This window comes from Symphodus melops (genome assembly GCF_947650265.1).
Source record: "Symphodus melops genome assembly, chromosome: 6".
NCBI lineage: Eukaryota > Metazoa > Chordata > Actinopteri > Labriformes > Labridae > Symphodus > Symphodus melops.
In genome coordinates, this window is record NC_136696.1 from 9,315,826 (window position 1) to 9,387,914 (window position 72,089).

The 72,089-nt window shown below is 39.9% G+C and overlaps 1 protein-coding gene across 1 annotated transcript; it reads left to right on the forward strand.

Moving 5' to 3' along the window:
• The first annotated feature begins 18,861 nt into the window (after nucleotides 1–18,861).
• Nucleotides 18,862–44,495, forward strand: dnajc24 (DnaJ (Hsp40) homolog, subfamily C, member 24). Its single transcript, XM_079345300.1, has 6 exons — nucleotides 18,862–18,939; nucleotides 36,489–36,694; nucleotides 39,174–39,280; nucleotides 39,471–39,606; nucleotides 43,246–43,314; nucleotides 43,490–44,495. The coding sequence occupies exons 3-6, from the start codon at nucleotides 39,179–39,181 to the stop codon at nucleotides 43,681–43,683; spliced, it is 501 nt and encodes a 166-aa protein (XP_079201426.1). The 5' UTR covers nucleotides 18,862–18,939; nucleotides 36,489–36,694; nucleotides 39,174–39,178; the 3' UTR covers nucleotides 43,684–44,495.
• The last annotated feature ends 27,594 nt before the right edge of the window (nucleotides 44,496–72,089 follow it).

Sequence of the window (72,089 nt, forward strand, 5' to 3'; positions counted from 1 at the left end):
CAAGGTTAGTCTCAGCAGTTGTTTGATTAAAATAATTGGATGTCCACGTGTAGTCATGTCTCAAATACATCTAACAAATTCCTAGCAGGACATTTACTTATAGTTTAAGTCATTATTATATATTTTTTTTTTTTACCATCACGTCTAGAAGTTGTGAAGGCCCCTGCTTAGAGAGAGAGTGTGTGTGTGTGTGTGTGTGTGTGTGTGTGTGTGTGTGTGTGTGTGTGTGTGTGTGTGTGTGTGTGTGTGTGTGTGTGTGTGTGTGTGTGTGTGTGTTTATGTATATAATGTACACGTCTCAGAAACTAACATCACATCCTGCTAGATCTGGAGCACCTGGAGCCTGTACTACCAAGCAGGAATTTGGGTTAGTGAGGTAACTTAAGGCTTTATCCTTGGTTTTCAGTACTATGATGGTGGCTCACTTCTTATCCTGGTATATCCACATGGTGACCTATACATGTTCAAAATAAGAGATCAATGCATCATAAGCCCCTTCAACCTACCAAATACATCTCTTGTAAAAAACCCCATCTTTCTTAGATGATTCCTTGAAATTTGGTACTCTTTGGCTTTCCTGAGCTATATGTTGTGAATGGGACATGCAGATTGGTGCTCTAAGCCAGAACTTCATTGCATTGTAAATTGCGAGCATGCTCCGGACTGAGGGGGTAGTGGCATGCTACGTTAGTCATAAAAAACACAACTCGCAATCATATTTTTCATCACTTAATCACCATTATGAACAACAAATCATCCTCAGATAGACAAAGCAACATGTTATTGGCACGTCTATATCTATCTGATCTCGAGTTTTTATTTTGAAATCCATTTTTGGTTTCCTTTAACCCAAAAGAAAAATTCAAAACGGCACCGTTCTCCTGTTTTTCGTTTTAAAAACCAATAACGTGTCGTTTGTCCATTTTTTTTTAAGCAGTTAAATCCTATCTAACATTGTTTTATATCGTTATACCCTGACCCTTCGCTCCGCTGGCTCATGTTCCAGAAACAGATCCAGTGGGGCAGGGCAAGAACTGTCAGACATAGATCCTAAAGATGCTGTGAAAGACAAAAAAAAAGAAGAAGAAAGATCGACCTCACTGATGTCTTAGCTGCGAAGCTGGCAACAAGGTTCAGCAAGGAACAGGTTGCTGGAGTAAAACTTTGACAAGGACGTAACACCTTGCTGTTAAAACTCCTTGACTCCTGAATTTATTTCCAAGTATTGAACTTTTTTTACACATGTTTTTGTTTTCAAATAGATTCTAAATTAAGTTGAGAAAGCTTATTTGACCATAGCACATAAAATAGATTTTCTGGTAAACCAAAAAAAAAAAATAATAAAAAAGAACATGTTCCCATCTTTGGTATGAAGATTCTTTTATTGATACAACAAGGTTATTTTCAGTATTTTCAACTGTAATGACTCCTAAACTATCATAAACCAATGTCAATGTCAACTTAATTGATATAGCACACTTAAAACAGCGAGTAGCCAACCAAAGTGCTTTACAGTGAAAGACAGTAATCCCCCCACCACGAACAGCAGAAACAATAAGCACAACAATAAAACCCAATAAAAGTGACTTATACACTGTTAAAAGCTAAAGAAAACAGATGTGTTTTAAAAGTTGAGAGGCAGTTCGCAGTGCGCACAGCCAAAGGTAAGGAGTTCCACAGAGTGGGGGCTGCAACTGTGAACGTTCTATCGCCTCTAGATTTTAAAAAGGACAGGTAACAGTTCAGTTTAACCAGTTTCTTCTATGACAGTAAAATGTAAAGGACAGGATTCAAATGTCACAATTCAAAGTCAGTATTTAACTTTTCTTCTGAGGTAAGTTCTAATTATGAACACTATCTGTTTTACTCTAGCAACCTGTCCAGCAGGTAGTGTCGCTGCAGACCCCTCACACCCGGACACAAACTGTTCAAGCTCCTCCCCCCTGGTAGGCGTTACAGATCACTGTTCACCAGTAATCTGTGAGAAAAGTTTCTTGCCCCACTGTTACTCTGATAAACGCTGAACAGTCACAAATTGTCAAACCTGTCGCATTAAAATACAGATAACTCTGTAATCAATCACACCACCTATTGTAGGTCTATTTATGACCAGTTATAACTATTTTTTTTTTGTTCAACAATCATGTAATTGCTGTAATGTTGTCTTCCTCATCAATCTATGCACACTGCTTATGTAAATACTATAAGAACTCTACCTCGTATTAACTATCTGTTACATAACTACATATTTATTATATTCATCCCAGCAGTAAAATAAAAAGTAACTCATGAGGACTGGAGCAGTCTTGCTTGGCTCAGAGATTAAGCCAAAAGGTTGAGATTCCACACTGAATTCTTCACCAATGGCAAGTAATACCTCACTACATACAGTATATTTGTTTTCACCATTTTTTTAATTTGCTCATAGTCTCTCTGTTTAACCAAGATTAGGATGCACTGAGCTGGGACTGGTGTTGGTTAAACACAGTGTCTGTGTTTTGGTACTTACTACTGCAAGGATAAGCACCTTCATCACAGTGGGCCTACCTGCTGAAGGTGGGTTTAAACTGATGTCTCATTGTCCAAGATGACTAAAGCAAATTAGCTGTGGCTCTTAATTGAATTTCCCTGGAGCTCAATAAAGTGTCTGTCTGACAGTGTTATCGGCCTCCGTGAAAGCTTATAACGATACAACCAATTAATTTTGGAAATGTTTTCTCAATGAAAACTGCCACCTTTTTGATGTGCAGACGTATCAGAAAGTTGCAGAAACTTCATCTCAGATGTGTGAAAATAGAAACTTCAAACCAAAAATGTTCAGTTAGAAGCTTCAGTGTAGCCTGCAAAAAAGTGAACAGGCATCTCCTTTTTAAAACATCTAATAAAACCCAAAATCGGCTCATTATAAAACAATAAAGGGATGATCTTTCTCTTTTTCCTTTTTAGTTTCAGCGAAATCTGTGAGGACACAACTGCATTTGAGACTAAGCAGCCTCAGAATAATAAAACACTAATACTCTATACACTGTTAATGAGTGAGACAAAGACCCTTTCGTTATCCTCTTTAATAGTTGAAACATTTCCCTTGATTATTAAGTATCTTTAAACATCATGTGAACATCATGCATAATTACACCAACAAAAAAGTAGTAGTATTTGGTACATCACTCGAGTGTTTCTTTGAAGAGGGAGTCTCTGAGAACACAAAGGTACAGGGCTTGCTGCACAAGCAATGGAGAAAGTACACAAATACACAAATAAATACACCACAAATAAATTAATGGTGTTTGGCTTGGCTCTCAAGATTATAGTAAATTCATTATTAAAATAGCTTTTCAAATATACTTTGTAAGCCAAATATGAGTTTGGCTTACATACTCAGTCTAATATAAATACTACGTGTGGTACACACCCAGTCATAAACGTTAACTGTTAGTCTGTGACTGCATGCAACAAGAAGTATCATTCTTTATTAGTTTAACATTAACATAAAAATGTATAACATATCAAGAGGTTTTCCAATGACAATAGACTTCAATGCAAGCAAGTGAGCCAGACATATGATCACAGCGTCCTCTTGTTACTGCCAAGATACAAATCACAACCGAAAACAGGAAAAACCATCACAAAAACATCAAAATCTGGAATAAAGAACTGAATCACTAAAAGGTTGTTTTGAATCTATCTTTATTTATTTATTTGTATAGCGTCAATTCATAACAGGTGTTATCTCGAGACACTTTACAAAAAGCAGGTAAAGGAGGCGAGGCGTGGCAGGTTTTAAACTCCATGATGGGAAGAGACCCAAACCCTGTGTTGGTTAACTGCCCAGACTCTAGCTCCTTTGCAAAAGTAGTTCCACCCTCACTATTCATGAAAAATTGCTGATCTCCATCCTGCACAGAGTCAACCTGCACAAGGCCTCTGGCCCTGACAGGCTTACAAATAGGGTGTTCAAGGAATGCTCCATCTAGCTCGGTGGGGTTCTCACCACACAGTTTCAGCACCTTTTGGATTCTGGGTGTGTCCTTAACCAGTGGAAGGAATCCACCATAATCCCAATCCCCAAAAAGACCAAGCTAAGGACTTTAAGGACCACAGGACTCGAGTCGAAAGGATCTTGTTGCTGACTGGTCAGAAATCAAAGTCAAGCCAAGAAGAAGATCTCAAGGCTGCAGAGGAGATGTCTGGGTCAGAAATACTTGGCAGGGATTTAAACCTGTAATACCCTACATTATCATGGGAAAAGTCCGCTCCTTGGTTAATAAAACCAATGAGTTGACAGCTTGTTTACTGCACAACCTACTATACAGACAGAGCCGTCTGGAATGTTTTATTGAGATGTGGCTGACTGACAGGTAGGGCAGAGGTGTTTGCCTCAACGTGTATCATTGGTTGGTGCCATCCTAGTCATGTTATGAGGAAGGAGAAAGTTTGTGTTTGAGGGATCACTCTTAACATCTACCATCTTGTGGTGAGTTGCCAACCTTACTATTTGCCCAGGGAGGTCTCTCAAGTGGTGTACATTTCCTTACCCGGTAATGTGAAACTGTAAACAGAGTCAATATTGAGAGTCACACATGATTCACTTGAGGTTATCTTTGTCAAAAGGATGAGGACCAAATAAAACAGTTTTGATCTTTCAAGGCAATCCTTTACATGGTGTTTTAATGGACTCTGAAGTTCCTTCAGTGAGCAACTAGAGACGCCACAATGTTCCACTGAATGTCTCAGGTCTGCAGCAGTCTAGTATTTTAATGAACATTTTCAGTTGTGTTTTTGACTCGTGCAAATGGTTTCAATAGTGTTTGCAGATGATTTGTGATCACACACTGAGGTCCTCAAACCCTTATCATATGGCAGTATGACATCTCTTACATGAACACAGTAACTGTTATTATGCTGTGCAGTGTGAGTGTGTCATTGGTTTGATAGTAGTTGTTAAAAATACATTTTAAATAATTTTTTGTGTGATTCATTATTATTTTCTATCACTATTACAACATAAATATTTTTTAACTCCTTTTAATATTTTACAATTACACTTTTTTGTTGATAAATGATTATCACTTATTATTATTTATTATGATTATTATTATTTTATGTCCATAAGTTCATGATAAACATCTAAACAAACTTCTGCAAATGTGAGTATGATACTCTCATCAGTTCAATCAATCAATCTGTATTTCTATAGCACATTTAAAACAATCTTGGTTGACCAATTGATGTACAAGCGGGAAAAAAACGTGTAAAAACAATAAAATACTTAAAAAAAATAAAGATTGAAAATAGAAACACAAGAAATAGGAGCATGAATACAATTTTCAAAATGTCAAGCTCAACCTGTATTAAAAGCCAAAGCAAAGAGGTGAGTTTTAGGCAGAGATTTGAAGTTTTCAATGGTCTTAGCATTTCTTATATTAGCAGATAGACTGTTCCACAGATTGGTAGCAGCTACAGTAAAGCTTTGTCACCTCTAGTTTTCTGTCTGAACTTTGGAACATCCCAGAGCATCTGATCTGATGACCGTATCGCTCTGACCGGAGCTACAGGTCCAACAACAAGGACACATATTCTGGCACGAGTGCATTTAGGGATTTAAAAACAAATAACATTTGAAACTGGATCCTAAAACCAACAGACAAGCCAGAACAGGTGTGATATGATCATAACGTCTCTTCCCTGTCAGAAGACGAGCAGCCGCATTTTGAATGAGCTGCAGGTGGCAAAGCAAACACTGGTCAACCCCAAAATACAATGAATTACAGTAGTCCAAACAAGAGGTTATGAACATTTCAAATTCATGTGGGGGGAGATAGGCCTTTACATTTGCCAAGTGATGCAAGTGAAAAAAAGCTTGTCACACAAACTTTAAATATGCAAGTTAAGAGCAGGCAGTGGATTGTGGTCTTTATGTAGAAGTGCCAGAAGAGGGCAGCAGAGCGCCAGAATGATCAGATTTTCTTAATGAAGTAAAGAGCTCAGTCTATAACAAGCGTATAGATGGAATATTTCAAACGATGAGGGGTAAAAGCTTTATTTACCTTCATTTTATTTCGGTTACAAAACCCCTTGGATAGTGAGGTTGATTATTTACCTCCTCACATGGCAAGATAACTTTAAATCTTTGTCAACCTTTCAATGTGTGCTCCAAACAAACCAAATTAAGACAACATTTTGGAACATATAAGGACCTCTTCCCATAGACCCGTTTACAGGGTTTATGTAATGCTTTATATTTTGTCACAGTTTTTTGCTGGGTTACTTTGAACATAATTGGCCTCTTCTTTTATTTTACTGAGACAAATAAGCAATCCATACAATAGGGCAGTGGTTCCCAAAGTGGGAAAACGGTCTCACAAGAGAGTGGTGTTGAGACATCAGCTTGACCCGTTTCTCTGTTAACTGTATGTAATTAATGTATGTGTGGACAAGGTCAGTATGTAATTAATGCTCTGTTATAGATTGGCCCATAATTACTAGGCATCCTGTGTGGACATATTATCATAGGCTATACGTGGAGCTGTGTAAAATAAAATGATTTGTTCTCAATGGTTAAAAGAAGTGGAAAGGGGATGGAATGAGCCAAAAAAGGAAATTAAATGGAATAAATGTCAAAGAAAGGAGAGGATGGAAGTTATAGGGGAATAGGAAAGGATAGAAGGAGACAAGGGAGGAAAGAGATGATAAGAGGACATAACAGGATGACAAGAATCCCCCACTCTCCAGGTTGTCTATAATTACTGTTCAGATGTAAGTAGACATGGTATAATCACTGTACGCCAATATCTGTGTGAGTGTGCGTGCGTGTGTAAAGGAGCCAAAGAATTGTAATACAAAAAATCAGCACATGGCCATCTTGAAAATGAATCAAGGTTTAAAGGATTTCTGTCAAAAACATGTTTTCATTTTAAGCAGGCTAGATAACTGTCATTGTGTCTAAATAATCACATCTACAACAGAGGTGCTTATCATCGGTCCAGAACACCTCAGAAATCAAGTCCAGACGCTGCTTGGCCCCATTATCTCAAATATTAAACTGCTAAGAACCTGGGTGTGATCTTTGACAGTGAACTCAGTTTTTTTCCAAAACACTAAAACATTAGTGCAATCGTGTAACTTTCAACTCAGGAATATTTTCTAAAATCTGACCTATTTTAAACAACACAGAAAAAATTACCTATGCCTTAATTTCATTTAATCTCACCTTGACAACTACAACGCCCCGTTCACCTGGCTCAGTGCCCAAGATGCCCAACTCCTTAAAAACCAAAATGGCTTCTGAGATCTGCAGGGCTAGGGCCCCCTGATTGTTGCACAGTCCAGACTCAGGTCAAAGGGTCATCGAGCTGTACTGGCTCCTCAGCTTTGGAACAGTCTTCCTGTAGATGTTAGAGCGGCTGACACTGTTTCAGTTTTCAAATCTAGACTTATGACACATTTTTACACACTCACAGTCTTATCTGAAAACTACATGCCCTCCATGGGTATCTTCATATGTCCATGACAAGCTTTGCCCAGCTCCTTCATAAATAACCGTCATACTCAATTTACCCACTGACTCGGATCAACTTAATCTGGGGAACAGTGTTTTTTAAGGCCCTATTTTCATGGTTCTTTATCATAATTACATTTTATTTGCAATTTTCTATTGATAAACACCATCCCAAATTAAAATGAGATGTTTTATTAAACTAATGTCTTAATTCACTTTGCCTGGAGAACCACATAAGTAAAAACTGTCTCAATTTACCCTACTCTGCTTTTAGTGTCATAAAATTGACTTGGTCCCTTGTCCTCTAATGTCATATCTTACCTCAGGAGACACCGTCCCCACCTCCCCCTGTCTCCTGCTGTGAGGAAAATACTGTATGTGAACAGGTAAGTCAGGAGAATATCCATTTTTTTGAACTCCTACTAATGTGCTTGGCTCTGTGAAAACTTGTTTTATTGCATTTAGCTCCATTAGTTGATCTGAAAAGCATGTTTCTACCCTAATGTCAGGACAAGCTCACTTTTCTGTGGGGGTCATGGAGGTTCGATCCCCATTTCCTGCAGCAACAAGTCTGGTGTGCCCTTGGGCAAGAGACTTAACCCTGAATTGCTCCCACTGCTTCATCGCTGGGATATAAATTGGGTTAGTTAGTCTGATGGACACTTAACATAACAACCTAGTCAGAAGACTAGAAAAGCATGATACAAGCTCAGGTCTAGTTACTTATTATGCATACCTTTTTCAATACTTTCAGGACATGTATGCAATAACATAATTGAATCCAGCTTAGGCGATTTAGATGTTAATATACTGTATATAAATGTAATAATTATTAATTGGTCAAGGCATATCAAATGATAGAAACCCTAGGAACTTTTAGAGGAAATCATATCTAAACCCACTTTCATCTAAAGCCTAAAAAGTAAAGAAAGACAGATTTGGGTTGATTAAGCTATCCAACATTTGAGCCTCGTTACATCAGAGTGGCTGTCGAGGCCTGAGTGTCCCCTGATTGAGTGACTGAAGGGTCCAATCCCTTTGTCTCTCTCCTCGTCTCTGCTGTCTGTGCTATTGACTCCTTGTTGAGGGTCTTTACCCTGTGATTTCTGCTCATTATTTTGACCACACATTGTTCTCCAGACAGCGATCTGATTACAGTGTTTGTCTGTGCCGCTCCTCACAACAAAGTGCTTCAAAACACCTTTTCATCTCAGAGAAACGCTCCACTCTGCCCCCAGCAAATAAACACATTTATTGACAAGGTAATCACTCAGGGCCCTCACTGCAGTCTTACACACACACACACACACACACGCACACACACACACACATGCACACACACACACGCACACACACACACACAAACACATAGAAGACATTCCCCCTGAACAAAAAAAGAGGTTAGAGGTCAGCCGAGAGTCTTGAGGTCTATGATTGGATGTTTATACAGAAGTAGGCGTCACAAGTTGTCATCCCGTTAAACATCGACCCAAAGAGACACCTTCACTAATAGAGAGAGAGACAGACAGACAGACAGACAGACAGACAGACAGACAGACAGACAGACAGACAGACAGACAGACAGACAGACAGACAGACAGACAGCAAAAGATAGAAACAGACACAGAAATACAATTTAGAATGAATTTCACTTTAAATCCCCATCAATTTTGTCCATACAATTTGGTCAGCCACATTGTTGGCACACTTCTTAAAGCAGCAGAGAGCTGCACAACCAACAGATAACCATGTCTGACACTTAGAGTGGTATTATTTCTCGGAATGGAAAAACCCAAGTTTTTATCGAGGTTTTCATGATTTGGTTTGTTTAAGTTTATATTTCATAGTTTTGAGTTCTGTTGTTTCAGTTCTTATCATTCCCTATGGTCTTGCTTGTTTCCCCTGTGTGTAATTGTTTATAGTTTGTTCCTTAGTGTTTTACTTTGTGAATTCTTCTTTTTTGTGAATTCTTCTTTTTTCTCAGTGTTCTCGTGGGTATTGTCTTGTAAATTCTGTGTTAGTGCGTTCAGCTTGTCCCTCCTATCTCCTTTCCAGAAGTATTACAGTGTCAGCCATGATAAGAGTGGTTCATATTTTCTGAAAGCTGTCAATGCTTCCTTTATAAACTCCTTAAGCATAGGAAACACTGGACCATCCTTTACCAAAGGAGATGAGATAATGCCACCCCACAACCTATGCTCAATTTGCATTCGTTATTGATTCACTCTGAATATTGTGACAGCCACTGTGACAACACTTTTTCTTAACACTTTATTTCAGTCGCAGATGCTGAAACCCTTGATACTCTTCAGTGGGAAGAGAAATGCTGCAAAGCTAGTTTGGGAGTAAGAATACAGGTATTTGTTGTGAAAAACATATGTACTATAAATGAGTATGGTAGTATAAATTAAGCTAATTCTAACCTACAGGCAGGTGGTGAAGGAGACAGGGCTTGAGGGGCAGGTGACTGCTACACAGGCCGGAAAAAAATGAGACGATTTAAAATCAAAATACAAGGCAGGGCAAAGCAAATAAGCTGGCTGGGCACTGTGGTGGGCTTGTGTTTGTGGATATTTCCTTTCACATTTAAAACAGTGTCACGTTGGCTTCCCCAGTCTTTTTGAAATTGTATGTGCCTTTTACGTATCTAACATAACACATTTGATTCATTTTCAACATTTCACCGAAAAGCATTTATGAAAAGACACCATTTTTATTATACATTTATGTACAATGTGCTTTCAATCAAAGTGCTGTACAAAGCTCAGAGAAAATGCAATGGCTTGTAACTATTCCATCAGGCCTCCTGGTCACTGTGCATTCTGTCCCAACTGTCCTTTCATTCTTTTATTCGTGGTCCAACGAGAGTTTGAAGAATGTTGGATGTGTTCATGCTTCCCTGAGCCTGGTGTTTCCCCTTGCCTCTGTGTTTTTACTTTTTTGGACTTTCTGGATTTATTATTTTAGTAACTTTTAGTTTGCCGTTTTGTTTTATTAAATCAATCCTTTTTTTAGTTCTGCATTTGGGTGCCCTGCTGTCCCTCAGCAGGACAGGGGAGAGGGGATGATGGGTTCCTATTCTCAATTGCATAGTTACAAAAATAATAAAGAATACAAATTGAGCCATATACATACTGATGTAAGAACACATTTGCATGCAAAGTCATAAATAAACAAATTCATTTACCACTTGGCTTGTAAGGGAAATAATAGGTATTAATCAGGGTTAATTAGGAGACTTAGTAAGAGCTCTTTCTTTATATTGTAAAGTTCTTTAGACAAAAAAATTGTTGCTTATTGGAAAAAAGGTGGGAAAACTGCATTGATAATGTAATTTTTTAAAATGTAATTTTGGTTTAGTTTCAATTTACTATTACTTTTAATAAATGAGAAAAAGCAACATTTTTATTATGCAATATTTATTACCACAACAATTTAGACAATAGCAAAGACAGTAGCATAACAGTGTCTGAGTGCATAGGTCCTTAGGTACGGGTCATCATTGCGGTCCATCACTCGTGGGGCTCGTCACCAACACTGCCAGTAGGTCTGTGTCTTGCTGCAAGTCTGCTGATGACACTTTGAGAGACACATGCTATGGCCAGGTGGCACTGCTTGTCTGTTAAGTGACTTTGTGTTCATGGCTGCTTGAATGATGAACTGGGAATGACTTACTGACAATACCAGCTTTTTATACTACCAGAATGTTGACATTGATGCCACATTAAAAAGGGTTGTCTTTTTGTCTTTTTTGGTATTGGCCCCACTATGTAAGGCGCACTGTGCACAGTGAGACCATTACATGGAAAACACAAAATGAGGATGAGGATGAGGATGAAAATGAGGATTTTGCATACTTTTTGGGGGATTGTTGCGCCTGATTTCATGGCAGCTTTGAAACACTTGTTTTGCATATTTTTTTTTTCGTTTTTGCAATTGAATTGCAGCAGGAAGCAAAAAATGCAAAACTAGTGTTACGACCCTGCTCGTGGAGGGAAAGGGAAGCAACATAAAACCAGATGTTTTTGGTAAATAAAATTATTTATTTCAACAGAAGCAAATTATGAAACATAACAAAAGGTGAGGCAAACTGAACAACCTGAAGGCCAACGAGTGCTGTTCAAATCAAAAACATAATAAAACAGAAGTATTCTAAATAAATGTTTTACATACTAAATCTAAATAGTGAAATAAATGAAAATAAAACCTAACTACACTAACTAGCCAAAATCGAACAACAAACAAACAGCACCCCTAATCATAGTGTTACTAAACAAATACAAAAACTAATGTGTGTGTCAACAAAAATACTTATACCTGACCCAGCCGACCACCAAAACTAAAGCCTCAAAAAAACAAAAGACAATAAATTACTTAAAGAAACATTAACACACAAAAACAAACAAGAGACACAGTGGCGAGCTTAAAACAAACAGAGCTGCGCCCCGACAACTGGCTGACCAGGTTCTTTTAAAGTGTGTGGCTGCAGGACTGGCCTCTGATTGGAGGATTGCCTCCTGCTGTTCCTGCAGGCAGCACCAGGTGATCAAAATTAGTCCTAATTAGACAGTCACACACGAACACTCGAAAACAAAAGTGAGTCACAAACTATGGACAAGGAGTGTGGCTGGGGCCATAACACTAGTTGCTATTTTTTTTTCATGTAAAATATTTTCTTGCACACACATTCTAACCTGATCAGAGCGTTTTACTTTGTGAAGCATATTCCTCTATCTCGCTCAGTGACATCTCTCTCTCTCACATATGCACGCACACAGGCACACACTCTGTCACTGTTGTGTGGCCACTCCGAGCTCTTTCAGAAAGGCGTTGTTGACTTCACGGGTTGCTGATGTATGATATTCCCTGTATTTTATAGCTGTCGTGTCTGCTGGGTTAAAAAACGATCTCAAATATTAAATGTGCAGTCAAAAGTTATTGAGAAGTGTCAGCGACACTTTGTCAACAAACTGTTGTCATGGAGACAGAACGGACCTGCGGCACTTTTCTTTCCAGCACACAAATGCTTTATGCACACACTCTCAAGTGCATTTAAACAAGGAAGTGAGTTTGGTCAGTGGTAACCAAAGCCCCGTTTCCACCAAGCAGTCCGGTTCAGTTCGTCTCGGTACAGCATGCTTTTTGCGGTGTTTCCAAAGACTAATCCCGGGAAAGATTACCAGTTAACCAACCCGTACGTCCTACTTTTTTGGACTCTTCCTTTGGGGTGCCAAGAATATCGAGCTGACCCTAAAAGGTGGAGCTAAACCCTGCAGTCCGTTGATTGGTCAAAAGAATCGTAGCTTGCTGTATTCGTGGGGAACTGCTCTGATTGGTGAAACTCGTGGGGCAAACTTTTTGATTTTGATTGTTCAAATTTGCAGAAATGTTGCGGTGATTGGACAAAATTGCAAAGTTGTCTAAAATTCCAGGGGGATTAGTTGAACTTGCGTGAATTGTTCATCCTGGAGTGACTGGCGTGTTAAAAATCAATATCTGTAAATACACACCTGAATCTTTCAACTCACCTGGTCACATTTAATCTCCTTTTTCTGTATGGGAGCCTTTAGATATTTTTTGTGATTATAAGTGGCCTAGTTTTAACATTTTGAATGATGTTTGTCATGGGTCATGCACACAAGACATGTGTCTGCAACTTTCGGGGATTCATATTGAGAACAGCAACAAAGTATCTACACAATGTCTTTCCAGTCTTAAACACCTCTGTATGTCAAGTGTTTTCTTTTTTACCACACTCGATGATTTTCTAAGTTTACAAAGATTTGTAATACAAAAAGTTGGTCCTGACAGTAAAGTTTTTACATTTCAGATACTTCTGGATTATATGAGGTGTAATTACAGCAAATATAATAGCTGCAAGATGATGGCTGATCACAGCTGTGTGTGTGTGTGTGTGTGTGTGTGTGTGCGTGATGTCGATGATGATGATGATGATGATGATGATGATGGAGAAAGGGAATTAGTTTTCGATTAGCCGCAGTGTCAGGTCATAGTGTCACGTCCCACCTTTCAGGCTGTGGGACTGATCAATACCAACATCACACACACTATTAGCAACCTTAGCTCTTCTTTCTTTCTCCTCTGTCTCCGTCTGACACACAATTATCAAGTCCACCTCTTTACCCACCCCCATCACTCCATCCACCACTTTCTCATGTCTCTTCATTTTATACTTTTCTATCACTATTTACTTATGTTTTATACACCATGACTTGTCCATAACTTTTCTACCTCTTGTTGACTGATTGAGATTAAATGGAACAGACTGAGTGCTCTGTAAGTACACGCAGTGTGTTTTCCTTCAGTCAACAACTGAACCAGGAAACTCAGTCAAGGACTAGAAGTACTGGATGCATCTTTCAGTGATACAGTTCTGATGACTGCACAATTTAGTGTTAATAGTGGAAGTCTTATCACAGTGTATATAATAAGCAAGTTAATTCATATTAGGGGGCTACAATGTCACTGGGCAGGTAACAGTAGGTAGTTGAGGTGTAAAAAAATCGATACAGCACAGTATCACAGTATTTTGTGTACTGATATTGTATCGCAATATCAGCATCATTTGACTAGACTGAAAAATAAACAGTTCAGATTGTAAAGTCCATGAAGCCTTTTACAGGGTTTTATTTTTATCACTGTTGCCCCTGACTCCATAAAAACACTAAAATGAGATGAATAGACTGAGAAAGCTTTCTTGTTTGGCAAAATAGTTCTGATTTGAGTTTAATTTTGTGAATTATATGCAATTAAAAAAGTTAACTAACTTAATGTTTATCGTGATTCTCAGCATATTAAATGTTTAAACTCACAATGATATTGAATCATATAACCTCGTATAACCTTATGATCCACTAAATCATGAAATTTCAGAATGTTTAATTTTAGGAACAAATCGTTTGTGTGATCCCTATATTGTGATCTTGTGATAATTCGTATTGCTCTCTTTTGTAAAATAAAAAGTGGTTGGGTGTATGTCTTGTACGCACTACCCCAAATATGCAGACAATAGGTTAAATATGGAACAACTAATGATGAATATAACATAAATAATGCCTGCTTATTTAACAAATTCCCAATCCTATAGAATAATGCGACTGACTTTGAGATTTTAGATTTCACATAATCAATGTGCTTTTTCCACCCCAATTTGGAATCTAATACAACACCCAAAAATTTGATGTCATTTACTCTATTTCCCCCTCCCCTATTTTTACTTTCACGTCTTTGTCACTATTTTTACCCCAAATCATGAACTTTGTTTTACTCATATTCAGTGACAACTTATTGATATCAAACCATTTTTTAACCAATTTCATTTCCCTTTCTACATGTCACACAATATCCTTTAAATCTTTTCCAGAGTAAAACAAATCTGCAAAAAGAATAGTCTTTAGAACACTTGAGACTTTGCAGAGAAATTGATTGATATTGATCCCGAGGGAAATTCAAGGCATCCAGTAGCAGTATACAGACAGGCAGGACACAAGACATTAGTTATAATACACAATCACTACCCCCCCCTCCTACAATAATCCCCCAAACAAGATTTAGGAGCCCATATGTGACTAAGAGTAAACATAATTACAGGTTAAACCTGTGCAGTTAGCATTAGCATTAGACTTAAACTTATATAGTATAATGTACGTACATAACCTGTGAAGGAGAGAAAAACATGTGCTGATTAAAAGAGACCTGTAAACAGTTAAAGAGCCTTAGAAACAAAGTGCTGACCTTCTAGAAACTAGCTACATGTGCATGTACAATGGTGTTTGAGGTAGTGCCCGAGGTGTGAGTACAGTCATTAAACAGTCAAAGCAGGGATGCAAATTGGGCCATTGGCATGCTCAGCAACATAAATGAGCAGTGATTAGCATTAAGTGTCCAAAACAATAGAGTGAAACTTGACCTAATTAGGGTGATCATGTCAACCCTTACAGATGTAGCATAGCACAACAGTAGGATGAAACCAGACATGATTAGGGTGATTATCATTAAAGTGACCAGTGCTCAGTAAGGTGACTATCAATATGCATTAAAGTGTCAAACTGGAGACTGACTCTGAAGTCAGCAGTGCAGATGAGGAGTGAGAAAAAAAGTGAAAAATGAGTCCAGGGTTCACCGTGTGCTTCTTCCCTGTCGTGACAGTGAAGTGTTGTACAGTCTTATGGCCAGGGGGACAAAAGAGTTCTTGAGTCTGTCCGTGGAGCACGACTGTGACAGCAGTCTGTCACTGAACATGCTCCTCTGAAGGTGCTGTGCAGAGGGTGGTGTGTGTTGTCCATGATGGAGAGTATTTTGTCCAGAGTCCTCCTCTCTACCACTGTCACCAGTGAGTCCAGCTCTGTACCCACCACAGAGCCGGCCCTCCTCACCAGTCTCTCCAGGCATGCTGCGTCCCTCTTCTTGCAGCTTCCTCCCCAGCACACCACAGCGTAGAAGAGGACACTGGACACCACAGACTGGTAGAACATCTGCAGCAGCTTTTTGCAGATGTTGAAGGAAACCAGCCTTCTCAGGTAGTACAGACGATTCTGTCCCTTCTTGCAGGTAGTGTCCATGTTAGGCGACCAGTCCAGCTTGTCATCCAGTTGCAGCCCCAGATACCCGTAGGTCCTGACCACCTCCACGTCGACCCCCCTGATGGAAACAGGTTCTAGATGTGGTTTGTTCCTTCGGAAGTCCACCACCATCTCCTTGGTCTTGGAGGTGTTTAGCTGCAGATGGCACTGGCACTGCACCACATCACAAAGTCCTCGATCAGGCTCCTGTACTCCTCCTCCTGTCCATCCCTGACACAACCAACTATCGCAGTGTTTTCTGAGTATTTCTGCATGTGGCAGAGCTCAGAGTTATACTGGAAGTCAGAGGTATACAGGGTGAACAGGACAGGGGAGAGCACGGTCCCCTGTGGTGCTCCGGTGCTGCTGACCACATTGTCAGATGTGCAGTCCTTCAGTCTGACGTACTGTGGTCTCTCTGTGAGGTAGCCAGTGATCCACCTCACCAGGTGCAAGTCCACCCTCATCTCGGTCAGCTTGTCTCTCAGTAGGAGGGGATGGATGGTGTCGAAGGCGCTTGAGAAATCGAAGAACATGATTCTCATCACGCTGCTCCCTTTGTCCAGATGAGAGTAAGCCCTGTGTAGAAGATAGAGGATGGCATCGTCCACGCCCACCTTTGCCTGGTATGCAAACTGCAGGGGATCCTGTGCGTGTTGGACCTGGGATCTGAGGTGTTGGAGCAGCAGCTGTTCAAAGGTCTTCATAACGTGGGATGTCAGAGCGATTGGTCTGAAGTCACCTGGCTCACTGGGGTTTTTCTTCTTGGGGACCGGGGTGAGGCAGGACGTCTTCCAGAGCACAGGAACCTTCCCAAGCTGCAGGCTCATGTTGAGGACGTGCTGAAGTGGCTCCCCCAGCTCAGCAGAGCAGGCCTTTAGCATCCTGGGACACACCTTGTCCGGGCCTGCTGCCTTCCTGGGACGGAGTCTCTTCAGCTCCTTGCTCACTTGGTCTCCGGTGATGGTGGGGGGGAGGGGGGATGGATTGTCTCTTGAGATTGTGTTTGTCCTGGTGGAAGTGTTGGGGGGAGTGAGAGGGAGGGGGTGTGTAGAGGGGTGCTGGGGGGACAGGCACTGGCTGCAGCGACGGGGCTGTCAAACCTGTTAAAAAACAAGTTGAGCTGGTTTGCTCTCTCAGGGTCCCCGTCTTCTGCGTTATTGTTTTTCTTCTTGCAGCCTGTGATGGTTTTCATGCCCTCCCAGACCTCCCTCATGTTGTTCTGCAGCAGCTTCTGCTCTACCTTCCTTCTGTACCCCTCCTTTGCCTCTCAGAGTCTGACCTTGAGTTCCCCCTGCACATGCTTCAGCTCTGCCTGGTCTCCCTCCTTGAATGCCCCTTTCTTCCTGTTAAGGATCTCCTTGACATCGCTGGTGATCCAGGCCTTGTTTTTCGGGAAGCAGCGCACAGTTTTAGTGGGAACCACAACGTCCATACAGAAGTTCATGTAGTCAGTTGTGCAGTGTGTGACCCCCTCAATGTCATCACCATGAGTCTCTTGCAGGGCATTCCAGTCAGTGGTCTCAAAACAGTCTCTGAGAGCCTCCTCTGCCTCAGGAGACCACTTTCTGAAGGTGCGTGTTGTTACCGGTTGTCTCTGGATCTTAGTCTTACCAGGTTGTGATCGGACTTCCCCAGAGGTGGTAAGGGGGTGGCAGTGTAGGCGTCCTTCATGTTTGCATACAGGAGGTCTATTGTCCTGTTCTTCCTGGTGGGACAGCTTACAAACTGGTGAAAGTCCGGTAGTGTAGAGTTCAATGTCACGTGGTTAAAGTCCCCTGAGATGGCAATGAAAGCATCAGGTTGCAATGTTTGTAATCTCGAGATGTTCGAGTGGATGACGTCACACGCAGTCTCGACGTGCGCTCGCTGAGGAATGTAAACACAAACAACAATGGCGTGGGAGAACTCCCTGGGCATGTAGTAAGGACGGAGACCTACCGCCAGCAGCTCGATGTCTTTGCTGCACATTGCCTCCTTCACAGTAACATGTCCATGGTGGCACCATCTGGTGTTTATAAACAGCACAAGTCCTTCTCCTTTCCGTTTGCCGCTACGTTTCGTGTCTCTGTCCGCACTGTTCACTGTAGTGAAGCCCGGTAGATCCACGTTAGCGTCCGGGTTTTTTAGTCAGCCAGGTTTCTGTGAGGCACATTAAACTGCACTCTCTAAATGTGCAGTTTAATATAAGGCACAAACTCACAGTAATAGGTCTATCCGATCACTTGTAACACAACAGAATGCAACTGCCTAAAATCCTGATGATTTCTCGTTAGAAAGGCTAGAAGTTGAATATGATCTTCTTTAAAGAGAAGCAGAAACCTACATTTGCACACTTACATGTATAAATACTTTGACTTATTGATTGACTTTTCATTTAAATAATGATAAGATTTTTTTTGCTTTTTTTTTAAAAGTTAAACTACCTTTTTATATACAGTATATATTTACAACAATGGCTGAAATTGATGACATCTCGTGACCCCTACTTTGAGAATGATAGTTGAGACGGACCCCAACAAAAAAAAATACTTGAGTGAGCTACCAGGACAATTTCCAGTCCATGCCAGGACTTAAACTGATAACCTAAGTCCTCACAGACTGAGTTCCTGCCACCCATGTATGGCAGTGTTTTTGTCCCAAACAGGGTTCTGGGTGAGGTGTCAGAGGCAAGGGGAAGCCTCCAGTCACGAGGTGGCAGCAGTGCTCAAACTAATCAACAGGCTGCCTGTTCAAATCAGTAGAAGAAGTACACAGGCACACTGGTGTACAGAGCTGACAGAGGAGAGCTGGAGAAGTTTCTGACAGGAGTGAAAAGAAAAATGGAGGAGACGTCAGAGGCAAGAAAAGCAAGTGACGGTAACCGGCATAAATATAATAAGACCAGGAAATACAACATAATCTATTTTGATTATCAGGTGATTGTATGCAGAATACTGGGGCCAGCAATTCATACAGTGGTTTGTACAAATAAATATTATCAAGTTCTCAATAGCATTTCCATTTGGGAATATTCTCTGTCTGTCCCCTCGGTGGGGCATGACAGAAAATAGTTTAGAACCACTGCTTTAACTCATTATATATACTCAACAAAAATATAAACGCAACACTTTTGTTTTTGCTCCCATTTGTCATGAGATGGACTCAAAGATCTAAAATTCATTCCAGATACACAATATTACCATTTCTCTCAAACATTGTTCACAAATCTGTCTAAATGTGTGATAGTGAGCACTTTTGCTTTGCTGAGACAATCCATCCCACCTCACAGGTGTGCCACATCAAGATGCTCATCAGACACCATGATTAGTGCACAGGTGTACCTTAGACTGTCCACAATAAAAGGCCACCCTGAAATGTGCAGTTTTGTCTCACAGCAAAATGCCACAGATGGCGCAAGCATTGAGGGAGCGTGCAATTGGCATGCTGACAGCAGGAATGTCAACCAGATCTGTTGCTCGGGCATTGAATGTTCATTTCTCCACCATAAGCCGTCTCCAAAGGCGTTTCAGAGAATATGGCAGTACATCCAACCGGCCTCACAACCGCAGACCACGTGTAACCACACCAGCCCAGGACCTCCACATCCAGCAGGTTCACCTCCAAGATCGTCTGAGACCAGCTACTCAGACAGCTGCTGAAACAATTGGTTTGCATAACCAAAGAATTTCTGCACAAACTGTCAGAAACCGTCTCAGGGAAGCTCAACTGCATGCTCGTCGTCCTCATCGGGGTCTTAACCTGACTCCAGATCGTCGCCGTAACAGACTTGAGTGGGCAAATGCTCACATTCGATGGCGTCTGGCACGTTGGAGAGGTGTTCTCTTCACGGATGAATCTCGGTTTACATTGTTCAGGGCAGATGGCAGACAGCGTGTGTGGCGTCGTGTGGGTGAGCGCTTTGCTGATGTCAATGTTGTGGATCGAGTGGCCCATGGTGGTGGTGGGGTTATGGTATGGGCAGGCATCTGTTATGGACGAAGAACACAGGTGCATTTTATTGATGGCATTTTGAATGCACAGAGATACCGTGATGAGATCCTGAGGCCCATTGTTGTGCCATACATCCATGAACATCACCTCATGTTTCAGCAAGATAATGCACGGCCCCATGTTGCAAGGATCTGTACACAATTCTTGGAAGCTGAAAATGTCCCAGTTCTTGCATGGCCAGCATACTCACCGGACATGTCACCCATTGAGCATGTTTGGGATGTGCTTGACCGGCGTATACGACAGCGCGTACCAGTTCCCACTAATATCCAGCAACTTCGCACAGCCATTGAAGAGGAGTGGACCAACATTCCACAGGCCACAATTGACAATCTGATAAACTCTATGCGAAGAAGATGTGTTGCACTGCATGAGGCAAATGGTGGTCACACCAGATACTGACTGGTTCTGAGTCCCCAGACCCTCAATAAAGCAAAAACTGCACATTTCAGGGTGGCCTTTTATTGTGGACAGTCTAAGGTACACCTATGCACTAATCATGGTGTCTGATGAGCATCTTGATGTGGCACACCTGTGAGGTGGGATGGATTGTCTCAGCAAAGCAAAAGTGCTCACTATCACACATTTAGACAGATTTATGAACAATGTTTGAGAGAAATGGTAATATTGTGTATCTGGAATGAATTTTAGATCTTTGAGTCCATCTCATGACAAATGGGAGCAAAAACAAAAGTGTTGCGTTTATATTTTTGTTGAGTGTATTTGTAAGTTAAATGTTCTTTTCACAAATCTGATTTATTTGATAAAAAAGCAGTTTGGACCTCAAAGGGTATAAAACAATGATAGGGCAGTGAAAACATTGTTGTTGAAAAATTGCTTTATAAAGATTTTTACTTTTTTTCCAAAACTATGGCATCCCACTGAAAACGACTCTGCGACCCACTTTTGGGTCCTACCCACAAGTTGAGAGCCACTGCTTGATGGCCAACTTCTACCAGATGTGTTTGGTCTCTCTCCGCTCTGTTACGGCAGTGGACCTGATAGGTTTTCACTTTAATAACTCCGGCAGTCTGGAGCCCTCCACAGTGGATAAACAAGGCAAACTTTTTGCCGGATGCTAGCGCATCAATTCAGCAGAGAAAAGAACAAGCGGGAGAAGTGCGACACAGAAACCTTCAACATCAGATTTATTTTCAGAATAAAAAACTCAGTTTTGACGGTTCAAGAATGACGGAATGTGTGTTTATGTCTTTTTAAATGCTTTTATATGTTTTTTTACTACAGTACATACATCCAGTCATACAGATTCGCGCTGTCACTTGAGAATCTGTAAAATTACTGCGGGAATTCCTTTGTATCTGCCAGCCAGCTGTCTGGCTCTGCTTTCTGTGCCGCAGCTGGTGGGTGTTGACAGATGAAGGTGCACAGAGCTGTAACGGACTGGAGCAGTCATGCAATGCACACGTATCTGGTGGAATTTCTGGGTAAAATATTGTTAGATCTAGTTATCTCAGGGTCCCTGAATAGAAAACTGACCAATAACACTCACTACTGTATAGTTGAATGTGATGGCACTGGAGCTTATGGGAGCTGTAAGTGTATGTGTTTAGACTTCAAATGTGAATGCACTCTGCTGGTTTTTACACCCTCTGTCGCTAATACTTTCTCATCTTTTAGTCTCATCTTGTCTGGTTCAGCAGACATGTTTTCACAGGTCATCTAACATCAGATAATTGAGATTTGGCTTGTCACACAGGTGACCGGTCATTATTGAGAAGATCATACACGCTGTTTGTATTCAATAGTGTCTCTTTTCATCCTCGTTAAACTCATCAAAACACTTTTTCCACAAGAGTCCTTAAGAATCTACTTTGGGCAAGTCCTGCTCGAGGACAGAAGTCATGTCGGTCCTTTTAAGATCACTCTCAATTAACTGTGTTTAGACTACTAATTTTGTATGCTGCTCAATCGACATTGGACCTCGAGACGCTAGGGTGCTGACATATGCTCTCATGTGGATTCTACAAATTGACGATAGCTTGTCAGACAGAGGAGTCACGGTAGAACGTAGGCAGGAGAATATTTGTAGAGGTAGAGAGTTTGAGTGTGGGGAATGAAAAAAGCTCATTAGCTAAAAGGCTCATCTCTCCCCTCCTGCTGTGACGTGTGTGTGTGTGTGTGTGTGTGTGTGTGTGTGTCTGAGGACGTTCTAAAGGACAAAGAGCCTTGTCAAGTCAACAAGCAGCCAGTGAAGCAGACGTTACAGGTCACAGACACTCACTGACAGGCTGCAGCACATGTTTGGACGTCTGTATTGTTTGAAGGCACTGATGCTTTTTCCAAGTCATTTAACTTTAGACGGTGTTAGACTGTCCGAAGATTATCATTCTGTGTGAAAGATGGATCGACATGTTCGACAAACAGATACATGGGGGGGGGGGGGGGGGGGGGGGGCGTTGTGGTGCCACGTATATACAGTATATCTATTAATGTCTATTAATCTATTTTTCTTTGCCTGGAAATTTTCTTCATGTGATGCAATATGACGCTTTTTGTATCACATGAAGAAAACTTTCAAGCAAAGAAAAACACATTTTTCTCATCTCAGGGCAAAATAAGGGTTGGATTCACGACCATTCACTACTACCATGTTTCTAATGATACACAGCTTCATGCAAATGGGTGAAGTATCCCTTTCATGTCACACATTTTCTAATCCCAGGCTGCAGATTACTAAAACTGCACCGTTTTTCTCCAGGTTTCCTTTATCACTATTTATGTTTTAAGGCTGGCACAGTGGTTAGTGCACGCGTCCCCATGTATGGAGGCCATAGTTCTCTACGTGGGCACCCAGGGTTCGAGACTGGCCTATGGCTTCCTTCCTGCATGTCAGTCCCCTCTCTCTCTCCCCAATTTACATCTCTGTCCACTGTCCCATCACTCTAATAAAGGCACAAAATGCCCTAAAATAAATCTTAAAAAAAAGAAAAAAGAATCTTTGTTACGGAATTATTTGATGGTAACATCCAGTGTTAATTATTATGAATTAAGTCATAAAACAACCTTACTTTATAATCAGACATTAAAGAAACTTGCTGATGTCACAGTGATAGCTTCTCTTACAACACTGCTGTGTGTCCTCCTCCAAAGTTTTAATGCCTGTCCAGTACCGTCTATATTTGTTATGAGCAGTTCTAAGGCATCCCCAATTTTAATCGACATTAGCTTCGCCAGGAAAACAGGAGTCTGGTTCAGATAATTGAATCTACCTGACCTAAAAAGCCTCAGCATTTTTTTTCTTTTTCAAATTAAACAATCCCGACCAGGCATGACTATTAGACATCCAAGTTACTATGTACCCTGCAAAAGCTGCAAAATTCAATGTGAAAAAGAAAAAGAAGTCAAATCAGCATTATTAAAAGAAGTCAGGTACACAGTTTAGGCAAAAATTAGAGAGGAAAAAATACATAAAAGTTAAAATGAACTTTGTTAAACCAAAAGAGGCTCTCTATTACCACAGTGATGATGCCATCAGATTTGCATCTGAGTTTAGTGCAGCCCGGAGTCAACCAATAAACTTCTGCTTCAATCAGGTGTAATGAAATTAAATGAATATTGCATCTGTAAACTTTATATTCTAAGACGATTAAACATAATTTCACCAAACATTGACGAACCAGACATGTTTCTTTTGCAACAGAATTGATATGATCCAATAAAAAACCAGCAGATGGCAGAATTTGTTTTTTTTTTCTGATTCTATGAGACATTGAGAATGATCTCTTTTAATAACTTTTCATCTAGTTGCATGCTGGCTTCTGTGCAGCTAGATATGCATGCAGTTGTCATACAAATGTTTCAAAGTGCGTTTTTTGTAATGTTAATTTTACGCGTGAGTCCATATGTGGTGGAAATTCTGAACTTATTGAGATTCAGATCTATGGACATTATATTGTCTATTCAATGCTCCTGAGGTCAGACATCATAACGTGTCAAGGGTCTTCCCCATACAGTATCTGCGATGTTGTTTGGCTTAGTATCTGTTTTAAATTGTCTTAAGACAAACATACTAGTTTAGATGGGGTAATCAACCCTGACATCAACACTGTGTTCTGGATATATGCGATGCCTTTTTGGAGGGTCTGGCAGAATTGACCAAGCAAGACAGAGCTTCACACTCTTTTCTGTTAGCTCACTTCTCCTCTGGAGTCTTGTATACACTTTCTTCAACTTAAGCCATATGAGTCTCCCTGAATCATTTCATATGTGAAGTCAAGTTCTTACAAATGTCCTCAACACAATTAAGTTTAACTGCACTGAATTGATGCAACTGCAAGCCCTGCGATTCGACCTTTGGGAAGTGTTGTATTTCCTGCATTTACTCAATTTCTGATATGGCTGACATTGTTTTAATATTGTAACCTTTGACCTTCAAGAAGGTCCTTCCTTTATTCCAAAATAAAAGCAGTGGTAAATTCAAACAGTATAAAAAAAAGTATACTCTCAGCTTAAAGGTAACATATTTTACAAACTTGTCAATAACAGAAAACTAATGACATTTTGCTTTTGATTGCAAATGTTTATTGTTTGAATTTTTTTATTACTTTGTTTTTTAATCCTGACAAGACTCCTCTCTGCTCCTTTCTTTTCTAAGAGCTGTCAGGGTGAGTATTCATCGGGGTTACTGAAGCGGACAAATGACACCTTTAAAAGCTACGAGGTGTGTGCCTGTAAGATGTCTTTGTGGCAACGGTTTCATAAAGTGCAAATTCCTTTTTTGTAGAGATGGTCTGGAGAGAATATCGTTTACACTTCATTAGTTCAGAGTTTTTGTCTGCGCACGTGTGCGAATTTTGTGTTTGGAAAGAAAAAATAGTAGAGTAGGTGCCTTTAAATTCATGCGTGTGTGTGTGTGTGTGTGTGTGAGGTTGGATCTGGCAGAGGTGATGTGACTCAGAATACTTAAAAGAAATCAGAACTTCTTCTATTGTTTGGTAAGAAATTATATCGTACTTTTTTCCATTATTTAAATAAACCGTGACACAAAATTACCTGATCTTTGTCTTAAATTGATGAATTCATTAAAAAAAAAATCAAGGAGCAGTGTTGTGGAACAGGGATTATTTTGAAAGAATGCCAGTAAGTCAGGAACTCTAATGTACTATTTTTTTAACTGCTGAATAAAATCCTATTAAACAGTGCAAAGTGACTGGCCGTACTGTGTAAGCATAGTGTGAGAAAACAAGCTACAAACATGTCTGAAACATAACATTAAACCCCCCCCCCCAAAAAAAACCATACACCTCCCCTAAATGAAGCTTAGCGAAAGTTCAGTAAGGAAGACTTGAAGTGATCCACAATCAGGTTTCTCAGTCACCCTTTTCACGCTATCTCATTTCCGCTGTCATTCTCGAGCTGTCAGTTTGGGCCGTCCGTGGGTTAATCAGCTGTTCTGTCACCGGACCTCATCTAACCAATGGCGCAGCGTTCCTCCTTCGTTTTCGGCCTATCATCATTCAGCTCTCCTTTTAAATATGATCCTTTTTCTTCCCTAGTTCTTTCAAGCTGGCTTCGTGCGCCCCTCCACCTCCCCATCACCGCCATCTTCAGAAGCAGAGTCAACTCCCATCAATTCTTCTCCAACTCGGTCTCATCAAATCATCAGTCCTCAACCACCTGGGTCTAGACTCCATGGGGGATCTATCCTAATGACGAGCAGGACTTCATCACTAAATCACATCTTCCACCCCATAGAGTCCAAGCGCCAAAACATTCTGTCAAATCTTATTCTGTCACTTTTTGACTGTAATAAATTAATTCTTAATATCACTTGTCTCTCCTGATTGAACTCCCCTGGTGTCCCTCTGAACCTTACGTGATGTCCCATTTAAGTCCTTCTGAGAAGGAGCTTCAACACTGTAAGCTTTAGCTACAGTATCTCAAAGTCCCCTACCTGCGACAGGTTAACAACATATAATATACACACTTCAACCCTGAAGTCCATCAGTTCATTTGGCCAGTGTGACCGCTCTGTTCCGTGCTCAGGCACTGCACAATTCCCTGGCTTTTTAAAAAAAATAATTTTCAGTATGGCTGTATCTGATGGGGAGATGGTGGTGACCATGAGCATGCACACCAGCACCTGGTTTATTTCTCTTCTCTGAGGACATCACAGTTTTTTCTTGGATTTGGATATCAAACATAGGCCTATTTGGTACAGTTTTTCCTCAATAAAAACCAATGCAAGAAATGAAAAATCTTATTCATAAGGTGAATAACAATTTAGTTATTTTAAGAATCTGAATAAGACTTCAAAATAAATGGCCCCTTGATGATTTGTGATCCACAGCACAAATTGATTAAATGTTAAATTTACATTTTTCACAGCTCTGTTCTCTGTGTCATCATGATGTGCAGACAGGTCATTCACTCACAGAAATAATATTGCAGTCAGATGAGTAATTAGAAAGTTGGACACAAACTTTATTGCACATATAAGAAAGATGATAAATTAGAGAGAGACACTTTGAAGTCAGATCAGTGAGCACAGTGATGATACAATTGAGCGGAAAATTGCCAGTCGCTGGAGTAAAGATGCAATCTGCTAGTTGACAAGTGCTTCATTAGTTAGTTGGTGTTCAAACAGTCATTTTCAAGGGCTTATTGTTTACAACACCTACTATGCAGGGTCTTGAAAATCATGATTACATCCAGTGGTGAGTTCTGTCAGGTTACGGTGAAGTACAAATCTGGCCGAGAGCATTATCTAGCAATGTCATATTCAGAAGTTTTGTCATCTATTCTTCTTTCTGCATCTTGTCCCATCTCCCCCATCCCATTTTCAAGCCCAGCACAGTTTAGCAGATGGCTGTTCCGTCATGAGCCCGGGTCTGCTGAAGATTTCTGCCTGTTAAAAGGAAGTTTTTCTTGCCTATGACGGATTAAGCTGGGCTCTTGTAATATAGCCATCAGTAAGGTCCTTTACCTGCTTTTTGTAAACATAGCAATGAGCATGGTTTTGTTACCTGCTCTTTTGTTAATGTTAACAGACAAACAGTAAGGTCCTTTACCTGCTTTTGTAAAGTGTCTTGAGATAACGCCTGTTATGAATTGACGCTATATAAATAAAGATTGATTGATTGATTGATTGATGTTGCATAGAGATGTAAAAGGCAATCTTTGGTGAGACATCAGGCTTCCCACCTACTCCAAATTAAACCCTTCCATGGCATTATTTGACATAAAGAATAACTGCTGCAGTAAGAAGAGGTTGTTAGAGGGATTCCTAAAGCATTCAAAAATCAAGTAGACCACAAGTAAACACTCCCACTACAGTGTACCCTTTTGCTGTCCCTTTTTTCACTCAACACTGAGTCTTTTTGTGCATTCCTCTCCAAACCTCTGGTGTATTTTTCTAGCGCCACCTTCAACTCAACCATTCTAAGACTGCACTCCTTGTCATCCCAGCCAGTCCCTCTTTGTAACCACAGATCAGTATCCAGCTTGGTGCAGCCTAACTCATACCATCAAAGTCTGCCTGGAATCCTGGTTGTCATGATTGATAACCAGCTTATATTTAAGTTTCAAGTTGCCTTGATTGCCCGGTCATGTCAATTTGTCCTGTACAACATCAGGAAGACCAGGCCTCAACTGCCAGAACCTTCAGAACATGCTACAGGCAGGTTCTCCTACATACACTATCAAACTTCTGCAGATGATTCAAAATGCAACAGCTTGACTGATCTTCAACTGATCATTGTTCCAAACACCATTTGATCTCCAGAGACCCTTTGCCCCTCCATGAAAAAGCTAAAGACCCAACTCTTTCATGAATACCTACAACCTTCATAATGATGATGATGATGATGACATTGGTTTATATGATAACCACAATCTTTGCGATGGTTTTTAAACTCGTTAGAGCTCTTAAGAACTGCTGTTAATGTTGTGCTTTGCCTCTGTGCGATGCCTGTCAGCACCTCTGTGTTCGATCGGACTTGTCAATGTCAACTTTATGTATATAGCACATTTAAAACAGCGAGTCGCCAACCAAAGTGCTTTACAGTGAAAGACAGTAATCCCCCCACCACGAACAGCAGAAACAATAAGCACAACAATAAAACCCAATAAAAGTGACTTATACACTGTTAAAAGCTAAAGAAAACAGATGTGTTTTCAGCTGTGTTTTAAAAGTTGAGAGGCAGTTCGCAGTGCGCACAGCCAAAGGTAAGGAGTTCCACAGAGTGGGGGCTGCAACTGCGAACGCTCTATCTCCTGGTGGACCACAATGAGGTCAGACAAGTATTCTGGGGCCAGCCCAGGACTTAAAGCTGTTTGCAATGACTGACATTGTTTCCTCTTTTCTAGATCCTGCTTGTGTTGTTGTCAGGTCCATATTATCTCAGGCATGTTCTTGGAGACGAGGCACCCCCTTCACATATTATTTTAACAATTTATTTATCATCTTGTTCGGTCATACTGATAGTTATTCCTGTACAAAGGCACCGTCATATTTTAGTCTGTACATTTGTGGATCGAATCAAAGAGGTATCACACATGCACTTTTGGGGGCAGCTCAGGGGTCTTTGATGCCAAGCGTGTAGCTCAGTTGACCCAGATGTTCGAGAATGTACAGCCTCGCTGAGTTCATATGTTTGTGTCTCTGTGTTTCAGACCAAAGTAAAAGAAGAAAAAAAAATCCCTTTGTGTAAAAGTGTGCAACACTGTACTTAAGATGTACGTTGCTTCGGATAAAAGCATAGAAAAAGAATAGCTTTTACAACTTTTTTTAAAAATTTTAAATATTGAAGACAGCTGTTTCCCCCCCTCTTCTCTACTTGCACACTTGCACATATTGAAACCTTTCTGCGTTCTAATCCCTTTCCATTTTTCAAAAGCACCCCCAATATTTATCCTGGTTTACCATGTTTCTGGTTGTGGAGCTTATTCCAAAAATGCTGCATCTTTTTAGGTTGGGTAGAATTAGTTTTATCTGAACCAATTTGCTTCCATTGCAGCAACGCCTATTGGTTTGCCATTTGTGTCCAAAACAACTGTGTAGAGGTAACTTAAATCTTTCTACCTTCTCTGGTCAAAACAAAAACAAACAAAAAAAACTTATAGAGGACATACTGGCTGCTGTGATGCTGTCAGAGAAGCTGGTATTTCAACATAGCACGTTTCCTTGTGTGATGGCATAGTATTGTCATTTTATGGTCTAATTCAGGAGATATCTTACATATTGGACCTCTGAAGAAGTCAAAACTAAACAGCAACAAATTGCTCTCTGGTAATTAAAAGCAATGGCAACTTCACTCTGTACTATCTTGATTGTGATGTCTTTAAACAACTATGCGGGTGGACTTATTGTTTAAAATTTTATGCTATGATAATTACAAAGGATTGGTTGGTGAATGACTGGTTTATCAATCTATTGTTAGGGATCGTTGTTGAATGAATAGCTGGTGCAGCAAGGTGAAGTTAAGCTAGAGTTACCAACCTAATTGTCATGATCCCATCATGGCAGGTCCCTCCTTCCCCGTTGTGTTGTTTGTATTCCCTGTCTGTGATCCTCATGTTTCTTTCCCCTGTTAGTCTCTTTGTGTGGCTGTAGGCGTGGCTACCTGGGTGCTGGCTGCACCAGGTGTACCTAATCTCTTCATCAACCCTGGCTGTACTTAAACCTGGATTTCCTCTGCCTCTGCGCCAGATCGTTGCGTCTACCAGTGTGGTAGTAGTGGTTTGTGGATCACAGCCTTTTTGTATTTTTCATCTAGCTTGGTTAAGCTGGGTACTAACTCCTCTGTGCTTCCCCACTTCAGATCGTCGTTTTTTGGATTCGTGTGTGTTCTTCACTATCTGCTCACTGCCTGCTGATATTCTCAGGAGGAACTTCACCACGGGATTGGAGACTCACATCACACTCGGACCGAGTGTTCACCTCACCATTGGGATCCTTGGATGCATCACCCCCTCCCCCTCACTGTCACTTAATTGTTTATTAAATTGGACACTTGTTTGAACCTGTTTTACGAGTGGTGCTTTTGGGTCCGATCCAGTCGGAGATCGTAACAATAATGCTCTGTTTTATACATTTTAATTCCACGTGAAAGTATTAAGTTTTAATATGGTAGTTCGACACGACGAGTCGAGTCCAAAGTTGTTTCTTCTTATTGTAGTTTTAATGAACTTTTGCTTCCACTGAATACACATAATTAAGACAGCACGCTTCAACACACACACACTTAGAATTATTTCTCTGCACGCTTGAACACATACACATGCCCCACACTTATAAATGTGTCAATGCGTGTGCTAAGCCTGACACTCAGTCCGCTCCTAAAGAATGCACTCATGAGAGAACAAACAAAACACAAACAGTATGCACGCATACATGAGACAGTGAAAGGAATCACACCCTTATGAACAGTGGGTACCCATCATACTCTCTGCTGACTTAAAGGTACTTCTGGAATATTTACAACATCACAAACTAAGTTGTAATACTGAATGATGACCAGTTCTAAATGAACACAGAGCCAGTCAAACATCGTTGCAGTGTTGAAACCTTGAAACCTGCTAGCACAGTTGACAGACATGCTGTGATCTTTTTTGTGTGTACAGAGGCGTTATTTAGGAAGCAGCTGTCCGGGAACTTCTGTTGACCAGCTGTGTTTTTCTGGCTCAGATTCACTGAGGCACACACACATGTGAAGACAGTATCTTGCTGGTTCAGCAGTTTTTAAACCAGTGAAGTGTTTCAGAGCACAGCAAGATATGACCCATCATCAATCACGTAGACGCACAAACCTGCTCACACACACAAACACACACACACACACACACACACACACACACACACACACACACACACACACACACTACATAATACATGAACTTAGACACACTGACACACTCACTCTATGAAGTTGTGAGTGTGTCACCAGGCCGAGAGAGGGAACCAGGTGGTAGGTAAACAGTCTTTCTGTCTGTTAATGTGAGTGTGCGCTTGTGTATGTGTGCAATGGTGCGCAGAATGGTTGCATGCACGGCGCATGTACGCACGCATGTGATTATTTCACAAACGTCACACAGGTACACACGCACATGCGTTTAAAGTCCTTTTTCTTTTATAAAGTCCTACAGTACATGCAGAGTGACTTGCAGATGCACGTTTGTTTCATTTTATTTTTCAGTCACTTCAGGTGGTGTTATCTATGTCAACAGGATGTTGATAACCCTTGCCCTGTGCCTGACAAGTTGAAAACGAAGATGTTAAATCAGTACTTTTTCAGATTTACACTTGTTTTGGAACTTTTCAGTTAAAGTGACTCTTCCTTTGCCTGCTTTTATCCCAGTTGTTTGAATTCTGCATGCAAACTATGTACCTTGTTTTGGTAGCTGCTGCTTATTAAATAAAACAATAAAAAAAGAAAGTATATCATTAAAACAGATACACTCAGCTTTTGACCAGTTTCACATCTTTTATAAAATACAGTAAGCCAACAACATTGCCATGTAGAGTCGTGCATAAAAATTTTGGTTGGTTATATCATCCAAAAACATCACAGACAATAACAACAACAGTGGATTTAGTTAATGCTAGGCCTCTTAATGCACAATTGTTTTTTGTTTTTACTGTTAATGATTATTAGTTTAGTTAACACCTTTCTGAAGAACAGCTGTGTGTGTCTATCCTTCAGTTACTCTGCTCAGAGTCAGATATGAGGCTGATGTGTGGGTCAGTGATTCTGTCTGACTGACAGGTTGTAGCTGCATATAGTCTGCTTGTTTATCATGTTTTTTTATATTGTCCTTTGTAATTAACAACAGCTTTATGATCACAAGCAGGTAGACAAGCCCGTGTGTGTGTCTGTGTGTGCGTCTAGTTGTTCTTTTCTGCCTTTAATGAGCAAGAGATTGCTGTTATTATCGTCTTTGTGTTGTGTCTTCACACATTTCTAATGAACAGCTGCTCTGCTCTGAGAGTGCTAGCCAGCATACACACACACACGCGCGGGCGTGCGCACACACACACACACACACACACTCAACCAAAAAAGTTTCAATAAGCTCTGTAAACCCTGGAGCAGTTCTAGAGTTCTTTTTGGACATTAATAAATATTTATTATGCAGTACTTAACACAATTACTTACTGTAATTGGGCAGGTGACATTTTTTTTTTCTTCAGATCTCTCTGGAGAGTTTTAGATGTTTTAATTCTTAAATATTTGTTTCAAAATACACATTTTAAACTTCCCTTCCTCAAACTTTTCTTTTTTACATTGACTCATTCTTTCGATTCTATTATGTTGCACAACAGAGCTAATTATTTTTATTATTATTATATATATTTTTTTTTTTACACAAATTTGTTAACCCAGCCTAAAAGCAATTTCTTATGCATTGCAAATGACACCAATTTGTATAATTTTTTTTTGCCAAAATTGAAAGAATTTTGCTTTACAGAGACTGATCAAGACTTTATTGATATTATTCATTTTCTTTGTTTGTTTGTCCCGTCTTGCAATCTCACAGATTGTGTCTTTTTTCCATCACGGTATAGTTATATCCACATTTTAGCCATGGACTGTTTATAATGCAGACATTACGAGTGCATCAAATACCATGTTGCATTATACAGCAAGACAATCTTGCTTCATCTATTAAATATTTACTTTCCTGCTCTAAACCAAGTCACATGTATGAGTTATCGCAGTGCAAAACCAATACGGACATGAGCTATTGAGAACAAAATTGTTTTTTGTACTAGACTGTTAACATGCTTTTTACCGCTTAACATGGATGTTAATGGGATTTCTGGGCCAGTCAGCTACAAATGGACCCTCAAGGAACTGCTGTATTTACAAGTTTAACTCCAGCATTCATTTCTTTGCAACTCTGGAGGTTGCTGCTTGATTTCAGCCAAATTTGATAAGAACCACATTTTGAGTGTTTAGATGATTTTTCACAATCACGTCACACTCCAGGTCTTTTAGACAATCCCAGTGAGTTGAGTGAACAGATGCCCACATCTTACACAATGTAGGTATACAGCTGTAAAGTCAATGAACATCTAAAGTCTGTAGAGTGTTATCACTGAAACTGTTTGTGATGTTTAATCCTAAATCTACCTCATTTGTGTATATAATTGTGTGTGTGTGTGTGTGTGTGTGTGTGTGTGTGTGTGTATATATTGTTATATATATATATATACATTATGTTATGTTTCTTCCTCTGACCTCATGTTGTACACATTTCCACAGGGTTCAATTCTTGGTTTTTCCCTTTGATATGCTTCCATTAGAAAATATATAATGAATCATTTTCATGGGCTCTCTTATCACTGTTATACTGACAACAGGCAAATATGGCTGTTGCTTCAGTCCAATAACATCTGCCACTTGAACAATTTAATGGAGTGCATAGCCACCACAAACAGATGGATGAGCTGTAATGTTCTGCAGCTGAATACAGGGAACACAGAGGTAAACATTTTTGGGTCTGATCACACATAAAGCAAATTGTTGGTCATTGTTCCAATATAAAATCTACTGGTAAGATTAATTTTTACTTTATTGATCCCTGCAAGGGGAAATTCGGTGTTTACACTCAGATGATCATGCAACACTCACATAGACTGAAGAATACACATGCACAAACAGGATCCAATGGACATGCACCAACGGAGAGATGGAGGTGGAGGGGGAATTCGATGGAGGGGGATCAATAACTTAAAAACACAACATGGTCTGGCCCCCTCCTTACATTACAGGACGTGTGACACATTCAGCTCTAAAGTGCTCTAAGATCCTCAAGGTTACCATCGTTAGTTGTTCTTAGGTCAAGGCTGGTCACCAACGGTGACCAGGCGTATACCGTCAGAGCCCCTAAACTCCCTTCCCCAAAGATATTAGGTTGGCAAACTAATTACCTATTTTTAAATCTTTATTGGAAGGCTTTATTAAATTCATTATTATTAATAATTTTGTAACTTAGCAATGTTTTATGTTGTGTGTTTTTGAAGCACTTTTTATCTGCCTATATTTTATTTTACTGTATGCATTCTCTAAAACAATTTGATGCATGAGACTGCACACACTGCATGTGCATTCAAAAAAAGTGCTAAGCACAGCTTCCCAATCAAACTATTTATATTTTGTCACTTGACTAATTGAGCCTTAATTCAACCAAAATGGAGAAATAATTAAGTGCACAACAATGTCAGTCACCCTGCGTCTATCCCTCCCCTCCCCCTCTACCCCCTACGGTCCTGTTAAAGAGCCATAAGTGAGTGGCAGACAGGAAGTCAGATCATAAAGGTGTCGGCGTGTCACCTCATCTCATCTATTCCCATTTCAATTAACAGATCGCTTCATGGTCTGTATTGTCAGGACACATTTCTCAGCATGTGGTCTGGTGCTGCTTTTTCTTGGCGGCAGTTTCAGAGGCTTGGCAGTGGAGTTTAAATCTGTGTTTCAGTGGTTTCACTCGAGCCGTTTTCACACATACACTCCGGATAATATCTAGACAATTATGGGAGGACTGCTCTGGAAATTCTGCCGACCTAGCTGTTTACATATATTCCTCACAGCATGAGGAATGACCACGCCCCCTTTTGGGTGAAAACAATCGTAGCCTACAGTTGCAGGGCGCTAGCTTATTACGTTATTGTTTCCATTATTGACACAAACTTAAAAAATAAAGACTCTTAGCAACAGAAAAGGTAAGGGATGTCATTACCTTGAGATTCAATATGGTAATTGTTAATGTCGCCGTATTCATTCTCCGGCCACAAGGTGGGGTCGCTGGTCCATTTATGGGAAGAGATGATGAACGTACACTCTTGGAGGTCTATGTCGTTTATTTTTTCTATCTAATAACGCAGATTGTCTTCAGGCAACCTAATAATGTAATTGTCCAATGGACTGGCCATAGCGATCTAGCTCAAATTTGGCTTGCTATGCTGTAGTATTTTTTTTCCTCATGCAAATGGGCAATGCGTAATTTTCTATTTGCCGCCATTCATGCAGAAGTAACTTTCTCATTTAGAAAGGGGTGGGAACAGCATCGTTTGGGCAAAGTACCCGGATGGGTTGCTCTTATTAATGCCTGTCAGACAGGAGGGGGGACGGGGGGCGGGGGATTACTTTGGCTAAGAGGAGACCTAAAAGAAACAACGTGGAACAGCGGCCAAAGCCAGTACGCGACACAACGCTATAATGACAATATCTGCCTTTATACCAATGCGATGTGCAGTCCAACGAAAGTTCAACATCCACCAAAGAGCGAAGAACAACATATGGGCAAACAGAAAAATAGCACCCCTGGAATAGAGACCTCGGTGTCAGTGGGTCCTCCCTGCTAAAATAAAAGACAAATGAAAATAAATAAAATAATGAAGCTGTCTAATAACGTGCATGGAGATCGTAGTGGTCGTGCACAGACACTCTCTGCACCGTGCAGGAATCACAGGGAATAAATGTAACTCCACTCCATTTGGCTTAAGGTGAATTCTCCGGAGAATATGCCGCTGCGTTCTCACATCAGCCCCTCTGGAATTTCTGTGGAAAAAATACTAGGGGTCTGGCAGGAGAAACTTTGGGTAGAATCTGAGTTTTTCAGGAGGTTTCTGTTTGTGTGAAAACGGTTCAGGACTGCCATTGTTGCTTTGTACAGCAACAAACACAAGCAACCACAGCATTTAAAATGTATGTCCTGTCTACTACAAAATCAGTACTCCTTTGTGTATGTTTCAACTTAGAGCGAATATAACTTCATACACTGCATAATAATTATTACACAATGCTTTGTTTTTTATTTTTTAATAACACTAAAGCATAGGGATGTAACGATTCAACAAACTCAACTATATTCACAACAATTCAACTATGTTCACCATACGATTCTCTCATGATTTATTTTACAAAATGAGACTGCAGACAAATTATGAGGGAAAAAGATTCCTTTAGGGGCTGCAACCCATGGCGCTTTCATGTTTTTCAAGCTTCTCATTGTGGTGACTCTGCAGCTGCTGACGCTTATGATATTATTGTGATTAATTTTTCAGAGTACCGATGTGACTCTCGACACCTTTTAATTAGATTTATCATGATTTTACGATTAATCTTTACATCCTAAAGCATCATTTTTATACCATTTAGCATGAACGTTTTATATAACATTAGAGAATTGTAGCTTTATAAGGTATAATGAACCAAACAAAAAGAAAAATATTTTAAACACTGATGAAATCACATGAAGAAATAAACAAGTAGAGAAAGTGTGACAATATGTTTTTAAAGCATGAAATAACGAACTGAGTCAGATAGGTAGGTTATAAAGTTTAATGAATGAGGAGCTTAGCTCTTGTCACATGTCACAGCAAAAAAAACATTATTTTACTGTTTAAATGTTTATTTTCTTAAGAGGTGTTCATTTATTTTCTACTACAGCTATTTACGCTTGCAATCTTCTATATCGGAGGAAGATGGCGGTAGTGCGTTAAAGAGACTGTTTGCGGAGCAGAGAAGAGAAGAAGAAGAAGAAGCCGACTCCTCGCTCCATGCGGAAGTGACAACCGGCTCGGCGTGTTTGTTTATTGGAGGATTCATCGTTGAACATTATTATGTCTCGTCTCAGGTGACAGCTACATTTGAAGGTGTGTTGGATAAGAATTAACTCAAAGATAAAAGAATATGAGACTGAATAACCTGTACGTACATAAAAGGAGAGGTTTATGTAAAACGTGTGGTCCATATATTATCCATCCACGAGGCTGTGTTTATATAAACATGTTATCACGTTAACATGCATACAGCCTAGTTCTTTGCTGTGCCTGCATCATAACGAGTTTAAGATAACGAGTGTGATGGAGACCTGCATGAACTTCATTATTCTTGATTTTAACATTTTGCTTTAAGATGTAAACATGTCTCAAGCTTTATTACCATCATTACAGTAGATCCATGTCCAGACATGATCAAGACCATGACGACAACTGTCCTACCTTGAGCCTTACTTTATGAATCATACAGAATACTCATTTTATAGTTGTTTCATTTAAATTGTGATTTAAGTCAGGCAGCTGCTCTGGACTAAAAGGATAAGCACACTTTTTTTTTTAAATTAAATGATAAACTTGATTTTTTTTTTTTTTTATATATAGCAGTGCAAAAATGAGTTCATGTATGCACATTAAATAAGGCCCTAAATGGTATCATATAAAATACAAAACCAAAGTCTTCTGATGTCTTTTCACATGTTGAATACCAGTAAGGGGTTTAGAGCTTCAAAAATGAGGACCGGTACTTAAAGAGCATATTGCAGGTTAAAGACAAAACTTAACTAATCATAGGAAAATACGTTAACAATACTGTTTTTAAAGAAATTCTGAAATTAATAACCCACAGGGTCTCCTGGAGACATTTTAGTACGTTTTCGCACGTCTTTGCTCTTTACTTCCGCATTTGGCTGTGACGTAACATAAGGGAGTCCCGCTGAATCCCCGTCTGTTTAACATAGAAAAGCATGGATCCGAGTGTCACTCCCGTCAATAAATAGGAAGAAAATATGTATTCCTTTAGAGAGAGAGAGAGAGAGAGAGTGACATAAAACCCGATTACACGGCCTGTGCAAATGCAGCACTATGTCTTTATTGTTTATTCCTGATGCAGCCCAGTGCTCACGTTGTTATAGAAAATACAGTGTATGTTGCAGGATTCTCCTGACATGAGTTCACAGCGCACGTCCACACAAACATGCACAACAGCGCACACACTCCACACTTTAATGCGTGCTTTTGCACATATATTAGGCTACTACAAAAAGTTTAACATTTTAATGTGATAGAGGACCGACAGACGTAAAGCTTGTGTTTCGTTTTGTTTCCAAACCGCGCGTTCCGTCTTTCCCCACTGCGCACACACACACACACACACACACACACACACACACACGCTCTCTTGCAACAGAGTTGGATTTATAATAAATCGTATGACTACATATATTAATACAGACTGTCCGGTGTCTATTACGCTCACACTAGAGAATATAACAGAGGATTCCAGCAGATCAAATCATTAAACGCTTTCTGTCTGCGTATAGAATATTTGATGTTAAACACCCAGAGATTTAAATCATTAATAAGGAAACGCTTTTGTGTCTGATGCCGAAATATTCAACGTGTCTGTTCGATCGTTTCTGAGGTAGTGGGAATAATTCACCAAAACACACTATGAATAATCAAGCCACTTACACTATGCACCCGAATGTGCGCCGCGCAAGTTACAAACTATAGCAGGGAGGCATCCTGTCTGTTCTCACTCACTACCACGTATCATTACACCTCTTTAATCATGTTTCAGCCTGTTTTTTGTGCTTTAATTCTTTTGTGCTGCTTTCTAAATGTTTGTTTGTAAAGTGTTTCATGCTCTCGGTGCAAGACAAGTTCCCCCAGGGGCAATAAAGGCTTCATTCATTCATTCATACACGTACGCATAAAGCCGATCAAAGCAGAGTGACAGAACACGACTCCCTTACGTTACGTCATATGACGCGTTGTTGAAAAAAAGCGAGTTCTAAACAGCTACGCTAAAAACAGCCACTTTCTCCTCTAAATTAGAGCACTTATGTGTTGAAGAACATACAGAAAATTGATGTACTTATTCTACAGCCCTTATCTGACAACATGAAGTGTTAATCTCAACTTTTTTTTAACCTGCAATATGCTCTTTAAGGCCTTTTAGCCTTGACTTGAATTGATTGGAATCAAAGCTCAATTTGACACAGAGAAAAAAGCTTTTTTTTTGTCTTCAGAAAGGAATTAAAATGTCAGAAGGGACACCAACAGCAGCTTTGTTATTCAATACACTCCTTTTCAAATCCAAAGGCACTGATGGGATGTATTTCTGCCTGCCGCGCCTCTGATAGTGCCATTTTGCAGCGAGAGGTGGGAATTCCAGTTTTTTAACCAGACGTGAATTAAATTCACATAACCAGTCACGTTTTCAACATAAAAAGCTGTTGCCTCGTTTTTCTTACTGCATAATTGTTCCCGAAAGGAAAGTAGAAAGACTAAATGACTGGTGCTGTTCAACGTGTTACTAAAATGTTTGTCTGATGTCTTTGTTGTATTGCAGCAGTGATGTGCGAAGCAGCAGAGAAAGACCTGTATGCTGTCTTAGGAGCAAGCCCCTCTGACTCTCTCCAAGAGCTCAGACACAGATACCAGCAGCTGGCCTTACAGGTAAACACACTGCTCCGCACACCTCGACAGTTATACGAATCCCTGCAGGCTGCATACTGTAGGAAAAAGTGTCTTCATATAATAGCACACTCCAAACTGTGGATCGATCTGAGTGACTTTAAAAAATCCTGTTGTATAAGTTCTCCTTTTGGAAATTTGATGTGTGGTCTTTCTGTGTGTGACAACGCAGTACCATCCAGACCGTCTGCGCGATGCATCTTCTTCAGAAGCCGAGTCTGCTGTGAAGAAGTTTTTAGAAGTAGACGCAGCCTGGAGGATTCTGAGTGACGGCAACAGCAGGAGACAGTATGACTTACAGAGGAGAGGTACGACGTCACATCGGATCACACATCAGTTGATCTGCTTTTTTCATCCACATGCCTGAGACTATGGTTTTCCATGAACCTGATTCATTGCCCCTGACAATCAGTGGAGACGCTCAGTCTTGGTCTTTAGACAGCACAGACGTTTTACTTACGATATGAGATCCAATCTTAAACCTTGTGACAAGCTCTGACTCACTAAGACCTGCCTTTCGTCACACTTCCTTGGTACCGTCACACAGCCATCCCAGGGTTAAGCCAAGGCTCCACGGGGACTGCTGGTAGATTGGCACAGTTAGGTTAATGGGGACTGACTAGCCACACTCGCAATTTGTTTTCATGGTGCAGAAACACATCCCCAATCACGAGTACTCGCTTCCATCACGGCAAATGAAATAAAGTGTACCACTACCCACATCATCACGCTGTGATACGACGCAAGCATGGCCTCGCGTGATCATAAAGGGTCCTTTAGTTTACACAGAGCGGGATCGCAGAGTCGGCACAATGGAGAACACAGAGGACGTGACTTCGTTTCTTATTTTAACTCCTTTTGGTCAATTAAAGCCCTCAAATACTCTTGGGTTTCTCGATTATGTAAGCCGAGCACTTTCACCGTGTCTGCAGCTAACGTAACGATAGCAACATCATGTCACAGTCGCTGCCTGTCTGTGAAACAGCGATGCGTTAGAAACACTGCATGCTGAATATGCATCAGAATCAGTCAGAGATACACACACGTCTAATAATGAGCAGGCTGATTAGGTGAAGAGTCTAATGTTGTCAGAGGTAAGTAGGGGAGATCACCGTGGACTCTCACTGAGTGTGGGAGGGGAATCATCTCTCAGAGCAGAGTCAGGTGTGTGTGTGGCTGATTGGCCTTGATTAAAACCAGGTGTGGGGAGCTTATATATAACTGTTGGACTTCAGTGCTGTGTGCTGACTCATTATCTCACCTTCAGAGGTAGTGAGAGCGTCTCCCTGTGTTGTCTCTTGTTGTCTGTGTGCTCAAATACACAAACTCTTTTTGGGGCCATAGTGTGTTTATGTGAGTGCGAAGGCCTTCACCTTTAGTTTAGAGCCAGCTGCTTGGCAGCAGTGGTGTTCTTAATCCTTTTTGGGGGATTATTTAGGTTAGAAGGGTGTTTTGGCTCTATAATTGTTTTTGTTCCCTCCCCCCTTCCTGCGTGATTTTTTTTTTTTTTCATTCAATTTTTTATTTGGTTTTGTAAAGGAGATGCATAAAACATTTTATATACAGTTTAACTGAATTTCTTAGCTTTCCTTTTTAAGTAGTTTTCCTCTCCATGAACAATTCAAAAAAAAATTTAACACACAAATAAAACCAAGAACACTTGTGTAGCTCCCGAACATAGGGTATCACATGGAATCACTTTAAAGCGTTCATAAAGTCTGCGTGATTTTTGTGATTATCCTTCTTGGATAACTTTAAGAATCTCCTGGCTCTGCACCTGTGTCCCCGTAGAACTTGTTTTTTGGAACGATAATTTCTGTCTTGAGGTAGTTCAGACACGAGATCTTAAAAAACTCCGTATGAAACAAGAGAGGGCAGCTTGGCCGTCATTTGAAAATTTATCCCACATATCGGGTGCAGCACTCAACGTCTTGCTAAAAGCTAAAAGCTGTCTTTCCCCATTCAGTACTGAACCTTGCTATTTTTCAAAGTGATCCAGTTTTGAGATGTGCTTGAACATTTTACAGACAAGAGATTAGTCAGGTAAGGTGGGACTTTACCTATGAATTGTAATTTAACAAAATACTGTGCTGAATTCTTCATTGACCCAACGAGGGCCATCCTACAGATCGACAGAGGTCAAAATGATGATTTCGAAATCTGTCTGTGATAAAGTGAAGAGCACTGTGATGTAGTATTAAACTGTTGGACACACTCAATGTTTACATTGTCTATTGTTGACAATGTAATATTAATGGGTTCAGTGTTCCATCTTGAGAAAATCATTTATTTTGTTTTTTTGGGGGGGTTCAGTTATGTGGCGACTGAATTTATTGCCAAAAGGGAGAAAACATTCACGGAGGGACAGTTTCTGAAAGAGTGCTTGTGTGTAGTTACTAATGTTCTGTAATGGAGTCTGTTCAACTATATTTCTCTATCAACAAAAACTGGTAGAGCAGATTGGCTGGTCATATTTATCAAGGGCATTTAAAGACCAAAAAGTGACAGGAAAGTTTGTACGCACTACATGGCTGCACTCCAGCTAAGAACATTTTTCAGCAGCTCTCAGACGCACAGTTCACTGGGAATAGACTGGTGGGCATCACCACTGGTCTATACCGGTCCATGATGGGCAGAAAAAACGGACTAGTAGTTGTAACAGAATGCAGGGTTAATGTAGGGGAACTGTGTTTTTAGTTCAGTGCAGGTTTTTATTAATTATTTGATTTAAGTTAATTGTAGTTATTCAAGTTATAAAGAGAACACAAACTTGCACTTGTTTTGAAAATGTATATAAACTGCTGTTTGTAGTTTTTTTGGTGATGTGTGGAAACAGAAAGTCCATTTGCAGAACTATTTCCATTTTCTTGGTGTTTCTAGTGGCCGTCCTTGAAGGTGACAGTGCCTCCAGGGGCCCCATGCCAGTTTTGAGTTTGAGACCCCTGCTTTAAATGTACAGTAATAAACAGTAGTGGATTTTGGAAATATCAACACAGCCATGGAAACTAGTTAGACGAGCCAAATGTCTCTGCAGATATAACCATGTCCATAAATCCATGTGTTAACTTTGTTATAGTCTTTCTCAAACGTCCTCTCGCTCATTAATCTAATGTCGAGTTAACACTAGTTAAGCAGCACACACTCCACATAGAAGAACAGTAATTAAAAAGCAGGTAAAATGTAGCACTAATTATTCATGGTTCAAAGTCATTATCACCGTCAAACTGTACGACTTGATAATGACTGTTTCCTCAAGAGTGAACTGTGAAACCTAAAAGTGTGTGAACACCCAGCTGCTCACCTTCTGTCAGTCCATCCATTAAGGCTTCCTTCCATCACTGTTCATCCGTTCATTCATTGATGTCTTCCGTTCTTCTTTTTCTCTTTGTGAATATCAACACTTTAATGGCCAGGCCTTCGGGATTATAATATCCATTTCATGAAAATTCCTGAGGCTTTAGAGGTTTTTCAGTCCACTTGTTATTCAAAACTAAAGCTTTTTTCAGAGAGTTAATTCTTCTTCAGGAACTTTTACTACAACCAGTTGCAGTATTGATGCCCTAAAGCATTATCAAAGAAAGCCTAAGATCATGGAGGAACACTTTTTGAAGCTCTGAGAGGAATTAAAAACGTGCTTGTGAAACTGTGTTTTGTTTTTGTTCAGGAGACAATCACACAAAACGTGACTAAAGTAGAAGCAGTAGCTTAGTCCGTTTGGGACTATGGTTGGGAACTGCAGGGTTGCCGGTTCAAGTCTCAATGCAGACCATAATATGGACTGTTAGCTGGAGAGGTTCCAGGGCAAGCGGCCCTTGACCGAGGCACCGAACCCCAACAGCTCTGTTATGCCCCATGCATAGCAACGTGTAGCAGTCATTTGAAACCTAATGGTCTTAAGAGATGTTTCCCAAATCTTTGTGTCATCCTCCCTTTTTCACCCTCTCCAGCAGAGGAGCTGAAACAGGACTGGCCAGTGGATTCTACGGTTTATTTGGAGGACATGACCTGGGACCAGGGTAACTGCACATATTGTACTACCGACAGACACAAATATATACACTTTTTTTTAATTGTGTTTAAATCAATGTTCAAAAAAGGTTTTAACTATTGTACATTATTTGAATAGTTAAATCTCTTGAGGTACTATTTTCTACTAGATGCTAGTTTCATCTAATGTGTGTTTTGTTTCAGGTCAGTGTGTGTACACATACAGCTGTCGCTGTGGAGGAAGGTTTGACGTCTCTGTCGAGGAGGTAGAGGAGGAGACGCGGAGTCGGCAGCAGGATGACGAAGAAGAGGAGGAGCACAGAGGAGTGGTCGTTTGCTGTGATACATGTTCCCTCAGTGTATACGTCACATGGTCACTACATTCAAAGACTCTTTAGTTTAATGGCCAATTATAATATTTATAAGGCGCACTCTTTACTCTGACGAGTCAGACCTTCATTTTGACAACATTTTCCTTTCTGGGAGAGAGCCTATGTTAATCACTACAACAGTAGTGTTGGCCGGCTGAAGTGGACAAAGAGTTCCTGTCTCAGACCTTGTGTTGAACATCGACGTCACTTCTGTAGCGGGGCTACAAGGCAAAGGGAGAGAATCACCAATAGGCCATTGACGGAATCATGGAAAACCTGCTTACAGTATTTTTGGGCCCGTTTTTAATGTTGACTGTTCGTCTGTAGAGGTGAAGAACACTTCTGTTTGTACACAAAGGCTCCAAAGCATCAGTGGAAATGAACTCTATATCTTCTAACTACACTGACTGTGTGCCAAATGGCTGGTCCCTCATTTAATTCTAACCTTGCTCTTCAATTTACACTGACTTTTGTAAATATTTTTAAAAAGTATTTCATTACTCATCATAAATAGTTGTGCTTGTACACAGCACATCTTTATCAGAAGGCCTTCTTAAAGCAAAATTGGCAGCAACTTGATGATTGTGCAGCGAACATCAGAACACAAAAGGTTCTTTTACATAGACGAAGCATGACTCTTGTCAAGATCACAAATACACAAATAAATGCAGCTTTTTAATTGTACACTGGAGCCACTCTTTGTCTATATATGAGTGAAACATAAAAGATGTGTGTATTCTTTATAAATTCATATATGTGAGAGTTATTGAAAAAGAGAAAAGGAATCTGTCTGTCATATTTGACGGGATTGTACATTAAAACTGCTTTTAAAGATGGAATATTGTTTGTATGCTTTCTATTGAACATCTGAGAATCGTTGTTATGGCTGTTCCCTGTGCTGTTTTGTTCCCTTTCTATTTTTCTCCTGCACAGGTGTGGCCACTGATTGTCCAACGAGGCTCACCTGGATTCAGTGCTTAAAAGGCTTGTGCTGGCTTCAGCAGGCAGAAGACTTTTGGGGATGGGACTGCTGTGGGTGGCTGTCAGGGATTGTTTGTTGTGTTTTGTCACATTAGTCTAAGTTGATCATTGTTATCACTTAGTTTGTATAATTGTAATAAATCCCTTTATTTGACTTGGTTAGTGTTAGTGTGTTTTAATGGGTTAATTTGTGGATTCTTGTTAGCCCCATAGGGCCGCCTGATGGTGGGGCGTAACAATTGGGGGCTCGTCCGGCAAACTTGATAACGTCCATGAGGTGAAGTTGTGTTTTGGTGTAAATTGTTGAGTTTTCTTATTCAGTCATTTTGTGCTTCATGGTGAGTATTAGTTCAGTATAGTACCTTGAGTGCATTGAAAATGTTGTAAGTGATCTCCCTGGTTAGTAAGGGAGTGGGCCAGCTGGGCTGTTCAGTCCTTCCAACGGTCCACTATTTGTTGTTTTGCTTTTTTATTTTTGGAGGTAATCCTGGGTGGAGACCTGTTCTCTGTTGGGGGTAGGCGTGTCAGACCTTTCAGTAATGACTGGAAGTCTGACGTTTGTCTTTAAAGTTGCCTCGAGCCCGGCAAGCCTCTGAAGAAAGTCAGGTTTTAGTTCTAGGTTCCAGGTGAGATTACTTTTTCTTTTTACCGCACTCAGGGGGGCTTGCTAACTTTGCTTGCTGATGGGATAGTTTGTACATGTTGTGAGTTTGTGTCGCTGCATTAAGTGCGTCTGTGTAACTTTTGTGACATTTCATTGGTAACTGCACTCTACTTTCGTTTGGGCCATTTTGAAGTTGCTACTGGGAAACAAGTATGCAACATTATTGTAGTGGGTCTACAGGTGTGTTTTAATGGGTTAATTTGTGGATTCTTGTTAGCCCCATAGGGCCGCCTGATGGTGGGGCGTAACAATCGTGTTCGCTATTTTTGTCATCACCCGTCAAGACGGCAAGTAAAATGGGCAGATAACAAGCTGATTTGCTGCTTAAGCTGTGTCTAAGTCGGCATTATAGACTGTAACTAGACAATTCCAGCAGAAATTGTGAGGGTGGTTGCCGTCTATGTGTTTCTGAGTTATACTGCAGTAAAACTGTTAGCGGGTCCTTGTCGTACTTCCACATTATGCCGGTGCTGTGATCTTCTTCACTTTATTTAATTACTACACTCTCTAAACTACTGCGGGGAGGTCCTCAGGCGAGACGTGGCACGGGCTCGTGCATTATCCTCACTGTATCAACTAGGCTAAGCGCGTGTTAGCAGTGGCTAACATCTGCTAACTATCTCAAACTTTTACAAACTTATCCTACGGCGGGTCCTCGATGCAGGAAAAAGAATCCCAACGCTGCCACCAATGTAACCGAGGGTGTTTATGACGCCTACACTTAGGAAACTATAAAATAAAGAAATACGGAGTGAGCGCTCACCTCAAATGTAAAGCTCCTAAAAAGCCTCGTCTCCGCCGTGATGTTCAAACTGTATGGTGGGGCTGTCCCATGAAGGTAATATCCCCGGAGGACATAACCCACACCAAGTTCTAATTTCAATGTTGATGACTCAAAAAGAGTCACTTTTTTTATTGTGTCACCATCAGTCAAGATGACCACCCTGTTTTGTTTCTTTACAGAGGGGAAAACAGCCCCTCCCTCAAATACCCATGAAAGGGTTTTTTGAATTTTCTTTTCAAAAAGAAAAACAATATGCAGGGGTGGGGGAGTGAAATTGGGGCCATGGCGTTGGCCGCAGACGGCGTTTATCTTCATCTGTATGAGAGTAAAGAAAAAAGACATTTTGTTAAAAAAAAAAACTTGAGAAAACGTCCGCTTTCAACATAAAAGTAGTAATCATTTATAAATTCATTTTAATTATCTATAATTAATTCAATTCAATTAAAAACACTTTATTTGTTCCCAGGGGGGCAATTCAAAGGCACAGTAAATGAATGACAATGTAGGTTTACGAAAATGACACAAAGAAAATAAAGAGCAGACAAAAAGTAAAATGTCAATATTCAATTAGCTTTGTACATTAAACATATAGAATTAAAATGATATATTAATAATACAATTCAGAAATAATTAATACAATTAATTATAATTAATAATATCTTAATATAATGTTAATCTATACTATACTTTAACATATATAATACTATCATTTAACCTGTCCCTTTCTTTTCAGACCTCCACCATTTTGTGAATTCTTCACGACTAATTCACAGCAGCCAGCCTGGCTGTTTTTTTTTTAAACACTTTGTGTTATTCAAATGATCAGGATCGTTATCAGGCTTCTGCAGAGCTTGATGACGAGATAATCATTTGAATCAGGTGTGTTGAAGAGGGAGACATCTAAAACATGCAGGATTGTGGCTCTTGAGGACGAGGGTTGGCCACCCCTGTAATAATGCATAATACAATCCTCTCTGTTACATAAAATGTGGCAATTAATATAAATAGTTAATATATTGAGCCGTTTGGAAGATTACATTGGACTATTGTAAAATCAAACCAGTGTTTGAGAAGAGTGGCAACTTGCTTAATTTCAACTTTAAATTCTAGCTTTCTCAACATATAAATATTACATGTCCTAATCTGTATTATATTCTTCGCAATGAATACACAATAATATATACACATAAGACAATAAGCTAACATTTCTAGCATAAAGGCTATATTAGAAAATGTTGTCCTTACCATTGTTCCTGCGTTGAAGGATGACCAAAGACTGACCGAAGCACTTTTAAGAGCACAGTTAAGAGCAGGAACGTGTGTGTATGTGCAATCAAGAGTAACTGCAGTCAGCTGGCAGCTTCGAATGAGATAACAGCAGAAAAAAACAGTAGCAAAACTAAAGCAAGAAGCAGAAGAAGTAAAAGTATCTGCAGAAGAAGAAGATGCAGCAAAAGCAGAAATACAAGAAGCAGAAGAAGAGGAAATAGCCGAAAAAACAGTAGTAAAAGGAGAAAAGGAAGTAGAAAAAAGTGAAAGTATCTGTACAAGAACAGGACACATCGGACATATTGCTCGCAGGAGCTGGGAATCGAACCCTCAACCTTCTGAGTGAGGGGCGACAACTCTACCAACTGATCCACAGCCAAAGCAGAGGAACTAGCAGAAAAAACACTAGTAAAATTAGTACAAGAAGTAAAAGTGTGTACAAGAACAAGAAAATGTAGTAAAAGTAGGAATAGTAAAAGTAGAACAAGCAGTAGAAGAAAGTATCTGTACAAGAACAGGACACATCAGACATGTTGCTCGCAGGAGCTGGGGATCGAACCCTCAACCTTCTGAGTGAAGGGCGACGTGAACGTGAAAAAGCTGAACAGAAGTAGTAAAAAGAGTAGTAAAAACGTGAAAAGTCATAGCCATAATGAGCAGAAAAAGCTGAACAGAATGATAGTTGAACGGTGAAAGTAGCACAAACAGTTGAAAGAGTAGTGTTGCTCGCAGGAGCTGGGGATCGAACACTCAACCTTCTGAGTGAAACGTTTCCCATTCATTTCAATGGGGCAGAATTTTGTGGAAAAAGTGAAATAATTTAAAAAGTAAAAGTAGTAAAAACGTGAAAAGTCATAGCACACATGAGCAGAAAAAGCTGAACAGAATGATAGTTGAACGGTGAAAGTAGCACAAATGGTTGAAGAGTAGAAGCGAAGCAAAAAACGCACAGAAGTAGAAGTATCGGTATAATAAAGATTTGGATAACAATAGTGTGAATGCTGTGAAGCATTCACACTAATAATATTAACAATTGTAGTAGTGTGGTTTGCCTTTCAGGCAACCACCCTAAATATTAATGGGCGAAGCATGAGTGATGTCACCCATCTTTTACTTCAGGGAGCTTTAGAGTCTCATCGGAAATGCTGTCTCTTTTAGTCAACTTCACGACAGACTGACAACTGGAGTTTAAGTAGGTTTTAAGCCTCTTGACAAACTGTTACATCACGCCCGCCTCTCAATCAGTTCATCTACTGTATGTGCCTTGTTGTGAATAGTATGAGCACGTTCACATTACAGGAATCAGGACCACTGTCAGATGTCACCTTCTGTCAGTAAAATGAGTGAAAAGTCTGATATTTTGCTCAAGATAATATTTTAAGGTCATAAGGAGCAATCTGTTCTTTTGTTTGTTTGAGGGAGAAGAGTGTCTGCCAGCATTAACTCACCATCTCAGTTTTGTTTGTCAAATTAAATTCTGTAAAAGCAAAACCCAATTGAACAACTGTCTTGCATTTAAAACAAATCTAACAGCAGTAGAAAGCTGTGTGACGTCATGTGAAAGCTGTGAATACAGGAGCATGGCTGAGAAATGTTTTAAAACTAATTGAATCGAAAGATTCTGCAGTTGGCTTTACAGTGTACTTCTAGCCCTCAGTTTTGCATCAAGACCCCAACTTTCTGTCTAATTCAATTTGTTTTGTGAAACACCTTCAGCAAACAACACAGAGCCTTAAATGGGGGATAACACATTTATTGTGGTGTGTTGTCAGGCTAACCGCTGTGTAAAACTGCCTTTAAGTGTTTTGTATGGAGCTTGTCAAAAGAAGCAGTGAAACCATCAGGGGGATTGTTTGGAGGTAATGTGATGCTGGTTGTAGAGGGTGACGGTTTTATCCCCCGGAGAGTCTGTGTATGATTCTGAGTTCGGATCATCTGGAGACCTCCGAGTCTCCTCTACGTGCCTGAACCTGCCCGCTCGCTGGTGATGATGCTGCTCATCAGACACATCATACACATACTGTATAACCTGTTCAGAACAAGCGTGAGGGTTATAAAGGAAGTGTTTCTGCATATTCTGCCTTTTCAAGTAAAAGCAATATAAAATAGCAATTAAACCCTTCGTATTAATTTCACAGTCCAAACTTTTCAGCCCCTAAAATACAGGGGCAAGACTGCGAACCCTCATCGCGAGGCACTTGACTAATACGCCTATCCAAACACTGGTATCAGAACAACAGCTGTAAAGTACAGCAGACACTCAGACTGACCTGCATGTGCAAACTTAGATTTTAAAGGTTTTTTACACATTGCCTTAGTTTAAGCACTAATGATGCTTTTATTAACTTCCCAGCAGGTTTTTGTCTTTCTACATATTTCACAATAATGAGTAAAAAGTGAAATAATGTTGGGTATGTGTACAGGTGCACAGTGGAAAGCTTCATCATCAGGTGAAATTTATACAATTTGCACAACAATAAAAAACTTAAAACATTTGACATCAGAGTGACAGAATTTCAGTTTTTTCTGTTAAAAAAAAAGTCTCTCCCCCATGTGTCTCCCCTGCCTATAAAAGGTCCCAGCTGTTCAAGAGTGAAATCTCTTTGTCATATACACTGCTTTGCTTTGAACCTTATGCTACACTTTTTTCTTATTTCCTCCTATAATAATAATTGTATATATATTTAAATCAAACCATGGTGTGATATAAGATAAAATACCACAGAGTTTCAAAAGGAGAGAATTGTGTTGCAGCCATCACTCTCTAAAGCACTCTCTGGGAGTAACACAAAACTCTTAGTATGTCACAAGTCTGCAAAATATTGTAAAACACGGTCTAGGTTTCCGTAAAGATTCCTGTAAAACTAAAGAACGAGTTTTCCTTTTTCTTTTGTTTGTGTAAAATTCTATCACAAGAAGTGGAGTGAAAGAGACATGAAACACAAAAAAAGATACACATAGAAGAATTAAGAGGAAAAAAAGCAAATCTTTTGTATGTAAATGTTATATCCTGTGACCCTGAAAATTCACCCTTTAAGACCAGGGGGTCCCGACCCCCAGGTTGAGAACCAGCGCCCTAAATGACAGAGCTGTTCCCCTCTCTGCAGGGCTGCGACAGACGCACAAAGGGATGGAGGTTGGTAATGACTCTGCTGTCTCTCTGGTCACTCAGCCTGCAAAGGTCACAGCTGACAGAAGCTCCGAGAGATGATCGTCCCCCCCCCCCCCCCACACACACACACACAAACGCACACATCGACCCCCCCCCCCGCCCCCAATTAAGCTGAATCTAACTGATCCTCACAGAGATGTGCTGAAGAAGTAGTGTAGGGAAAGTTAGGATTTAAGAAGTTGGGGTCATAAACAGCACAAGTGGTCAGCAGCTTTGAGAAGATTTTCGAGACTCAGTGATTGTGTGCGTGCGTGTCAGGGGTTAATAAAGGGTTGGTAGAATATTGATGTGACAGACACATAGAGACATGCTGGGACACTAAATCACTTTCACCAACACATCACCTACAATTACAGCACTTTAGATCACTTTCTATCAAGAATCAAACCCCTCAGCAGAACCCCGCCCCTGCCCCCTTCATACACTGTAAAACTCTAAAACTCCATTTAGTGAAGTTATGAGGACGAAACCCTTTATCTTTTTTTACATCAACATGAAACCTTTAGAAAAAAAAGATGCACAGTGTGTCAAAGGGGTTTGTATTTGATTGATGTTTGGTAAGAATATGATGTTTCTTGGTCTCATATTGTTGAGGGTATAAAAGCTTTTTTTTGTGTCCTGTGTAGCAAGTTATTTTCGAAAAAGTGAGAACCTTTTGTGCACCGTTAATGTTCAGTCCCACAAGCTCAAATATCAGTTCTGTTGTTTCATTAAAAACTAGACTGTAGTCTGATGGAAGCTGATGGGTTCTTGGATTGAATTAGTCGGTAGCTTTTTTTATTATTGAAAAATTTCTTACACTCCTGTAAGTTTTTGTGAAACTTGACCTAATGGGGGGGGGACACAGTAATCTCACTTCTTTTCCATCTTTTGAGGTAGTAACAGAGGAATGTGTCTGTGTGTATGTGTACATACGTAAATGTGTGTCTATGTGGAGCTTCCGCTGTGCCGTGTTACGCGACACTGGGCCACCAATATTATGCAGTTGCGGAATCAATATGAATTTACAAAGGTGGCTGAGCTTAGTTACGACTCTTTTTCACACACACAAAAAAAAGGCTTTTTCTTTTTCAAACCAAAAAAGAAAAAGGCTTTCACATTTTTTTGATGACTGTACTTATCATTGCCAATGAGGGTCAACTTCCTGAAAATGCTTACTAGTTCCTACGATCAAAAAGTTGTGCTTCAAAACTCACGTGTACAAATTACTTGGTTTTGCTATGACAGTGTGAGCGGCAACACTTGATATTGTTTGCATGTCATCAACAACATGCAGTACCTTACTATCAGTCTGTCAGTCCTCACTTACAGATCATGGAGCTGGCAGTGATTTAATAAAATGCCTTGTCTGTTTAGTAGAGTGGGTCCTTGTTGGTCTGCTGGGCTAGCGTGGGTGTACTTAGTTTGAAGCGCTGGGATCTCTGAAAGCTAGTTTAGTTGCGTGTTGTTTAGCTAGGTGCTATGCTAAAAAGTATTCCTCCTTGCTAGACCAGAACTCCCTTCTATAATCTTGTACTTAACCTTGAGGTGGGTATTTCCAAGATCATCACACAAAGTGTGTTTACTGTGGGTGATATTCTTTCTCCCATAACGCTACTCCTCTGAAGTTAGCATAACCTCATTCACCAAATTGATATCAATACTACTTAATCTAGTGTAGTGTTCGACCAATTTTCGTTAAATAACAAGTAATAATTGCTTCTCACATTTTTGGTATTGTAATGGAGTTATCAGAATTTGAACAGCTACTTTATACACTATTAGTTTCAGCTAATAGTAGTGGAGCTACAGTAACAAATTACTTCCGACACCAATCACCACAATAGCTGGTTTGAACATTAACACTCCTTTTTGGACTACAAGCAGAATCAAAAAGGAGACCAGATTGCTTGCAGTAGCTCAGTCCGTAGGGACTTGGGAACCGGAGGGTTGCCAGCTCAAGTCCCGATGCAGACCAATATATGGAAGTTGGTCTGGTAGCTGGAGAGGTGCCAGACCACTTCTTAAGCACTGCAGAGGTGCCCTTGAGCAAGGCTCCAAACCCCAACCAGCCCAGGGGTTGCTTCCAGTGGTGATTCAGGTGTGTGAGAAGCATGTCACTAAAAATAACAGAGTGCGAAACCAGAATTTCCCTATGGGATTAATAATATACGTATAAATTATATTTAAAAAAATTCAATTAAATCCCCCTCAGATATTTTTATGCACTTATTTGTTGATAAACATTTCCTTAGTTCAGTGGTTTTGTAAATAATATGATTTTGAAACAAGTGTACTTAAAAGGACTTGTCGCCACTTTTTTTTTATTTATTTTTTTACAGTGTATTCTGTCCCTCTCTTTCAGAGCCCCCACCCTCTCTAGGTAGCAATTAGAGCCCTTAGATCACTTTCTCTCTCTCTCACCCCCTACTTCTCCTCTCTCTCGTCTTCGTCTCCCTTCTCACTCATTGACTCCCTGCAAATAGACCCATTTACCCCCCCCCCCCCCCCCCCCCCCCCCCCCCTCTCTCACTATCTCTCTCCACTTCTTCTCACCTCAGTCTGTGTCTCTCTGTCTGTGTTTCTGTTTGGGTGGCTGACAGTGTTTGAAGATGGATGGGGGGGGGGGGGGGGTGGAGGTGTTGATGGATGCGCTGAATAACTGTCAAGATAATAACTGTGGCATTGCCCTTTAATAACTGGAGTCCCTGGAAGCCTGTGATGATTCTGGATTATATGCCGTTATTATGAACTGTCAGAGGAAAAAAGAAATGCCCCTCAGAATTATTACCATTTCTTCAGATTGTGAGAAGGAGCAGCAAAAGCAGCAGACTATATTTTAAATAAACTATATGAACTGTAATCCTCATATCATGATTTCAACAGTGTATCAAGATTTTGCACACACATCCATATTCTGAGGGATGTTTTGTATTACAGGTGTTTTATACAGATTTTCAAGTGCAGCAAAAAGGTGGACTTCACCATGCCACAAGTGAAAATGAGGTTATACTAACCCTATGCAAATCCCTTTTGCCTCTTGCAATAATTGGGGTTAGAAAACACGTTTATTATGACAGCTTACATGTTATTGGATAACTAATTCTCTCTTTGACACTGACATTTAAGTATCTCTTTCCTGCCTTTAAAATAACGTTTTATGTATGTTTCTTATATGAACACATACACTCTTAATGGTAATAATGATGTCAAGGAAAATAATTAGGATGAATTTGATGCTGATTTGAACTCTCAAAACAGCTGTCGATTTTGGTGTGGATATATTAACTTTAAATATGTCTCTGTGCACTTCCTGTCCACACCTGTATCTGATCAGTCAAAAGCTGTTTGTTTGCACTCAGAGCATGGTCACAATGGCCATCCATACTATATTGTACGCAAGCATGATAGCTCCCGCTGGGGGATTCTCCCACTGGACAGCACGACCTGCGGTCACACTACCTCAGGACGAACCGTGTTTGAGGATCTACAGTATAGGGCTGTTTTCTGCATAAATGGGGTTGAGATTATTACTACATACACAGTTTTGGAACAAGGAACAATGACACAGTCAACAGCCATGAAACACATCTCCTGGGATCAAATGGTTGAGCTCATAGGGATCAATACAATACAAATCAAAGTATAAAAACAAACTCTGTGGATCATCCCAGCACTGATAGCTATTTTACTTCAAAGAAAATCCAAAAATTAACATTTCTTTTTTTTCCCCCCATTTGGTCTGACCACCGAGGTGGAGTTTGTGCCAACAGCAGACACCTTGTTAATAAAAAAGGGACGTCCCATTGGGTGCTGACTAATTGGCTGCAGCAGACAGGACCTTAGAGACACGCAGACCTTGTAAACTCATTATTATGCTGTTAGCCTGTTATTAGCTGATAGCTTTTTTAGCTCCTCAGCTTGATGAATGACCAGTAAAACAATCAGTGGACCACTCAACCCCCTGTGTGTGAGTGTGTTTCAGCGAATGTGTATTTCTGGCAGCTTGTTAGCATGTGTCAGATCTATTGTAAGTGCCTTGAAGGACCCACTCAGCTTGTGAAAACATGTTTTATGGGCTCTTAAGGAGGTATGTCAAATCTGCAAAAACCCAGCAACAACATGATGACATCCTTTGTGTGCCATTTTTTTGGGTTCCTAATTCTAGGAATGTTACTTCAGCGCAGAGCGTTCTCAACGATTTTAACCTCGCTCATTACTGACTGTTAACATGCCCTGAAATGCTCATGCGTTTTTCCTTATTTCAGTAATGCTTGACTTAACCATCAGCATTGCATTTAATGATATCTTCATTCTGCATGTATCTCAGCACCTTGAGAGAAAGGAGAGGTCTAATATTCTGAGTCTGTTGGTGTAAACAAAAAACCCCTCTTTGTTCTAAACATTCAGAGCAAAATAGTGGCCTTTTTCAAATGTACAAATTACTGTTTTCCAAAGGGCCAAAGCCCAGTGACGCGTACATCTCAGTCTTTAATTCTATTTTTTTTAAGTCTTTGACCACTGAAACAACCTAAAACTAAAGACATCATTTGTACAGGGCATTGGGCATTAATGTAAAGCAGTGGAGCACCAATGCTTAACATACAGTAGCTCCTAGAGAAAAGAACAAAATGATTCAGTTCTCTGTGATGAGGTTATTCACATAGTCACATGCACACATTGAATATAGTTATAAAACTATTGATAAGAAAGTATGTCAGGGAAAAACAAGATGAATATATGACATTTTTGGGGCGCTGGTTGGCCTAGTTGTAATGTTGCATCTCATGTAGAGAGACTGTAGTACTAATTTCAGCAGCCATTGGTTAAAATGCAACCTGGGCCCTTTGCTGCATGTCATCCCCCAGTCTCTATCCCAACATGTCGCTTTTCAGCTCTCATATCCATTTTTTTTTTTAAAGATGGCAAAAATCGCCCTCCCCTAAAAAAATATGTTAGACAATGGTAATATTAAATATTAAAAAGCTGCCTATGGTACACTAGCTGTATATCTTAATTGACACCTGGTTTGTTAATGTGCCTTAAACGTCCATTTAAAAGTAAAGTTTAAATTGTTACCTGTTGTTTTCACCTGAAGGAAATGTTTGACGGTTCTGCAAATATTTATATTCGAAATGGGGCAGCAAATTCTTTAGTACTGAAAAAAAAAAAAGGATTTAGTCATACTTAGTCCCAGCACCTTATTTAGAGACAAAAATTAGGGTTGAAATGGCGGGTGGGGGTTTACGGGGAGAGCTGCTCAGTGAATAGAGCAGAATAGAATAGAGAGCGGTGTGTCCTGGCCGATGCTAAGCTGCTTCAGTCCAGGTTAAGCGTGAGTAATCTGTGTTGGCTCACAGGCCCCCAATAGGCCCCAGGGCCCCGCTCCCTGCCCCATCCTCTATGCTTAATCTGCCCCTCAGTACCCCCCCCCCCCCCCCCCCCCCCCACCCCCATGCCCTGCCCTCCTATTGTCTCCCTATGATCCGTGTGAGACACAGAGAACTGTCATTTTCCTTTTAGAAAGTGTCCTTGGAACAACTTAATAGAGCATTCACTTTTCACATTTATATTTTGTGTGTGAAAAATCAGTAAACAACCTTTAACATCATTTTCTACAGAATATGCTGCAGGAAAAGAGTGGATGAGATGAGTTTTTTTTCATCTTAGAAATAAAGATTGAACTGCGTGTATTGGGGCTTCAAGGCAGAAAAAGGCTGCAGCATTCTTTATTTGTTTTAATGAATCATAAATGGGGGGGGGGAATATATAAGGTATTCATTTAAAGATTTGGGATGGCTTACTATTTTTCAGTGAACTTACTATTATTATTATTATTATTATAGTTATTATTGATTGAGGTTCATGTTACAAAATACTACACAAACAATACTCTGTAAATGTTTCAGCTCTATACCGAAAGAACAACTGTAAACAATACAGTAAACAATAATACGGCCATTTTTATTGTTTTCATGTCTTAAAATCCCGTCAGTTGTCAAGTCATGCTGAGTTTCTGTGAGGACAGCACGAGGCTTCACTTCAGTCATTCTGGCTGTAGAAAAGCTTTGACAGGAGCCGCTTGTCAAAGGTGACCCCATGACAGGGAGCAAATATGCAGTCATTAGTCGCTCTTCTTCTACATGTGCTGCCATAATGATGTGAAGCGGAGGACAGCAGACCTGTCAGCCGCTGCTCCTCCATTTCTACAGGAGCTGAGAGGAGGTGAAAAGTGCAGAGCTGTCAGAGAAGACATGTCTTTATGTCTTTGTGTTCAGCTATACATATTTTTTTACTTTCCTCTTCATCATACAAACTAATGTGTATTATATTGAATGAGGTCTATTTTCTACAAAATAAATCTGTTAGTTACTTCCTCACACATTTGTCTTTAAATTTAAAAAATAAAACCTTGAAATTCACTCTAAGGTTAAGACGCTGCACAGACAGATTATTTTTTTTACATATTATCTTAGATCCCTATCTGCAAATGTTAGAAATGTGTCCGTGACTTTCTATATTGTCCTGGATCAACGTGCAGACCAGAGTTAAAATTGTGTTACTGCTCCTCCTCTACACACACGTCTGTGTCTCTTGTTGTCATTCGTTTGGATAAATCACACACACTACAATTACAACCAGGAGCTGTGTGTCCACCCGGCTGTGTAAATGTGCAGGAGTGGTCAACACAAAGACACTGTTTACACTCGCTTTATTTCCTCACACTCTGCTCAGTGGCTCGGCATAATCACTTGTGGAAATCACTTAACACTACACTTCCATGTAGAGCCTGAGTGTGTGTGTGTGTGTGTGTGTGTGTGTGTGTTTGGGTCTACACTGATTTACTCCACAGACTGAAGTCAGAGATAACTGCTGCTTCACTGGGTGCACACTGTGCTCTGCATGTTTGCCTTGTTTCTGTGTAAACCACTCTAAACACAATAAAGAGAAGCAGATTGCTCAGACTATTGTAAAGAAGAGTGAGGGCCCGAAAGTATCAAAGTGACTCTTTTGGAGATGTTCTTCATCCACTACAGGCCTCAGAATCAAAATAAAATAAGACCTCCTTAGTTTTACTTTCTATTTGGATTCCCAAATGATCGTATTGTCTGGTGATTATTAAGTGTGCGGTGATGGTGGCTGATTTTTCTCAGCTTCCAGTGTTGGCTATCTGTGTCAAATACTTCTTCTTCTCCTGCGCTGTGGTCAGTTTTAACCTTTGGACTATTGGAATGGAGATTCAGAGGTGACGTCCATGGCTAATTACCTGCATAAAATGTCTTCATAGCTGTTAATAGAAATTACTTTTTCAAATGCATGACGATTATCACGTTACATGCAGGGTGCGGTCTTCACACTGAGCTTTAAAAGTGTGTAATAATTCTGATCATAAGAGTACCTACCATGCATCGTCATCGATCTGTGGGCCACTAAGGGGGCTGACGCGCAGCAGTGTTGTGTGGTCAAAAGGAGCATATAAAATGTTTGAACAGCATCTCATCGCTCTTAACAACAACTGAGGTGAGATGACACATTTCACAATCATGAGCCCATGACCCTTTGTTTAGCGCCACATTTCTAAGCCTTTACAGCTTGTATTATCAATTACGTGTAGGTTGAAACTTTTAAATGTTTTTTTTCTCTTTTTACAGTAAAGAAAATATGAAGAGTCAAAAAAGGAGGCAGATAAATGTTGAATTCTGTATTTTTTTAAATATACATTCTGCTGCTAATGGAATCATCCTGATGATTAAAAGTTAACCAACATTATCATTTTTTTTTTTTTTAATCAAAAATTACAGAAAAATATAAAAAATATTGTGTGTTTGTGTGTGCGGCTTGGAGACGCCACTGGAGGGAACTGTTATGACATGCCTGTTGCTATAGAAATCCCAGGGTGGGGGTGTCTGTCAAGAACAATTTCTACTCCCTAAGGCAAATATACATATACACAAGTTTGTTTTCCAGTGTGTGTGTCTGTACGTGTGTGTGCGCGTGTATGTGTGTGTTTTCGGCAGGCTGAAACATGGCGGAGTCTCCTGGGTTCTCTTTCTGTGTCCGTTGATTCCCCAGAGATCTGCAGGAAAACAACTGTACTCACCAGCTAAATGATGACAAAGCGTGTGTGTGTGTGTGTGTGTGTGTGTGTGTGTGTGTGTGTGTGTGTGTGTGTGTGTGTGTGTGTGTGTGTGTGTGTGTGTGTGTGTGTGTGTGTGTGTGTGTGTGTGTGTGTGTGTGTGTGTGTGTGTGTGTGTGTGTGTGTGTGTGTGTGTGTGTGTGTGTGTGTGTGTGTGTGTGTGTGTGTGTGTGTGTTTTATCAGCAATTATGTAAAAAGAAAATAGGAAAAAAGTGAAATCAGATTTTATTATCTTTTTTTCTAATTAAGAAAGATTATAAACAAAACTAGAATCAGTTACCACACATCATTTCTGGTTTTATTTAAATAATGACAGAAAATAATTATATTAAAGCAGGATTAAAAAAAAGGGAAATGAAAATCAATAATAAAGTCAATCTTTATTACATAAATGAAGTATTCAGTTTGACATTTCACAGCAAGTAAATTGTTCAATTCAGATATGAACACACATCACTTTATCCTGCTGGTCTTTCTGCTTTGACTGGCACATTTTTTGTGTCATGTGTAATACACAAGTATTGCACATCTGAATTCATTGTTCACTATCAGGTCCTTAAATTACACTAATCAACCAACACCAGAAACTCGCATGTTCTGCAAAGCAAGATTGCCCTCCAAAAAAAGAATTCTGTCTGTTTACTCAACCTTTTCAACTCTTTATTATCTATAGTACAATGAAGCATCATTCTTTGAAGAAAAAAAAAAGGCATATCTTTTTAGGGATCCTTTCTTAATTGATGTGCAACTCTATAGAATAACACTGAGTTGACAAACATTTGCTTTGATAGGTGAGATACCACAGAGATGATTTAATGGATTATTTTCAACTATTAGTGAATTTGATTCCAGAATTTACAGTATGTTGGAAAAAACATGTCCCAGGTATATGAACGCTGCAGATATACTCTTTAAGATAAGGATAAGGTAATTTCATCTTTACTTTGACATACACAAACTAAGGGAGAGATGTGTTATCACTATTCTCAGTTCTCATAATTGAACAAATAAACCAAAAAATACATATATGTTATCAAAGTTATGTAAACCAAGCTTTTTATTTTTCCCTGCTGTCTTTTTTTTATTCATGCCCTTATTAAAAAAACTATTGGTGATCTGTAGTAGAAATGGTTGATTCTCAGAGCCCGAGTCCAGAAGTGACCTCAGTAATTATCAACAATCACACAAGGTCTTCAGGTTCTACTGGTCCTGTGTGAGGAGGCTTTTTGAAGACACTTGATCAGCCCAATGCCCTTTTGTCCGAGGTCAGTCTTTTAAGTATCCAGGGTGGGCTGGACGTCTTCATCACGTCTCTGTGTCTAGCTGTCCATTGTACCTATAGGTCTTGTATTCAGAGAAAGCCTCTTACTGGACCTCCCTCTCTCTCACTTTAGCCAGTTAAGGTCAGTCACAGTCCACACAACAGAAGCATTGGACTGCTCCATGCTCTCTGCAGTTGTTTATTGTTTGGCCTCCTTACAGCTAAAGCCTCTTATGCTGTCAAAGGATTCTGTGAGTACAAGCACCTAATCGGTGACTGCCCTCTCTTCAAACCAGTGTGGCCTCTTCTTCAAGGCTCCTCTTCGGCTTCTCAACCTGGCCACAGTAATTGATCCTTCAACTCTCAATGGGCTGCTCATTTGGCATCCATAGATGCTCAAATGAATGCAATGTCACTTTGGTGATGCTGTAAGGACACACGCATTGTGAATTCAGCTGTTATGATGCGTTATTTCACCTATTTTTTAAAGCCTATAGCTGGAGTCAACTGCTGCATTGGAGGGCAATTAAATTAATTCTGCTACTTTCAAACACAAAGTATTTCTTATTAAAAAAAAACCTCATTTATTGGATCAGAATTAACACAAGAAGGTTAGGGTATTTTCTTTCAATGAAAATCCCAACTGCAGAGCCAAACAAACAATGTGCATGTTGATCACTAAACTGACTTCTACTCCATATTTCATAACATATATTTCATTAATAGGAAGTACTCAGTTATTTTTGATATTGCAGCTGGTTGCTGTATTGTTTTTGTATGAAATGTTACATAAACAAGGAGGGAAAAAGTCCCTTTTGCAGGGACAGTTTGAGGCAGTGGATTTAATTGCATTCTTAACATTTTAAATTGCACCATGTATATTTGGTAGTGAGATTTGAAAGCCGGATAAGTGAAACAATTTTATTGAATATTTTCTGAAATAAATACACAAACATTATTTCGGAAAAAATGAGGCCACAAAAAAGTTGTGTATATAGTTATGAACATATATTACATAATCTGTACAATTCTCCAATTTCTAAACCAAAACTACATAGTGCACCGTTGACAGAAAAATACAGTCTTTATTATTACATTTTGTTTCCAGTAGTTTGATACATGCATAATTATTTGAATACAGTACATTAAATGTTTTCTTATATTAATGTAGTCCTATTTGTCAATTACTAGTCAAAACAAAAGTATAATTAGTTAAGTTATCAATTTTATCCCCATTTGAAGGTTAAGCTCTTGTACGTCTCTTCTGGGAACTGTGTGTGAGCTCGAGGCACGTTCTTGTATATATTAATGCCAGAAACATGAGTCCAGTGGCACTCGAGAGCCACTATGGACTTCAAGCACAACTCGAAAAAAGTGTCAAGCCCCTGATGATCAGGCTGATTTAACCCCTGGTGATAATAATAATACAAATCAAAGTTTTATTACTAACTTTTTATGCAGATAAACATTTTCGCACAGATGCAGAATTGTTTTCCTGATCGCTGGAAAGTTTGTGCAAGACACCTCTTATAAATACTGCAGCACTTACCACCTGGTCTTAACATACTTGAGCTCAGTGTGGCTATAAGTGCTGGTGATTGTGAAGAAGATGCTCACAATGATGCTTATTTGCATAGGTAGAGATATTTTTCATACTGACACCACAGTTAAGATTTATTCTTAATTTGAAATCCTTCCTAAAGTTAGGAGCTGGTTCGTTATACTAACCAATATAACTATATGTACTGTATATTGAATAGTATGCTGATGATCTTAGCTCAAACCATCCCTGCTAAAAGTACCTCACCCTCCCTGTGTAGCACCAGTGTATTTGCTGTCCATCTTTTTCCGTTACCAAAATTTCCAAGGATTGGCGATTTTTAATCTTTTTTGCATCTACTCTCCTCCTGTTTAAATCCGCTTCATTTTGTTAATGAAATCTCCATCACAGTAATGAAGCTTAAAGTAAAAGTGTCACAGATCAGACATTGTGCGTGTGTGCGTGTGTGCGTTATTGTGTGTGTTTTTGTGTGTTTGTGATGATTGGGAGCAGTTTAGCTGTTAATGTCTGTTCTAGGTGAGAATGACTGTGAGTATGAGAACATAAATATACGTAGGCCTGGAGGCGTCATAGCACCCTTTTTAAAATGGGATTAAGCGACAGGGCTCTATCAATGCTCTTTAAATCTTAGCGCATTCTGAGCAGTGGCGTGATATTGTTGCAACAGTCAATGATTTCAACTTGCCTTGTAATGTTGTGCAAGTGCAATGTCAAGAGAAACAAAGAGAGATCCACAAAAAAAACATGGTCAGCCATGCACACAAACAGCGTTGTTCTTTTCCGCTGGCTCCACCACCCCATCTCGCCCTGTGGCACGTTCATTACTACTTCTGAAGACAGTTCAGAGATGGGGTCACTTCATCGCCTCTGCAACATTCCTATTGAAGGCAAAACATCACAGTGCTGAAAAAAGTGGGCCTTGAATGGACAGTCTGAATAGGGCCAACATATGTGCCAATGTTTCTAGATGTACATTTTTAACTCATTTCTAATCCAACTATGTGATTTATCCTGTTATCTGATTGATTTTTGTGTGGCTTGAAAATAGTGTCGGCTAGTCTCAATGTTTTGACTCTATAGGAAAATTCAGGAGTATTGCATAGTGATCCAAGAAATCAATTCATCCTCGAACAGTCAGTGAAACTTTTGTCAAGAAAAATGCCTCAGTTTGTTTTCAGTCTTTTGTTAAAACTAAAAACAAAAATGTTAGTTGAATAGTATTTTCTTAGGAATTCATTGTTCTTAATTTTGAAGAAAATGTATTTCATATAACAAAGGAACGCTTTAGTGTCCTATATTGGGTTAAATACGACTGTCTTTTCTACTTAATAGGTAGTCTAGTATCAAATCTCTCACAGTTCTGAAAAGAACTGGCTTTGTAGGTGCATAAATTAAATACAGAATTAGCTTTGTAAGATGATTAAAATTAGCTTTTCATACTCTTGTTAATCAAGTCATTAAGTAAAGTTTTTCATCTATTGTATTAAATCAAATGAATGGCCATGAATTACTGAGAAAGCAAACCTTGTCACAAGTTTTAATTTTGGGTCCCCTGTTATTTTGTTTGCCTAGCTACCGTCCCTGAAGTTACCTGTAACAACGTTTTGCTTGTTGATTATGCAGTCAAGTATAAATATCAAAATCTGCTCCAATGATCAGCAATTATTTTCAGACCCAGACATTATTGTAGCAGAGTGTAGACCTCATCCTCTGCTCTCTGTGCTTACACACCCAGTCTCTTTTCTATCCAATAAAAGAGAGAGGCCTATAAAATAACCTGAAAAAAGTTTTACCTTCTTGATGTTTTGATTTTTTCATGACCTTCCCAGCTGGACATTATCAGACCATAACACCTTAGAAGGCTCAACACCACTGGATACTGGACAACATGATCAAATTTGCAGATGTTTTACTCTATTAGCTGCTTCTTTTACAGACTCTATACTCCGTAATGCATTCTTTCATGATAATCATAAGCACATTTTCTTCATATGAGCTCCAGCACCCTGTTTCTGCAAGCTCAGTTAAAGTGTTTATTCTTCTATTCAGAGCTCAGGAGAGGACAGTAAACACTGGCACACGTTATTTTGGGTAAATGTTGATCCAAGCTGGTGTTAGTCATTCTTAGGACGGCCAACATACTTTAGTTACCAGCACTGACAACCATTCAGTTTGTTAAGTCAGCGTTAAGCTCCCGTCGTTATGAGTCAAGCTGAACTCTTGACTGAGCATCCCGACTGGAATTCACTCCATTCTGTCATTCATTCTTCCACAGCAGCAACAAACTGAGCCCTGCATGCTGAGGGCTTCAGGTAGAGAATCTGAGCTGCTGAATGGTCTCACAGAACCGCTCTGAGGACGTATTTAGATGTGCTGCAGCTGTATTGAGATGTACTGAGCCGTATTAAGGCGCATGGACTGAGCATTGAAGCTTTATTGAGAAGCAGTGAGGTTGAATTGAAATGTTTTCAGCCATATTCAAATTTTACTGAAGCCATATTGGAGCTGTATTGAGATGTATCAGAGCACAGCTAATTGAAGCTGAGCAGCAGAGAATGTTGTGCTTTGTAGCTGGACGGGATTGTCCATGCTGCAGCAGCACAGTATTGTGGTCTAAAGGGATCCTCCATGCTATTGTGGCGTAAGGAGATTGTTCACAGTAAGAAAGTAAGAAAAGGAGAAAAGCCATGAAGAGAAGGAGCACTCGAGCTGCCAGAGGTGATGTAAGTCTGCCTGGCTGTGTGTTGTCTGTCTGAGCTCTCTGTCCCAATGGGAGAGCCGGGCGCAGATTAAATGTGTCCAGTGTGTGGCCCAGTGCAGCCGCGCCGTGTGATGTGTGGCCCGGGCCAGCCTCTCTATTTAGTACGTGGATCAGTTTGACCTCCACATTTGATGTGCAGAGCAGCCTAACCCTTCTATTGTCCAGAAGAAAATCTTCTAATACTGAGAGCAAAGACCTTTACAAGGCTGCGCTCAGGAGTAAGAGCAAGACACCCAAACTCTGCCTGGTGTTCACACTGAATGGCCATTTAGTTATCACTTCATTAATCAGTTAAAGGAAAAGTCTGATATAGTAAGATGAAGTCTTATTTAAACATGTTTAAAATGGACTAATAATTACACCAACGGTCTACTGCTGCAAAGAAGGCTGTCATGGCTGCAACATATTCCTTCAGGGTGAATGAGTCCAATTAATTTTACCATCCACCTTTTGGGTAAAGAAATTAATGCTGTCTTAAAACATGAAGCAGCAGCTCTCTCTTTAAAGCCATCAGACTCAAAACAGTAATTGTATGTTGAATGCTGCCCTGATCTGTCAGATTATTTCTCATTATTTGATTGTCTTACACACAAATATTGTGTTGGATCCAAACTTTAAATTTAAAACACCATGGCCTTTTATCATAGCAAACAAGCTAACTCGTTGAAGAAGTTTTAGAATGCTCATGTTTTGCAACTCAAAATCAATGTGTTGTCAATGGTGTCAAGGGATTTTAAGAGAGCAATGTAACCCTTTCAGGTCACCTTGAGACCAGAAACAGAAACCTTCAGCCTTGAATCATATATCTCAGCCGTTTTCCTTGGGCAAATCCACATGTTTTGCACCAAATATGTGCAAAATGTCTCGAACAGAGCACATGATACAGGAGTAATATTTTTTGATAACCAGCCCTTTTCATTTAATGAAGGATAAGCGACTCTAAAGCCACCCGACGTCACTCAGGCTTCATCAGTGTACTGACACTCAATGACCAAATCGAATCAAGTGAATCAATCACAAAGTGAACACTAAAGGAACATGTAGGCTTTGTAGAGATGTATAGGTTGCAAATAAGTTCCTTTTTGAGAAGTACTCAGGTTTAAGAGCTTTTTTCCTTTTTCTCTCTTTTTTTTAATTTAATAAAAACAGAATAAAGGGATTCATTTTTCTCTAGTGCTCAGTGGAATAACATACATGTCAAGTACTAAACATCATGAAAATTGTGTTATTCTTGGAATGATACGGGTTTTTTTTATTCACAATGAATCATTTAAGATAAATACTGTCATGGTTTTGTTTTGTTTCTGTATTTCATCTTGTTTTAGTTTTCATTCTTTCCCTAGTTTTCTGCGTATCTATGATTCCTAGTGTGGTTTACTTTATTCCTTGGTGTGTTTCCCTGTATTCTTGTGTTGTTGTTGTGTTGCAACCTATGTTGTCTGTAAGCTTGTTTCCTGTGTAAGTTGTGTTTTAAGGTTCTTAGTTTGGCATTTAATGTTTCTTGATCTAGTCTTTAGTGTTTCCGGTTTTATTTTGTATTGTCTGGTTTAGGTTGTGTTTTCGGTGTCAGGTTTTACTTTGTAGTTGTCATCAGTGTTCTGATCTTGTGTTCTTTGCTCTCTTTTTCCCTCCTGTCTTGATTACCCTGATTGTCCTCACCTGATAGTCTTATTAGTCTCACCTGCGTCTGACTACCCCAGTCTCTTGTCGGTTCATTGTTGTTGGTAGTCTGTCTGTAGTCTGTCTATGTCATGCCTAGTCTAACCTGTCATTCGTTCACTCTGCTCCCTGGATTTATTTGCTTTTTGGATTTTTGTTCCCTGTGCCTTTCTGGATGTTTTAGGATTTATTGAGGAAGTTTTGTTTTGCCTTTTGTTTGATAAATAGTTTTGTTTTGCTGCACTTAGGTCCTCCTCCCTGTTTTCTGCCTACACCCGTGACAAATACATGTACACATGTCAATCACTAATCAAAGCATTGCTAAATTTGGCAGATTTAATTAATACCAAAATTATAGTAATCTGGATCACTTCAAAGAGTCTGAATCATAGTTTGAGGAATGACCATTTAATGGAAAAGAATATATTAACTGATGTAGCTTGTTTTGTTGGCACCTGATGAAAATGTTGTCAAAGTGGATGTCTTGGCAGGATCATTTACTGAAAGAAAGTAGCGGAGTGTTCCGTTCCAATGGTCAAATTGGGGATTTTTTTTTTTTTTTTTTTTGCAGGGGGGAATTTAAACTTTCGTTTTTGTGCAACAGAAAGAAACCCCTCGATTACCTTGCCACGTCTTTTTTATGTTTTTTATAATGACCCTGTCCCTATATTAAACCTTACTTTGACGGTAGCATCACCTGAAATTTGATTCCATATTAAGTGAAGTGTGTGCAGCTCAATCAGCCATGTGCATGTTGGTTAATGTTTTGTGGAGCAGTGAGAGGACTTGTTCTTAATTATGGATTTTTTTAATTGACTTATCTCACTGTGAGTGGGAAACTGAATGGGTGAATAATTGCTTTGATACCATTTCTCCATTGATGAAATAATTCTCTATTTAAATTTGACAAGCTTCTATTGTGGGTTCAACCTTCGGCTCTTTCATTTTGTTGTAATCAGCGGTTGCAGGACAGCAGCTCTCATCACATTAAGACTTTATTTATTATGAGTTGTTTACAGTGGTCTCTGTGGAAAAAAAAGTGTCCCCCCTGATAAAATAGAGACGTCAGCATGAATGTGACATTGAACAGATTCCCATCTGCTGTGTGTGGTTTCATTGAAGTGTTCCTTTATCGCTCTGCCTGTCCACTCTGTTCGTTTGTCTTTTTATTTGTGTGTGAAAAGGCAGAATGCTTCCAGTCACAATAGCATCCTGGTGTGATTACCATGCAAATGTATTTCATTAGGATGTAAATGATCAACATAATGATGATTTCTAATTAGAATGTAAATGATGAATATTTGTTTGAGGAGGATTGTGACAGCGCTCTGTTGTCTTTCTGACTGACTGATTGAATGGCTGCGCTTTCATTTATCTACTAACAATATTTTCTTTTTACTTCCCTCCTTTCATTCTTCTCTCTGTTATATTTTTCTTCTCTCTGCCTGTGGAGTTATAGCAAACATACTGTATGCATATTTGTAAATATCCAGGCACGCGTTTGTATGCTTTAATGACTTAACAGGCAGAAACATTTCTTGTCAATGCCACAGCTACATCAAAATATTTTCATTTTAAGAAGTACTTTAAAAACAAAATTATCTTCATCTTCAGGGGCATTTTAGCAATATTTAAATCTCTATTGACAGTTTAATGCATTAAACATAGAACACATGAGTGATCATGGATACGATTGGTAATGCAAACCAGCCATGACAGGTGTCAACTAGAGTAATGGGGTACAGTTGGGTTTCAAATCAATTAAAAAAAACACTTTTTCTACCCAAGAGGCAATTGAAAGGCACACAGAGCAGTGAGTTAACGGCAGTGCAGGTATGCTACAATTAGACAAAGAAAATGTTAACAAAAAGTAAAGTGTCAAAATTTAAATACAAAACACAACTCACAGGGATTTAGAGAGTAGTCTGGTGTGGATTGGTCGTAAAGTCAATTTAGGGTCAGAGAGTCTGTACATCAGTGGAAATAGTTAAACAGTGACAAAATATTTCCGATTGTAACTGAATATTTAAACAACTAACTGTGGAGAGCCTAGTGGTTATGTTGTGCACTCCATGTACAAAGGCTATATTCTTTGTCTCAGTGGCCATGGGCCCTTTCCTGCATGACTTTAAAAACTTAAAAAAAAACAGCCAACTTAAGCTGGTAACAGACACCGGTTAAGCATCATCAGGGCAGCTGAAGTAGAAAGAGGAGCTGGCATTAGTCAGGAGGTCAGGAACAAAGGGGAAACCAGGACACTGGGCAGCGTGATGAGATTGCCAACAAAGTAGGGAGCCATATCAACAGATCTTCTTTTGAGGTCTCCTCACAGCCTGTGAAAATGGCCATGGCTCACTTGATTACTGGATGTAAGGGTTTTGGATGGCAAGCTTGAGGATATGCTGCCACTGTGCTCAATGTTGTGCTTCATGTTGTGAGATGTGGGGGAGCAACGAGAGGTTGTGTGGGTTGTTTGACTAGTTTTCCATATCTGATGCAGGGGCTGGGGGGGTCTGAGGGTTATGATGGGGATAAAGGGAACATTAGCAGCGGGAACATGGTGTTCAATGTAAGAGTTGAACACCATGTAAGTGAGTTTGCGACTTTGGAATTTAAAAAAAATAAAGACAGAAAGGGACAATTGGGGGAGGCAGTGTGCACTCGGACCTGTAAGGGGAGCTGTAGAAAGCTCCCCTTACAGGTGTTTGGACCGTAGAAGAAGACGGGGAGCTGTGGGTCAGTTTTGGCCAGTGGTGACAATACGGGTGGAGTGGGACAGGTGGGGGTGGGGGGTGGGGGGGCACTGGGGCCGGTGTGAAGTGTGGGATGGAGAGTCGGCAGGTCCTGTGGTGAGCAGGGTACTGCATAGCAAACTCTCAGATCAGTGTGTGAATGGGTAGGTGTGACCTGCGCTGGCAAAGCAAGTGGTCAGAAGAGTAGAAAAGTACAATACAAGCTCAAGTCCATTCACCATTTACTTAAATCTGGCAGTCAATTTATGTAGCATCTCATGCCATATGCGTGTGAGTGAATGGGTGAAAGCGACAGGCAGTTTAAAAGTGCTTTGATTGTTCAGAAGACTAGAAAACCATTATAAAAGTATAATCAATTAATCATTTAAGTGGATTCAGTCACTATGATGTTGCCTACTGGACTGTTTGCTATTTTTTGGACTTTTAGATTTTAGTGTTGCATTTTCACTGTAGGGTTAAACACAAATTACATACATACATACATACATACATTCATTCATACATTGATTGATTGATGCCCTCCCTCAGGTTTTTATTCATTCATTTATCTCGTCATTTCTTTCTGTCTTCAATCGGCCGGCAGTTGGCTGCAAAATGAGAATGGGGTCAACCTCTCCTCATTTCCCTAACAAAAGACTGGAAAAAAGTCAGAGAAAGAGAAGCTGACGGCCGTCAAAGAGAGAAAGAGAGAGGGAATCCAAGACAGATGACCTGCAGCTTCACAGTGAAAAGTTTCATTCCATTACATCTCACACAATCCACATCGTGTCAGCACCCATCAATTACTGTCTGCATCAAACAGCACAATGGGGGCTCCAGTCATCAAAGACCACTTGGAGTATGATCAATTGTGGCTATTTCCATGAAACAAGAGAAATGACAATCTCATTAGGGAAGTTTGTGTTAAAAACAGGAAGAAGATGTTCTTCATAGCCTATTACAACCACAATACAGTGAAAAACTTCATGTAAGGAGAATGTATGTTGTGGTGTCTCTACCTGTCTCTTCTCTAAATACATTTTCTTACATCCCGAGAATTTTACTATTTTAACCAGTCCACCACATGTACACAGACTTTTCCTGTAGTAGATAATGCCGCTCCTTTTCTGACCTGCATCACTGAAATGAGCTTTTCCCTCTTTCCTGTAGATTTCATCAACAAGTAGCACAATTGCCAATTTATTTTCTTGTTTCTTTTCTGACCCTGATCTTGAAATTTCAAACTTACCGATTATGAAAGCAGCAAATGAAAATTGTTATGAAGAAGTTTGTTTTGAGCTTAGGTAACAGCTCTCACACTTTATACTGAGGATGTATGCTTTTAAGACAAGGCTAGCAAGGCTGCCTCCTTGTCTGGCCCTCGGCCGGAATCTTGGCCTTCACCACAAACCGTATCCTTTTTGGTTCCTGACTGGTAGCTATAGCCTTATACCTCCAGCCAATTATAGTTCACTAACTACCCGTTTTGTCCTGAGCCAGCTTCCCTTTACCTCCTGATTGCCTGCTGTGAAACATAATCATCTGCACTAACAACAACTTCTGTGGAAGGTTTGACAATTTTCCCTTACTAACATTGCTACACCCACTCCACCATCATCCAATGACCTGGACAACCTTATCAACCATTACAACAACTCTCTCTCCACCTACGTCAATCAATTAGCTCCATTAAGAACTAAAACTTTTTTATTATTTATTCCACACCCACCATAAAACTTAAACTGCCCTTCCTTGAGTCATAAATGACCTCCACCTCTCCTCTGACTCTGGCTTTCTCTCCGTCCTCATCCTCCTGGACCTTACTGCCACCTTTGACACAATCAATCATTCCATCCTACTTTCCCACCTAAAATCTCTTCACAGACGCCCTCACAGAATGGAAACAGTTCAGTTTCATTAATAACTTCCCCCCCTCTACTGCCCCCTGTCTCAAGATGTCCCTCAGGGTTTGGTGTTTGGTCCTCTCCTCTTCATCCTCTACATCCTCGCGCTTGGTCAGATTATCACAACAGTCGACATTTTCACTATTACACTGACAACATCCAACTCTACATATTCACCAACACCCTCAGACCCATTCTACCCTCTCTAGCTGTCTTTCTGATATCCTGAATGCAAACACATTTCCTCAACTGAACTGCACCAAAACCAACATCCTCACCATTGGTCCCAATTTCCTCACCTGTACAGAGAAAGCCTTCCGCCTCGCCTTTGATAACTATGTCCTCTCTCCCTCACACAAATGTCAGAACCTTGAGTCATCGTTGACAACAAACTGTCTACCGTTAATCTGTTAACAAAGCTGTATCTCCTATATAAGTTAATGAGTTGATTCATTAACTGAAGTTGACATTAACATTATTATCATGAAACAACACAAACTTCCTGTTTTGTAATGTCAATAGATTTGGGTTCTTGCAAGGCCATGTATACTTTGAAGACCTCAGCATTATTGAAAATGTACAGGAAAATGTATTGAAAATCGACAAATGATATAAACTTTTCACCTCTCTTAACAGAAGATTTATGTTTTCTTTACCCCCACCATTTAAACAACTGCTGTTCTGAGTATCCCTCATCCCTCTACTGTGACACCTGATTTGATTCGATACCTCAACTGACTTATAAGGATCATCCATTCATTTGTCCGAGACTACTGTTGCCAATGAGAGCCTGAGTAGAAATTGTACGTTCTTTCTCTCCCATGGCCAGTATTACACATTATAAGGATGAGTCTTATACATAATGATGAGTCTATTTCTGTCCACGTTAAAAAATATTAAAAAATTTAAGCAGATAATTATTTATCAGGTAACAGACATGCCATGTAGTTTTTGTATGCTGAGTATACCATTGGGAGCTATATTGGAAAGATACCCAAAGAGTTTTTTGCTACCATACTCAGACAAGACGGAAGTTGTTGTGCTTGGCCCTAAAAACCTCTGAGACATTTTTTCTAAAGGTATAATTGTCTTAAATGGCATCAGCCTCGCATCAAGCACCACTGTTATGAATCTGTGAGTTCAATTTGTTCCAGATATGATCTTCAACTCTCCCATCAAACCGTTTTTACAATTTTTTATTTATCTAAAATCAGGCATATCCTGTCGCAAAATGCAATCCAGGAAAACTTTTCCTCAGGGTCATTGGTAGACGGCCTACCTTGTAAGTGTCTCCAAGCACACAAATATTTTTGGTGAAGTTGTACCAGAAAACCCTACCTTGCTTCTTCAGTGATAGATGACATGCTCTTAGAATGTTTTCCTGATTACAGCCAATATAGCCAATGGACAAAACCACCCACAAGTCAAACCAAAATCAGATGTCAATAGATAGAAAACTTCTAGGTACAGTATGTAAACAGTGGCCCATAACACTGTTGTCCTCAGAAAATCACCAAAGGATCCCGAGTTTGGGGATGGTGCAACACATATACGATTTAATAATACAA

Coding starts and splice junctions, on each gene's coding strand:
- dnajc24 (XM_079345300.1), top strand. CDS start 39,179: ATGTGCGAAGCAGCAGAGAAAGACCTGTATGCTGTCTTAGGAGCAAGC. Junction 39,281..39,470: donor ACCAGCAGCTGGCCTTACAG/GTAAACACACTG, acceptor GTGACAACGCAG/TACCATCCAGACCGTCTGCG. Junction 43,315..43,489: donor GGACATGACCTGGGACCAGG/GTAACTGCACAT, acceptor GTTTTGTTTCAG/GTCAGTGTGTGTACACATAC.